The following is a 72,089-nucleotide window of genomic DNA, read 5'->3' as shown; positions in this document are numbered from 1 at the left end:
CCGAGAATATAACCTTGAGACCTACTATCCAACCCTTATATTCTCCTATTTCTTGATCTTAATATATATACTTGTTATTTAATCGTATTCTAGACCTTCGATTCCGAGGCCAACACCAAGAAAACCCGAATCTCGATTAATCCCTTAACAAGAACCTCAGGTGAGTCTCACAGCCCCTATTTTCACTGTTTTCACTGTTTTTTTTTAAATTGCTTTCGGGGCGAGGGACACGTACTTAAATAATGTTTTATCATGGTATACTTACAAGCTATGCAAGCGATTGTGTTTTAAGTTATGTTTCATGATGAGCAATGCAAACGGTTATCTAAGGTTTTCAATGTATGTGCGCTAGAACTCGAGTAAGTGATCACTTTACCATTGGAACTCTAAGGGTAGGGACTGCTGGTTTGATCCGCCCACTCGTAGGGGTCGCACCTCTTTGCATGGACGAGTGCCTGGCATGGGGCAGTACTATGGGGTTGAGCCCGCTCGTAGGGGTCGCGCCTCTTTGCATGGACGAGCGCCTTGTTTTCCGGCACAACGTCTGCGCGTAACCCGCGGGACGGTATCCTTAGCTCGTAGGGGCAATGCCTCTTTGCATGGACGAGCACAGTTTCTCAGAATTGTTCGCGCGTAACCCGCGGGACAGTATCCTTAGCTCGTAGGGGCAATGCCTCTTTGCATAGACGAGCATAGTTTTCCAGAAACGTCTGCGCGTAACTCGCGGGACGGTTTTACGTTATTTTAGCTCGTAGTGGCTGCGCCTCTTACATAGACGAGCACCGTATCCAGAATTTGTTCACGCGTAACCCGCGGAACGATTTTTATCAGAATATTGTCAGAATTATGTGTTAATACGATTTTACCAAGCAGATGTTAATGATGTTGCCAGAAATGTTTCAGAATGATTTTATCAAGTTACTAAAACTTGTGAACTCACTCAGTTTATACTGATTCAAATATTTTTTACGTGTCTTTCAGGAGATAACTAGGTAGCGCATGGAGTCACACTTAGAGCACCACACGCTGAACATCTAAAACAAGCTTTTTGGAAGATTTTGGTTTTATCCCCTCGATGCGCACGGTTACCCGCCGCGCAAGGGGATATGGCGAGGAAATCTTCAGTTTTATACTTGGATGTTTCTTTTTGTAATCTTTGAACAATGTAATGTGTTTGTAATAAACTTCTCATGCGCAATAAAAATCTTTGAATGTTTTGCAATGGCCCGTGCTTAATTATCAATCCCCACTCGTGCGCGCCCGGCTGTTTCCGCCGCTCAGGGCCGGGTGTGACAGATTGGTATCAGAGCACTGGTTATAGCGAACTAGGAAAAGAAGTTTTTAACCTAGACTATAACCTTTGGGGAATCGCATGAAATATTTTTCAAAGAATATTTTCAAAAGAAAAATCACACACGCACTTAGGAACACGGGTCACAGTGTCTAGAGATAAGAACATTATGTGCTCTGAGTACATGCGCTAAGTTTGTTATATTTTCTTTTTTATGAAAAGAATGCCTCCAACCAGAGCCAAGGGAATTACCATGACACCCGAGGAGCTCGCAGAAATAATCGCGCAGGCGATTGCAACGCATGAGGCCAGCAAGGCCGAATCTAGTCAGGGTCGCCAAGAGAACGAGACCCCAGAACCCGAATCAGGAGCCTTGAACAAAGGATGCTCCTATAAAACATTCATGGCCTGTAGGCCTTGGCCGTTCAAAGGCACCGAAGGAGCCATTGGGCTCTACAATTGGATTGACAAGATGGAGACCGTTCTCTCCATCAGCGGATGTAGTGAAAACCAGAAGGTCCTTTACGCGACCTGCATGTTCCAAGAAGCAGCTTCGTCTTGGTGGAAGCTCCAAGTAAAGACTTTGGGGCGAGAAGTTGCTCTTCACAAGACCTGGGAAGAATTGAAAGAAATGATGATGAGAAAGTTCTGCTCTCGCGCAGAAATTCAGAGCTTGCAACAAGAATTCTGGAACCACACCATGGTAGGAACGGATATCGATGCCTACACCAATCGTTTCAACGAGCTTTGCCAGCTGGTGCCAGACATGGCAAACACAGAAGAAAAGAAAATCGAAAGGTACATCTTTGGGTTACCTCCTGTCGTTAGAGTCCCGCTCAACGCCGCCGCACCTCCGACCTTTGACGAGGCGGTTGCGCGAGCCATCACCCTTACAAGGGATACGGTTCGTGCGGGTATGTTGACCACCCGCTTGAACGAGCAGCGAACCTCTGACTCCAAGAGGAAATGGAACTCCCACCGAGGGTCAGACTTCAAGCAGCCACCGCCCAAGAAGCAGGAAAGCACAAGGGTTTACGCGATTCAAGCCGCGGAACCATCAAGGAAAGGATACAGCGGGCCTCGCCCATGGTGCAGCAAATGCAAGTATCACCACGAGGGTGAATGCGCAAAAATCGAATGCGCCAAATGTGGCAGACCAGGACACAAGGCGATGAATTGTCGCATCAGAGAAGCTGGATCGAGCGACAGCTGCTACGCATGCGGGAAGCCTGGACACTTCAGTCGGGATTGCCCACAGAAAGGAAACCAAGCTCGCGGGAGAGCTTTTGTGATCGGCGCGGGTGAAGCAAAGGAAGAGCCGAATGTGGTAACCGGTACGTTTTTGCTTAACGGTCATTATGCATCTGTCTTATTTGATACTGGCGCTGACCTAAGTTTTATATCCCATGAGTTTAAAAACTCCCTGGGCTTAGCGACCAGTAGGCTAGACAAACCTTATACTATAGAACTAGCCAATGGTAGGCAGTTATGCGCGAATGAAAGGACTGAGCAATGTGTATTAGTCATGGGAGATCATGAGTTCAATATAAACTTGTTGCCAATAGATTTGGGAAGTTTCGATATTGTGGTAGGTATGGATTGGTTGGTCGAGAATCTCGCGGAGATTGTTTGTCATGAGAAGCAGGTTCGGATTCCACTGTTGAACGGAGAAACTTTGATGATTCAAGGGGAAAGAAAGGGAGTTGCGACGAAACTGATTTCGTGCCTAAAAGCGCGCAAGTGCCTAAGGAAAGGGTACTACGCCTTCCTGGCGCATGTAATAGAGAAGGGAGATGAGCGAAGAATTGAAGACTTACCTGTAGTGCGCGAATTTCCAGAAGTTTTTCCTAAAGATCTGCCCGGATTGCCGCCACCGCGACAAATCGAGTTTCGAATTGATTTGGTCCCAGGAGCTGCGCCAGTAGCCCGAGCGCCTTATCGATTAGCTCCATCTGAGATGCAAGAGCTATCCAATCAGTTACAGGAACTTTTGGATAAGGGTTTCATACGCCCAAGCTTTTCACCTTGGGGAGCTCCAGTACTGTTTGTTAAGAAGAAGGATGGTTCATTCCGGATGTGTATTGACTACAGGGAGCTGAATAAGCTGACAGTCAAAAATCGGTACCCCTTACCGAGGATTGACGACTTATTTGACCAGTTGCAGGGATCCAGTTATTATTCGAAGATAGATCTACGGTCAGGATACCACCAACTTAGGGTCCATGAGGAAGACACGCCAAAGACAGCCTTCCGAACCAGATATGGCCATTATGAGTTCTTAGTGATGCCTTTCGGGCTAACTAATGCGCCGGCTATATTCATGGATCTGATGAACCGTGTGTGCAAACCATACTTGGACAAGTTTGTGATTGTGTTTATAGATGATATTCTAATTTACTCTCGAACCAAGGCCGAGCATGAGCAACACTTGAGGTTGATTTTGGAATTGTTAAGGAAAGAAAGGTTGTATGCAAAGTTTTCTAAATGTGAGTTTTGGCTTAGAGAGGTTCACTTTCTCGGTCACGTTGTAAACGAGAAAGGAATACACGTCGATCCTTCTAAGGTTAAAGCCATCGAAAACTGGGAAGCGCCAAAAACCCCAACTGAGGTGAGGCAATTCCTTGGACTAGCTGGCTACTATCGACGCTTCATTGAGAACTTCTCCAAGATAGCTCTACCTCTGACCGCGCTAACTCAGAAAGACAAGGTGTTTATTTGGGGCGAGAATCAGGAAGCGGCATTTCAAATGTTGAAACAGAAGTTATGTAGTGCGCCAATTTTATCTTTACCAGAGGGGACGGATGACATCGTCGTTTACTGCGACGCTTCACACCAGGGACTCGGATGTGTCCTTATGCAGCGAGACAAAGTTATAGCGTATGCCTCGCGCCAACTCAAGACCAATGAAAAGAACTACACAACGCATGATTTAGAACTTGGAGCGGTTGTCTTCGCGCTAAAGATTTGGCGCCATTACCTCTACGGTACGAAATGTGTAATCTTTACGGATCATAAGAGCCTCCAACATATATTCAATCAGAAGGATTTAAACATGAGGCAACGAAGATGGGTTGAATTGTTGAATGATTATGATTGCGAGATCAAGTATCATCCGGGGAAAGCGAATGTGGTAGCAGACGCGCTAAGCAGAAAGGAGCGAATAAAAACACTACGGGTCAAGGCCCTAAAGCTAACAATTCACGCAGAGCTCTCTACGCGCATCCGAGACGCTCAGCAAGAAGCCTTGAAACCAGAGTTTGTTAAAACTGAATCCCTTGGGGGTATGATTAAGAATTTGGAACTTAAAGGGAACACTCGATATTTTGCCAACCGCATATGGGTCCCTCTCAAGGGAGGACTGCGCGAGCAGGTATTAAACGAAGCTCACAAGACGCGGTATTCCGTACATCCTGGCGCAGACAAGATGTACCAAGATGTTAAAATGTTGTATTGGTGGCCCAATCTTAAAGGCGCCATCGCGACACATGTCAGTAAGTGCCTGACGTGTTCAAAGGTAAAGGCTGAATACCAGAAGCCGTCGGGGTTACTTCAACAGCCAGAAATTCCCATGTGGAAGTGGGAACAAATCTCCATGGATTTCATCACCAAACTACCAAGGACACCTGGGGGTTACGACACGATATGGGTTATTGTAGATCGGCTAACTAAGTCAGCGCACTTCCTGCCGATTAAAGAAACTGATAAAATGGAAAAGTTAGCCCGACTATATATTCGAGAAGTAGTTTCAAAACATGGAGTCCCAGTGTCCATCATTTCTGATAGAGATAGTCGGTTCACCTCAAGGTTTTGGAGATCATTACAAGAGGGGTTAGGTACTCGACTGGACATGAGTACGGCTTATCACCCCCAAACGGATGGACAAAGCGAACGAACGATCCAGACATTGGAAGATATGCTGCGCGCGTGCGCGATCGATTTTGGAGGTAGTTGGGATACCCACCTTCCGTTGGTTGAATTTTCTTACAATAACAGTTATCACACAAGCCTCAAGGCAGCGCCGTTTGAAGCGTTATATGGGCGCAAGTGTAGATCCCCACTGTGTTGGGCTGAAGTGGGCGACAAGCAAATGACTGGTCCAGAAGTGATCCAAGAAACAACAGACAAGATTTTTCAGATAAGGGATCGCCTTAAGGCAGCACGCGACAGACAGAAAAGTTATGCTGATATGAGAAGGAAACCGTTGGAGTTTCAAGTAGGGGATAAAGTACTTTTGAAAGTCTCTCCATGGAAGGGAGTCCCACGTTTCGGTAAGCGAGGAAAGCTAAATCCGCGCTACATTGGACCATTTGAGATCCTGGAGAGGATCGGTCCAGTTGCTTATAGACTCCGTCTACCCGCCGAACTCAGTGGAGTTCATGATACGTTTCACGTATCCAACCTCAAGAAGTGTTTATCTGACGAAACGTTGATTTTACCGTTGGAAGAAATTCATATTGACAAACAGCTGCACTTCGTAGAAGAACCCATAGCAGTAACCGATTGGAAAGAACAAAAGTTACGCAGAAGCAAAATCAAGTTAGTAAAGGTTCAGTGGAACTCGAGGCGTGGGCCTGAATTCACTTGGGAAAGAGAAGACCAGATGCGCACAAAATACCCACACCTCTTTCAGAACATGGCTTCTGCCAGCAACGTCTCCTAAATTTCGGGACGAAATTCGTTTAACGAGGGGAGAATGTGACAACCGGTAATTTCCCAAACCCATAAGCTAAGTAATCAACCTAATAATTAGGTGATTGTAAATGATAAGCGCGTGCATTTGTTATGTGCGCCCTGCGCGAGCGCGCCATGTTAGTCAGCGCGTGCAGTTGTTATGTGCAACCTGCGCGAGCGCACCATGTTAAGAACCAGCGTGAGCATATGTTATATGCGCCATACGTGAATGATTTGGCTTTATGTTTTCATGTAACTTAAACATTATGTTGTCTATGGGTTGACCATCCCGCATGATGCTAAGGCGGGTGCATCCTACATCGTTTATGCGCGTGCGGAAGGGAACTAACCTACCCGCATGGCGGGAACGATGAGAGCTAGTTTGAAGCTCCAAGATGGAATTGACTTCAACATGACTGATCACTATGTTGAAATACCAAGACCACCTGGAGAATCTACAAATGAAACTCAAATGTCCCTAACTGCGAGAAGGTTACGCACCTACCCGCAGCAAAGACATGTCCTATACGCAGAAAGCTATGCGCACCAAGTTATACGCGCAGAACACTTGGTCTATTCTCCAGTTAAGGAGATTACTCCCGCCCGAAAGGAAACAGTAGCGTGTTTCAGAGATTTTCCACTTTTTACTGTACACTGACAAAAGTACCTGAAAAAGCACACTGTAACATGAAAAGTCAACTGTCAGCCACCCTATTTTCACCAACCCCAGATCTGCATGTTCCGTCCAAATCAAATCAAAATCTTTTATCCACCACTCCACTCTTAAGTAAATAATAATAACTTCTATACTTTATCATCATTACATTTAAATATGAAAAGATTTTAATCCCCTAAAGCAAGGGATTGTGTTCCCTTGAGTTTGCCTATAAATTTGTAGCCTAAATTATCACCCAAAACACACTTCAAAGAACTACAAACTTGCACTAATCCTTTCCCAAGCATCCGTTGTTTCCAGCTCCGATCCTGTTACTAGGTAAGCCGAGAATATAACCTTGAGACCTACTATCCAACCCTTATATTCTCCTATTTCTTGATCTTAATATATATACTTGTTATTTAATCGTATTCTAGACCTTCGATTCCGAGGCCAACACCAAGAAAACCCGAATCTCGATTAATCCCTTAACAAGAACCTCAGGTGAGTCTCACAGCCCCTATTTTCACTGTTTTCACTGTTTTTTTTTAAATTGCTTTCGGGGCGAGGGACACGTACTTAAATAATGTTTTATCATGGTATACTTACAAGCTATGCAAGCGATTGTGTTTTAAGTTATGTTTCATGATGAGCAATGCAAACGGTTATCTAAGGTTTTCAATGTATGTGCGCTAGAACTCGAGTAAGTGATCACTTTACCATTGGAACTCTAAGGGTAGGGACTGCTGGTTTGATCCGCCCACTCGTAGGGGTCGCACCTCTTTGCATGGACGAGTGCCTGGCATGGGGCAGTACTATGGGGTTGAGCCCGCTCGTAGGGGTCGCGCCTCTTTGCATGGACGAGCGCCTTGTTTTCCGGCACAACGTCTGCGCGTAACCCGCGGGACGGTATCCTTAGCTCGTAGGGGCAATGCCTCTTTGCATGGACGAGCACAGTTTCTCAGAATTGTTCGCGCGTAACCCGCGGGACAGTATCCTTAGCTCGTAGGGGCAATGCCTCTTTGCATAGACGAGCATAGTTTTCCAGAAACGTCTGCGCGTAACTCGCGGGACGGTTTTACGTTATTTTAGCTCGTAGTGGCTGCGCCTCTTACATAGACGAGCACCGTATCCAGAATTTGTTCACGCGTAACCCGCGGAACGATTTTTATCAGAATATTGTCAGAATTATGTGTTAATACGATTTTACCAAGCAGATGTTAATGATGTTGCCAGAAATGTTTCAGAATGATTTTATCAAGTTACTAAAACTTGTGAACTCACTCAGTTTATACTGATTCAAATATTTTTTACGTGTCTTTCAGGAGATAACTAGGTAGCGCATGGAGTCACACTTAGAGCACCACACGCTGAACATCTAAAACAAGCTTTTTGGAAGATTTTGGTTTTATCCCCTCGATGCGCACGGTTACCCGCCGCGCAAGGGGATATGGCGAGGAAATCTTCAGTTTTATACTTGGATGTTTCTTTTTGTAATCTTTGAACAATGTAATGTGTTTGTAATAAACTTCTCATGCGCAATAAAAATCTTTGAATGTTTTGCAATGGCCCGTGCTTAATTATCAATCCCCACTCGTGCGCGCCCGGCTGTTTCCGCCGCTCAGGGCCGGGTGTGACATCCTTGAAGTCAATACACATCCTCCATGACCCGTTGCTTTTCTTTACCATCACTGGGTTGGCTACCCACGTCTGGTATCGGATCGGGCGGATGATGTTTGCGCGCAACAGGTCCTCAACTTGCTCATTCATGGCCCTCGCCTTTTCATCCCCCATGATTCTCTTTTTCTGAGCAATTGGCTCCACCGACTTGAACGTGTTAAGAGAATGTTGCGCCAAGTCTCGCGGGACCCCAGTCATATCGGAGTGTTGCCACGCGAAGACCGACGTGTATTTTGTGAGCAACCTTTTCATTCTCAATCTTGTTTCGTCTGAAATGGTAGCGCCAATTGTGACCATTTGCTCTGGGAATTTTGGGTTTAAAATCCACTTCTCTGGCGCATTGTCCGCCATTGGAAGTTTCATTCTCCCTTCCCGCGGCGTACTTGTCACTGCGCACAAATGATCGCGGTAAACAAATGTTACGCCTGTTGGTGTAGGGAACCCCAATGCGCCGTGCGCTGGCGACGGTATAGCATTAAATTGGGCAATCGTTCCCCTACCCAGGATCATATTGTGGCATGACGTGGTGGGCAAGACCAAGAAGTTGACAACTTCGGCTCGCTTGTGCTCATCATCCCCCATAGTTAGTTCAAACTGAATTTGACCTAGGGGATGGATGATTTCATTTGAAACACCACTGATTGGTGCGTTCACCATCTCGAGCCGCGCTTGGTCTGCCGGGTCTAACTTTCTGAAACATTGCTCATACATAATGTCAGATTCGCTTCCAGTGTCCACCAGGACCTTTGACACTTCGTAATGAGCAATGTGTGTGGTGATGACGAGAGGGCTGCTGATTGAAGGGCCTCCCCTGATTCTTGGGAAGATAACTTGCTGCTCGCGCCAATCTCCGTGGATTTGCGCGCTTCTCTTTTTTGACGTCTGCCCTTGTCGTCCCCCCTCAGCCACACAGATTCTTTTGTATTTCTTGCTGGCAGAGGCTCCTTCCGGTTGCTCATCTTCTATTATTGGGTTTTTCACCAAGTGAGCCAGCCTGCCTGATTTTACATCCTTCTCGATCGCATCCTTTAAATGATGGCATGCGTCGGTGTTGTGGCCTGGTGACCTGTGAAATTCACAATATTTGCCACTGTTTTGCGGTCCCTTGTAGTGTAGTTGCTTGGGGGGCTTGAATTGGACATTCTCAGTACTTAACACCTGTGAAGGTGTTTTAGTGAGGGGAGTCCATATTCTTGGCAGAGGTCTGCTAGGATCTCTACCGCCTTCCCTCTTGTCACCCTCCCCGCGATTACGAACATCTTTTTGGGGCTGGGGTGAGCTTGGTTGCGTTTGCTTTTCTGCGGAAGAAAAACTTGTTGGTTGCAACCTGGACCATACAGAGTTCTGTTTGGCCCTCTTCTCTTTGCTGCGCGGTGATTCAGCCTGATGCGCTCTTTCTCTTGCCCTATCTTGGGCAATCTGTTTTTCATTTCTCGCGAAGACTCGCGATGCTTCCATTAGTTTTGCCCAAGTGGTGGGCATACCATCTCTGCTTACGAGAGCTCGGCGGAGTTGATCACTGCGCCCGCCTTGTATAAAAGCCACGCGCAGGAGTTGCTCAGTTATACCCCCGATTGCCAGAGACTCCTGATTGAAACGAGTGATGTAATCCTCAATCGTTTCATCATTCCTGCGCACGCAGTGCATGATGTCATCAGGATCGCGCGTGTGTCTGCGCTGCTGTACGAAGTGGGCTTGGAACTTTTCCAATAGTTTCTCGAACCCATCAATTTGCCCAGTCGGCAAGCTCTCGAACCAGACCCGCGCCGCGCCCGTAAGGCAGCGGGCAAACATGTGACACCATGTTGGCATCGTCCAGCTCTCTAGGTTTCCCGTGTTATAGAAACCTTGCAAAAAGTCATCTGGATCTGTTGTACCATCATATTTGCCCAGACCACTTGGCATCTTGGTCTTGTGCTGGATGGGGGCCTTAGCGATGCGCTCAGTAAATTTTGAGTGCTTCACTAAGATGGCCGGCCTGTACGGCGTGGTTACGTCCACTTGCCCCCTCACTGGCGGGCTGTACGGCATGTGCAGATCCAGATCTGCTCTGGCTCCAGGCGCCATGTTCACAGGCGCGCGGATTTGTGAGCCTCCTGCATGAGTATCTCGCGTCTTCCTCATGCTATGCACTTCTTCATCACTGAACTCAGTGTGTGCAGTGTGAACAGAATGTCCTTCTTCCGGCGCGCGCGGCCTTTTTGTAGTCTGCTTATCAAACGCTTGCCTTTGTGTTTGGTCGGCTAGCTTTTTCTGTTTGACCATTTCATTGGACTTTTCCATTAAACGCCGCTGCTCGTTTATGAGCCATTCATTCGGATCATTTGTTTCTTCTTCTGGACCCATTGGTCCTTTCAGTTTCGCGCCGGCAAGATTTTGTAACGTGAGATCGTCTGGAGGAGTTTCAGTCTGGCCGTGAGGGGTTGTGATGAAGGGACGGTTACTGGTGGTGCGCGTAGAATCACGCGGCACCCTCAGAAACTGTTGTCCCTCATTGACACCCTCACGTTCAATATCCTCCAGAGCTTGATCAGCGTTACGAATGCCAGAAACCATGGTGATTGATTTTTTTTTATGTAGATCTGATGAGATCTGATTGCCGTTTGTAACAGTGGATAGCGCCAATGAAGAAAAGTGGATCTACTCGCTGGTAGCAGATCTACTTTCCTCGGGTTTTGATTGTACTATTTCACCGATGGTTCTTCTGGATCTGTGTTCTTCCACCTACAAAATGAACAACGCCGTTAACTTACCCCTCAGAAAGGGACAGAGGGGTCCTCTTTGGGGTAACCCTCCGGCGTGAGAATAAGTATCTGGTGGAGAAGATAATAATGTGAGAGTAAGGGAATCTCAAGAGTATTGCTTAATAGCTGAATACTGTATGATTGTGTGACTGTGTGTTTGTATGTAACTGACTGTGAGTGAATGTAATTCAATATGATTGAATGTGATATCACTGCCTGTAACTGTCAATGATTGAGTATGAATGTGTCCATCAAAGTGGAGTTGATGCTGTATTTATAGTGCTAGGGTTTCCACTGATTGGGCTCAACCTCGTTGGCCTCCTCCAATCGCACTGCGCCACGTGTCCTCTGGGACACCTGGCGCTTTCTCGTTGGTTGTGATCACGTGGTAGCACATGTGTCATGCTGAGTTGTCGACCTTTCATTTGGCAGCTGTCAACATCAGCATATTCTTACTCCTTAAAAAGATGCCTTCTGGAAGGTTATCTGACGTGCACAATCAAGGTTGCCCTAATCCTGATTTGGATAAGGACGAGGTCGATTATGTGCATGTGTGATATGCGCCAATCCTGAGGATGCACGAGGTCTTCTCTTTATTCTCACGCGCAGATATTTCATGCGCAGATGTGATATGCACTAGCATGTGATATGCGCCGCGCGCTGATGCGCCGCGCGCATATGTGATGCGCGAGCATATGTGTGCCTGGGCAGATGTGATATGCACGAGCATGTGATATGCGCCGCGCGCTGATGCGCCGCGCGCATATGTGATGCGCGAGCATATGTGTGCCTGGGCATATGATGCCTGAGCATGTTTTGTATGCGCCATGCGCATAGGTTTTGGCTTTGTGCCTTCATAATGTCTTTATCTTGTGGGTTGACCCGCCTTGCTCGGTGTTGAGGCGGGTACATACCTCTTCAACACACACATACATACATACATACATACACAACACATACATATATAGACATATACATACACAACACACACATACATAGACATAGTCATTGACACACATACATACACACACACATACATACATAGACATATACATACACAACACACACATACATAGACATAGTCATTTACACACATACATACATACATAGACATATACATACACAACACACACATACATAGACATAGTCATTTACACACATACACACATACACAACACATACATACATACATAGACATATGCATACACAACACACACATACATAGACATAGTCATTTACACACATACATACACAATACATGCATAGACATATACACACAACACACACATACGCATATACACAACACATACATACATAAACATAGACATAGACATAGACATATACATACATACGTATATACATACACCACACATACACATACATAGACATATACACACAACACTTACATACATACACAAATACATAGTTACACAACACATACATACATAAACATATACATATATACACAACTCAGACATAAACACACACATACATTCATAGACATAAACGTATACATATTTACAAATATAAACGGTTATACACAATTCATATGCATACATAGATGACCCATAACACGGAAAAACAAACTTTTATTTGTTTATCCATCTTTAAATACGTATGTCGTCGTTTGAATAATGCAAAAAGAAAAAATAAAACATCACAGGTATGTGTGTGTGTGTGTGTGTGTGTGTATATAAACATGATTAAATGCATTTTATTCTTAACATGGAATAGTAAGAACCAAATTGCTGTTATCATTAGGTTTATTTTTGTAGGTGTTGTTATTTTTTGTTCGTATTCGCTAATTTTCGATTATGGGACATTATAAGTATTTACTGATTTATATTTTTTTGTCAATATTAGATTTTTTCTTTTGCTATTATAATTATTTGTTGGTATTTGCTGTTATTATCTTGTTCTTGATTTTGATTTTTTTGTTGTAATTTTTAGATTTTTTTCTTTGTTACAATAAATCATTGTCTATGTAGAATGGTATTGTAGTTGGTATGTTTCTTACGTTCTCAGTTTTTTATAAATTAGTATTATTTCCCACGTTCTTATGTTAAGATTAAAATGTACACAAAACATAAATACATAGACAAGAACATATAAATTAGTATTATTTTCTACGTTCTTAGTTTTTATAAATTAGTATTATATATATAATACTCTGTGTAGAGCATGGTCTTTTCGTTTAATTGCTAGAAGTAAATTAAAACATATAAAAGGAATTTGTCCCAACAACATGTCAACCGGGCGCGGGGGGGGGGGGGGGGGGGGGGTTCTAAAACGTTGTCATTTAATTTAATTTATATAAACGAAACCAAAATTAAAATAAAAACCTTTCCTTGTGACATGTCATCGGAATAGAAGTTATCAAATGACCTCGTTTCTTGCTTTCAATGGTTCTACTTTCCATTATAACCAAAATTAAAATAAAATAACCTATTCCGACCACATGTGGTCGGGAAAAGGTTTGACGATAGCGCCAAAAATTAAAATCAAAATTAAATAAAAAAATCTATCCCGACCACATGTGGTCGGGAAAAAGGTTTCCTTGATGGCGCCAACAAATATAGTGTTCCCGCTAACTTAAATTAAAAATAATAGAAATTAAGCCAACCTATACCGACCACATGTGGCCGGTACTTTGTTTCGTAGCTAATAAAATTAAAGAAAGAAAAATTATCAACCCTATCCCGACCACATGTGGTCAGTATAGTATAGGTGTCGTGATAATATTTTAACCCGGCTAAAGATTAAAAAAAATAAAAATACAAGAGATTTACTTTTTCACGACCACTTGTGGTCGGGATAAATTTTCACGAGGCGCCAAAATTCCCGCTAAATCTATGCCGACCACATGTGGTCGGTAAAAGGTTGGTCAGAAATGAAATCTGGTCAAACCTTATCCTGACCACATGTGGTCGCTACAGGTGTTCTATAGCGACCACAATTGTGGTCGGTATAGGTGTGGTCGTGTCAGAACAGTTTTCTTGTAGTGAAAGAGTTTGTATTGTTTTTAATGATCATTTAAAGAGACAAATTGAGCAAGCTAACCAACCTTCAACCATCATTAGTGAAAGCTTCATCGGTTCATTGACTCATTTCAGGGTGAACCACACAACAAAAGTATACCGAAGCCTAGAAAATACTAATAACCAAATCTCTTGTTCTGATGTATATAAGTATGTTTAGTATACTACAAGAAAAGGGAAAGTTACAAGCTTCATTGAACAACCTGTAGTAGTGATGAGAGCAAATAAATCTTTTTAGATTAAAACAAAGTTGCAACTGTCATAGAATAAAATTTTCAAGACACTCAGACCATAATAACACTACAATATTAACATCATAGAGAGAGCCAACCAGTTTTGGTTACATACGTCATCACCCTACCTAAAAATATTAAAAACTAAAACATAAAAACACCACTACTACAAACTACTAACAACATGATTAGAAAAATAACAAACTTTTGATGTCCCATCATGTAAAATCTTGAATCTAAGTCTAACAAACTCAAAAACCGACTCTTACTAATCCGAGTCAAGTATCGAATTCTATTTAATGGTTTCAGGTAAACCCGAAAAACACATATAATTGGTGTAAAATATTGGCTAAATAATTAATGCCTCAAGACCACAAACATTTCTCCAACACATATACAAACGGTTATGTTTTATTTCTCGGTCCAGCTTTTCAAATAAGCCGATTTCCAAGAGGTTAAAGGTAAATGTTAGAAAACAAAATTGCTTCACTTAGTATATAAATATTTGTGTGTGTTTATTGTCGGCGTAACAAGGTTTAAAGGCATAAAATCAATAAGAAAACCATGTTAAATGCATCATTTTTTCAAACTTATCATAAAGTAGATTAGGCCTATATGACCATATAGCGTACTTCCAAAATAGTTGGTTGCTAGTATGTTTAGGATTGCAAACCATTTATATATTTTTAGATGTTAACTATCATTTAAGTCCTTCCAAGATCAAGCAAGTTGCGGTATAATTCTAGTCAAAATAAAAATAGTTAAGTGAAAAAAAAAACATCAGAATATTTGCAAATATTATAATAATGAAGATTAAAATAAAAAGACAACCTAAACAAGAAAGGTTAGTAAATTAGGTTTTGTGCTAACAATATTTATTAAGCAAACTGAAAAAAATGGTATCTGATGTTGTTGGTACACAAGAACTTCAATCTTCAATTCCCTAATTGGCTTCGTCGGTGTTAATTAATTACAACTACAATCAAACAGTAGGTAAATCATCCCAAGATAAAAAGGGACAATGTATTAATCAATCAAAATTGCAAACTAATGTTAAAATAAACCTGAAATGGGGATGCAAGGATGAAAGAAACAAAATTACCTGCTTTCTAATTCTAACTCACGCAGCACCAGGCAAATAGAGTGAAATGATGAATTTTGTTTACATATATAGCAATGATGGGAGGTTCAACTGACCATACCTTTGGTGTGCTTTTACAGTTATAGATTGAAATCGGTCCTCTACTTTTCAATCGTCAATTGGTTCAGTACCACCATTCAATTGATTTCATAACCTTTCAATTCATTGCTCAACGTCTTTAACCGTTGGCAGTCTGGCATGATGGCATACTAAAGGCCTCTCCTATAAACCATCTGCTATTATAATAAAACAAGGTTTTTCTTTACAGGTGTCATTCACAAAGTAGCCAACCTCTATACTTTTCACTTTATGTTATTGTGACACGTGTGTTCGCCAGAAATCAGAACGTAGGTTTAGGGGAAGTTGCAAGCAGTTGTAGAGGTTTAGTTTTCTAACCGTCGAATTCAAATAACTCCACCACCATACATACATGTCGTCCTCTCCTCTCCTGCTTCATCATCAATTTTCAATAGATTAATATCAGTGATTGCATAGGTTCATAAACCCTATTCTTCACACCGCCAGTTAATCGAAAACCAGCGTTATTATTGTGTGGTTGGGTATTCATTCATCTACCAAGGTATTAGTTGAAAGTTTAAAACCCTAATTTATTTGATTTTCTCATCTTTCATAGTAACAATGCATTTTGATTTTTGACATAGGGTTTCATGCTTATCACTCGCTTCTTGCTAATGCGTTAATGTTTACAGAGACGATTATCAATCATGATCTTCAGGTTTGTACTCATCTCAGCTTTGTTTTCACCGTTTTTATTTTTAATATGGGGATGTATGGAGAAACTTTATATTTGTGAGAGTAAATTACAATTTTATTCCGTGTGATTTGTCCTCTTTTAACCATTTCAATCTAAAAAACAATCTTTTAACAAAATTAGGATATGTGTTTTATGTCAGTTACATTTTCCAGTTAAATAACATCACTTGCCCCTCACATGACTGACGACTCCTTTTCCACATCAATTTTTAGAAACCCGTGGATTAAACCGTATCAGCGATAATCCATCAATTGCAGAATTTAGTGCATATTTTATGTTACTGCAATATGTTACTGTAGCTTTTTTGTTACCGCAGTTTATCTTTTGGTTATCCCCGCCTTAAGTATGAATTATCGTTAAGAAGTTCCTGTTATGTTCGGCTAAAAAATGGTTCAGATTGAAATAGGAACTAACCTCAGTTTGGAGGAAAGATCACGTGAAGCTGAACACAACCCGAGTATTCATGGGTCATGGGTTGACCCGTAGAGATTTTTTTTCTATGTATTAATTTCTGTTTCATATTTCAACAGATAACGGAATTTGAGTGGTTTGGATAATGAAAAATGTGCGTACTTCCAGTTTCCACATAATATAGAAGTTGAGGTAACTTTTTTTGGTGTTGACTCGAAACAGTTATTTTCATTATGGCTTTTGTCAATTCAACCTGAACACAAGGGACTTGAAACGTCGAAATTTAACTTGAATACAAGCTCATCCATAATCCAAATCTAAATTCAAACTTGACATTGCAGCCCTACAAGTTTTAAACTTCCCTTCTAAAATTGTGAAGCTTGAAATATGGTACCACTTTGACTTTTGATTTTGTCAATTATTACTTGCAGATGGCTAATTGATGTATTAATCTTCAGGTTGATTTTATAAAATTCAACATCTTATTTTCTAATGGCACCGTCAACTGAATCATCAATTTAGCCAAGTTGAGTTCGGGACCTGATGTTATTGAATTTTGAATGCCAAATTATATGCTACACACTACTACTGTGTCCATGAATTCATGTCTATGGGAGTTTAAGTGCACACACACAACTGTGTTTGTCTTTGTAAGTTTGCTACACACCACTGTGTAGGCCTAAATTCACATATATTGAAGTTAAATACTAAGTTAGACATTGCAGATTGCGTACAATATCACATAAGTATACTAACGTCTCTATGTACAGATATTCCGTCACTGGAAATATAGCTCGCGATTAAGTACAACTACAAACTATTGCTACTGTCTTTAATGACACAATGACTTTGTTCTTAGGGCAAACATATGACAACGTGATAAAAAAATGTGATATACACCGACCCAATAATAATAATTGTTTTAATATATTATTATTATTTATTTTCAATGTTTTTTTGGTAAAATGCAGGAATTTATAGCAAGAGTTTCATATTAGCAAGAAAGTGGCCTTCGGAATATGTAGTAGCTACAGCTAAATGGCAATGGTATTTCCTTTTTAGGTCCGGTGACTACTTTTCAACTTCATATTCTACACCTGCCTCAATTTCCATTATGGTTTTATAACAAATAATGGTGTTTATTTATACTTTTCACTTTAAGCTTGACTTGGTTGCATGTGATTTACATTTTACATGAAGATTCCTACCCACACGGTTGAAGCAAGGTTAGATATTTGGTTTCTACTGTTGGCCATCTTCGGGAACCCTAGGTGCAAACTAACAAGGTATACATATATAGAAGTAATTCAACAAATGTTGGTTCATGTCGTGAATATACGAACTTAGATAAATTACTTGTAGAGCTGTAGGTGTGGCAAAATAGCCGGGTCGGGGCCGTTAGGTTATTTGTGCTCTTTTGTACATTGTAAATGCAAAATTAATGTTGTATATAAAGAATTTTATAGAGATCAGTAATTTGTACTTGTAGTTATATTATTGTAAATTGTAAATCTAATATTAATACGTAAATTGTAATTGTAAAATATTCACATAAAATACATATTGATTTATTATTATTTTTTCTTAATTTATGCAGTTTCTGGTATCCAACCTCGTGTAGTACACGGGTTATAACCTAGTAATAAATATATGTTATTAATATTGGATTGGTGGACCATAAAAGCCTCACGTAAACCATAATAAATATATGTTATTGATTATTAATTGAATGAATTGGTAGAACATATAATAAGGATAATGTGGTATAAAGGATAGAAGAGTAATTACATAAAACATGACGCTTCATAAGCTTGTACGTTACGCTTGAAATACGAAATGATGTAATTGAAAATTACTTTTTCTGCTCAATTATGAAATGTCAGTTTTGTCCTTCGCATCAATTATGAAAAGACGTTTGCGCCCATCACTCCTTCTTTATATATAATATAGATTAGTGAATTTTATCTTTAATTCTTTTTGTGTCATTCTGTTTGTTATTGTGTTTTTTTGTCATTGTGTCTTTCAACTAATCATTGTGATTTTTTAAATACTAATAACACCGTTGTGTAATAATATGTAAATATAACGAAAAATACCAACAAATTATCTAATACATAAAACACAATGATGAATACATATTCTACAATAACCTGAAACGTAAAACACAATAATTAATACATATAACAACACAATGGTCTGAAATGTAAGACACAATGGTAAATACATACAACACAATGACCTGAAACGTAAAACACAATGAAATCTACATATTATATAATGACTTGAACGTGATACACAATAAACATAATACTATTTTTCTCAAAATTAAGTGATATTGAGCACAATGACTAAAACACAAAGATAAGTATAAAGACAAATTTTGAGCACAAAGACATAATGACGAACAAAAGACACAATGACATAATTTTTGTTTTAATTTTTATATTTAATATGTGTATCAATTCAAAAACACAATGACCAAAATCTATAACATAATGCATAGAAAAACTCAATTAAAAATCACAATAGACAACCAAATAACACAATATAGAAAAACCCACCAACTTTTTTTTATTTTTATATAACAATATGATATTCATATTAAAAATAAAAAACGCTTGTTATTATGGTTTTTTTTTAAAAAAATGTTGTATGAAAAAGTTATAGACATTTTAAAATGATAGAGGAATTGACATGTGCATTACATGTGGGGAGAGAAAGTCATCATAAGTGAGTTATTACCTTCATGCCTTTTTCATCCGTTTTTATTTTTTAAATTAATCTCCGCCTTCCAAATCTAAGATCAATGGATTAGATTTCTTCTCACCCTTCTCATTTTAGTTGTACTTTGTATTTTAACTTTACCTTAGATCTTATGCATTATTTTATTTAGTATGTTCACTAGTATAGTATTATTTGGTTTAACCAAATTTTGTTTTAACTTGTCTTTTCCGGTTAAGGGTGGGCGATACACCCGGTTTGCGGGAAAAGATGCCAGCATGGCATTTGCTACGAAATCTATGATGAAAATGGTCTTGATGAATTTGAGCGGTCAAGCCTCGTCATCGAAAGTCTTGATACAATAACTAAAAGATTTGAATGGATCTTCTTCGATAATTATCAAGAATCTGAATTCTTGATCAACAAGTTATTTTATTTTAAATTATGAATTTGTTACATAAATATTTTTTTATCTTTAAATACAGTTACTTTTTTATTAATAATCAGTGAATTTTATTTGGTCTCTCTTCTTCTATTTTGTGTTCTTGGAGATTTAACGATTGTTGTATTCGTATCAACTGGTGCTTTCATCCACTTGATCATGCCGCCTCGCTGTGAAAACCCCTCCCTCGAAGAATTGATTGCTAACTTAGTCGAAACATTTACCACCACTTTCTCCCGCCTATGGAAAGATACCCAACAAGAGTTAGCCATCCATAAACCTAATACCATTCCATTAGCTATGGGACATGCAAAAATGGTTGAAGACAAACTTAATGACTTGCATTTCCACTCACGTCCGGCCAACACCACCCTTCCGTACCACCCTTGCTTGAAATTAATCTCCTACAAACCCTCAAGTCTCGTCGATATCAAACACAAACTAAACAAATAACTCTCGTTTATATTAACCAGAAAAGATAACTCAAAAAACTGATTACAATATCTCAAACCCTAGCTCGGATGCATCTCATGTACTTTGATAAACCCTAAGGGCGCGTTCGTTTCACATAATTCGTGGGAAATCAAAGGAATTGAAATTAAAAGCCTATTGAAATTAAAATACCATGACATGGCTTATTCGTTTCGTTAGTATTGGAATCTTAATTACAGTTTGTTGTGTTTTCAGTTGTCAAAGAATTGAAATTGGAATTCAATTCCTTCAAATTCCTTTAACATAAAGAAATTCCAAATCCTTCCAAAATGTGAAAGAATTCAAAGTAAATTTATTGAAATATTTTCTCGAGATTGTTTTTTTAACAAAGACAACGAATAAAACATTTTAGCTTTTTACTTTTTTTGTTTTTGATTTAAATCTTGAGTTATGATTTTTTTATTATTATTTTTGAATACTTTTTAGGGGTATTTGATCTTAATAGAAAACCCCTAAAAATTAATAAAACAGTCATAACGCAAAATATAAATAACAAAAAAAATCTAGAAAAACTAAAATGTTTTCGCCGTTATCCTCGTTAAAAAACGATTTTAATTCATTTGTGGTGATAGATTACAATTTATTTGTCAAACGAACAAATGAATAATGGAAATGGATTTTAATTCCTTCCAATTCTTATTGGAATGTTCAGATTCCAAATCCAATTCTTTCCAATTCCAAATCCTATGCAAATTCCAAATTCAATTCCATTCAAATATGTGAAACGATCGCGCCCTAAGTCCTAACTCGGATGTGTTATTGTTTAGCTTCTTCTCCATCATGGCTGCCATAAGTGAATTCTCTGTTGAAAATAAGCTTGGACAAGGTGGTTTTGGACCTGTTATAAGGTGTTGTTACTTTTTCCAGCAACCCAGTTTCATGGAATTGTTTTTATTAAGTCCTAAAATCCAACTGAAAAAAATGAAAATACAATAACAAGGAAAACTAAGCGATTGGCAAGAAATTGCAATAAAAAGGCTTTCAAAAACCTCAAGGCAAGGGCTTGTGGAGTTCAAGAATGAGCTAATCTGATAGCCAAGCTCCACCACACAAATCTTGTCATGGTTATTGGTTATTGTATTCACATAGAAGAAAATATGTTAATCTACGAATACATGCCCGATAAAAGCTTAAGTTACTTCCTCTTTGGTATATTTGTTTGTAACATATGCACGCAAGACTGTTTTATTTGTTGATTTTTGTTATAACAGTATCTAATTCATATTCTAGATGAAAGCAGAAAGGCATAGCTGGATTGGCTTAGACGGTTTAACATCATTGAAGGAATTGGCCAGGGATTGCTATACTTGCATAAGTACTCAAGAATGCGAGTTATTCACATGGACCTAAAGGCTAATACATTCTGTTAGATGAGAATATGAACCCAAAGATTTCAGATTTTGGATTAGCAAGAATATCCAAGGAAAATGAGACTGAGGCAATGACTAACAAGGTTGTAGGAACATATAAGTTAGCTCTTTCCCTTTAACACCATAGTAGATTAGGACATAAATGGGAGCTTCAAAATATATGTTCAATACCTTTTAGATGACTTTATATTTGTCAGAATTCATTTTATTTATTTTTTGAAACATAATTATATCGATTTGTTATGCGTAGTGGTTATATGTCTCCTAAGTATGCAACGGAAGAGACATTCTCTATAAAGTCTGATAGATGTAGCTTTGGAGTCCTAATTTTGGAAATAATCGGTGGAAGAAGAAATAGAAGTTTCGTTTATCTTGATCGCACATGCAATCTTATCGGCTATGTTAGTGTTACTAAACTCACTTTTTGACACCTTTCGCATACGCTAGCATCTTATAAATGAACTCTTGTGATTTAGGCTTGGGAGCTATGGCAACAAGGGAATGCATCACAATTGGAGGATCCAACACTTGAAAAATAATTGGTTACAGCAAGGGGCACAGAGTTTGCATGGCCTCTTGTAGTGCTCACACCCGTGTAGCATTTTCCCAACATTGTAATATAGAGCTAGCTATATTTATATATTGAGTGTGAATAATAAGTCATTAATTATAATGTATATTTAAATTGCACGTCCTGCTTGTGGTGCGCGCATATAATGTATATATGTTTGAACCCTCGGGTAGGCAAAAGTGAAATTGCACTAATTTTGACGTTATTTTACTAATCTCTTGAAAATAACGTTAAAAGTGGTGGAATGTTAATCAGGCATCATGTGGTGGCGTTGATAGCCGAAAGACAAGGGTACATGCACCGATCAGCCGATGTCCCGATGATTGAGTGTTATGTGCCTTATGTCCAAGTCTTGATGCAAAACTACTATCGAGTCGGGCGTCTCACCGGAAGCAGCCTCTCTATCCCTATGGGGTAGATGTAAGGCTGTCTACATCTTACCCTCTTCAGACCCTACCATAGCTTTGTTATTAGAGGGATATACTGAGTACGATGATGATGATGATGATGATGATGTATATTTAAATTGCTATAACTTATAAGCAAATTAATGTCAGAACACGGGAATGAACATAAAAGGAATGAGAAACCATACTTGGATAGCTAGTGCGGTTTCAAGTTCTGTCACGATGTGAGTCATTGTTGGTCGTTCTTCACGATCTCTTTTTAAACATCTATATGCTATTGATGTAAACACTTTCTATGAATATGGATTTATTTGTTGCTTTATCTGATCAAGAATTATTTTGTTGAGTTTGTTTTGTTCAAAGCTTTGTTGCGCTAGTCCTACAAGGGGCTGATAGTCATCTTTGTAGTTACTAATGCACAACCTCCCACATAAGACTTCAAATAACACAACACCGAAAGAGTAAACATCCGATTCTTTTGTTAAAAACCCATCTTTGCGTATAGGGGATCACAGTTCCCACTTCCCACCACGTGTGACACAAGAAACATGTGTTGTTGGTTTGCGGGGCCAAGTTTAGAAAGACCAAAATCTGATATCTTAGATTTCCAGTTTTCATCCAACAAGATATTAGAGCTCTTAATATCACAATGTAAGATTCTATGATGTGTTTCCTTAGGATTATGAAGATATTCTAATCCACAAGCAGCCCCAATACATATCTTGAGGCGTTGAATCCATATGAGATCAGTGCTACTTAGGTACAAGTCCAAACTTCTATTGGAAGCATACTCGTACACAATTATTTTCTCACCACTCTCATCGCAAAAACCTAAGAGAGCGATTATATTTTCCTGTTTGTAAAGGGAAAGCATCATGATCTCCTTCCAAAACTCAAGGTCTCCTTGACCATAAACACAATCTAAGCGTTTTTCAGCAAATGTGGTTTGCCCCTCACAATGCACAAGTTCTCCTTTCTACACTCTCCCAAATCCGCCTTTCCCAATGTAGTTTCTATCATCAAAGTTGTTGGTGACCGATTTTATAGCTCCAAGTCCAATCCTAAGTTGTTTGAATTCTTTTATGACGGACATTATGATATAACAGAAACGGAAAAGAAACTGTAATTATCGAGATGTAAAGGAGCTCGTGATATGTACTTAATTAACGGATGATATATAACTCTACAATTTGATTTCAAGTTACTGTCACCCGGGAATGACTCAACTTACAGAAACTTGTATAATAAAATCTAAGAAAGATGAATACAAAGTGCAGTTTATTGACAAGAATATATAATCATCTAATGATCTCAGTTGTGAACAAATTTGTTATTGACTTGTCCATTCATTAAAATCCAAGAACCTAAACTCACAAGACCAGATTGTTGACAGAGGCCCAATAAAAAAAGTGTGATCGCCTAAAAACAGTCTGTTGGGCCCACCAAGTATGAAATCAGGTCTATGAACAGTTTTATATCGACTGTTGGGATTATGAGAAAAGTTACTGGGCCAGAAAAAAAAAACAAAAAGAAACACCATTCACACGGGTCATGGAGCTTTTGGACCGACTCAACAGGTTTCCAGTAAATAAGTTAAGCATCGATTCCAACGAACTGCTGCCGATATTACCAAAGGAGGTGTCATCGCGTATGTGACAGCAGTTTGTTCGATGTGGTGTTAGTTAAAAACTTTTTTCTCGGTTCTTTCTCAACATTACTTAGAGGTATAATAACATATATGTTCTCCACTCGAGTACTGCATCTGCAATTGCTTTGAATATTTGATTCAATTTTTCTTATTATATGTTATTACTTAAAGCCGAGGTATAATAACATTGTTATATGTGTTATCTCAGCAACAGTAATTGATACTTTCTACGAGGAGTTTCAACATCTTAGAATCCAACTTGAAGAGATCAAATCAGCAATGAACAACTTTGATGACAAAAATATTATCGGAACCGGTGGTTTTGGGAAGGTGTACGAGGGAGAACTTTCACACTTTAAGGGCCGAAGCATGGTTGCTTTTAAGCGTCTAGATCATAGATTTGGGCAAGGGAACTCGGAGTTCTGGAAGGAGATCATGATGCTTTCTCGTTACACACATGAAAATTTAATCAAACTACTGGGATTTTGTGACCATGATGGCGAGAAGATCCTTATTTATGAGCATGCGTCTAATGGAAGCCTTGATCGTCATTTACGTTCCACTACCTTAACGTGGATTCAACGTCTCAAGATATGTCTTGATGTTGGAAGAGGACTAAGCTACCTACATGATGATAAGGGAACTCAACAAAGAATTCTCCACCGTGATATAAAGAGTTCCAACATTCTTCTCGATGATAACTGGAACGCTAAAATTTCTGACATGGGACTATCAAAAATAGGACCAGCTAATCAGCAATACACGGCACTTATCACCAACGTTGTAGGCACCTTTGGGTGCCTAGATCCAATGTATATGGAGTTGGGAATATTAACAAAAGAATCGGATGTATACTCTTTTGGTGTTGTCTTATTTGAAGTTTTATGTGGAAGGCTATGCTTTGAGAATAGCAATGGTAAGTTTCCAAGTCTAGTACGTATGTGGAAACAAAAGTACAAACAGAAAAAGTTGGATGAGATTATCTTTCAAGATCTGAACCAAGACATGAATCCGCGGTCTTTGGAAACGTTTTCAGACATTGCATTTCAGTGACTGCAGAAATATCGTGAAAACCGACCAACAATGTCTCTTGTCGTGGAAAAGCTTGAGACTGCGCTTGAACTTCAACAGGATGAACCTGACAAGTTTTCTGTGGAGAAGCTGAAAGCATACGGCGGCAGCGATCCTCAAAAGCCTCTTCTAATGGCCATCAAAGGCCAGATTTACGATGTCAGTCAAAGCAGGTATATCATTATTAATTAGTATTACTTTTGTGCCTTTATGTTAAAAAAACAGTATTCATGCTTCATCTATTGGTAAGTTTAAAATTAGAGTTTTAAACTTGAAACTTGGTAAGTTTTGGTGTCTTTTAATCTTCTGAAATAGCTCTCATGTTCTTACCATTATATACATTAACTTGGTAAAATCAAAAGTTGATAAAATTACAGTTTTCAGTTGATCCTTGTTTTATTCTCTGTGAAATTCTCATGATTTACCGAGCTTATAAACCTTATGCATTATTTAATATGTTCACTATTTATTTGCAAATGTTTCCTCATATGGTTACTATATTTGTTATCACATCAAAATCACTACCTAATTGTTTTAACTTGTCTTTTTCAGGATGTTTTACGGGCCAGGCGGGCCATATTCAGTGTTTGCGGGAAAAGATGCCAGCAGGGCACTTGCTAAAATGTCATTTGAGGAAAATGATATGAATGATGATCTAACATGTCTTAATGAATTTGAGCTTGATGCATTACAAGATTGGGAAGACAAGTTCCAGAGCAGGTATGTCAAGGTTGGAACCATTAAGAAGCTTAAAGGTACACCCGAAGCATCAACTGCAAACCAAACCCACTAAATCAACTGCCTAAATATTTTGTGTAATCTAGTAGTTACTAAAAAGATCACTTGTATAAAAGTTTGTGTAGTGGGAGATGTTGGAATTAAGAAGCCTTAAAATCAGGTTCGATTAAGAATGTGAATGAGATAGATTTTGAGATTGTATAAACAGTGAGTAAATTGAATCATTGAATGATTTCTGTATACCAATACAAGGATTGTACACGAACGAAGTAATTTCATTCATACTTGTTTGACACATATATACATAAATTATTTATATTATATAGTGTGTATTTATATAATAATTAGGGGAGAGTTAACGTGTTGTGATAATCAAATAGAGTAACTACTTGTATATATAATTACTCTATTTGATTCTCACAATTAGCACACTAATTTCATTTGTATTTAATCTAAACTCTATATAATTATATTTGGAAATATGTAAAGTTATATTTTAACTTTTATTAGGATCGGTCTCAAAATTTGATGAGGGTTGTTCTCGATATTCTAGAGGGTTCGGTGTCAAAATTTTATAGGATTTGGTTGGGAGTTTAACGCATATACAACACTATGTTTTTCACAGGCCAGCCTCCATACACCATAATGGGTCCGCCATTGGTACCCATGATGGATAATATATTTATTAAATGATTGGCGTTGTCGATCTTGTGTGCCAACCTTCATCACTTCTCGTATTAGTGCGTCATTTTCATCTCTTTCCTTTATCTTTCAATTATGTATTAAATTCCCTTGAAAACAGTAGTAGTAACGGTTTCGTGTTTTAGTACGTCTTCCTGTATTTCACAATTGTTTTCAAATCATATTCGTATATATGACACTATAAGAAATCTTCTCTGACCCAATGGGGCCTATAGTGACGACATTTTCCGTCGGGAAAAATTGCCTATTACGACAAAAAGTCACGGCATAGGCAAGGCACGAATATAAATTTTAGGACAACCTATACCGACGACATGTTGTCGGGACAGTGTTAGTGGGATCACCAAAGTTTTGGGCACCAACTAAAAACCTGTCCCTCACAACGGGATAGGTTGGATTTATTTTTATTTGATTAAAGTGTCATTTCGTTCTTGTGGTTTGGCAAATAATGCGAATATAGTCAACAAAATTATTTTGTTCATATGGACCATCCACGTTTCCTGGTTCTTGCCAATAACATCAAAATCACTAACCCCGTTAAATTTAATCGTTAAGTTAGGGGTAGAGATGTTTTTTTCACACTTTCTTTATTATAATACTTTATAATACTTATTTCAGTGAACTACGGTTTTCGTTCTTGTGGTTTGTCCAAATCTGCAGTTTTAGTCTAATAGTTTCATGTTTGCAATTTTAGTCTTTGTAGTTTCATTTCATTTGCAATTAAACCCGAATTTATTAACCTTGTTAAGTCTGGTCATTAACCCATCTGCGTGCGATCACGTGGCGACTAGTTTTGTCGTTTTTCTCCCCAAATAAACTTCAGTCCTAATTCACAAGCCCCCTCATGTGAGAAGGTGGGTGTATTTGGGGAAAAAAGAAAAAAAAAGAATGAACAAAACTACCCCTCATGTGAAGGGCACACTGATGGGTTAACGACCATAAATAACGAGGTTAATGAATTCGGGTTTAATTGCAAGTGAAATGAAACTACAATGACGGAAATTGCAAACTTGAAACTATTGACTAAAACCGCTTATTTGGACAAACCATAAGGACGAAAACCGCAGTTCACTAAAATAAGTATTATAATAATAAGAAATAATGAAAATAAGACATGTCTACCTGTGACTTAATGATTAAATTTAACGGGGTTATAACTGGCAAGAACTGGGAAACGTGGATGGTCCACATGAACAAAATAATTTTGTTAACTAAATTCGTATTATTTGCCAAACCATAAGGACGAAAATAGCACTTTGCTCTTTTTATTTGATTTTATTTTAAGTTAGCGAGATCATCAAATTTTTTGGTGCCAACTTGAAAACCTTTCCCGGTGACATGCTGTTGGGATAGGCCGTTGGGTCAAATAAAAAAATGTTGTATTGAGTTTTGAAACGACAATTCTTCGAAATACGAAAAAAAAACTTTTAATTAAGGAATCGCGTGATCTTCTAAGCGTTTAATGTCTATTGTCAACTACAAAGACTGATATAACCATCCACGATATTGTTTAAACTGTAGCAGTTGGAATTAAGCATTTTTTTATATGCAATCATGTAAGCACGTCATCTAGGCTTACACACTAAAATAGTTAAATTTTGCCATCACATCCCAACTTTATTTATTTATTTGATTATTTTTGGAACATATTAATTTCAACTTCTAGGTAGATAATTACCATCTCCTTACAAGTTCTACACATAAGATTTTTTGGAATACCAGTTAAATTGCTTGAGTTCAATGTTCTAGGTCAACTAAAGAGACTTGTTAACAACTCCCATTTTTTAAGCTATAATAATATAATATAGTAGCTGTAGTCAAACATTATTTACGACATTTTACGAAATCATGTGATATGCATCTCAGCTAACACACGGATAGACAACCATACCTTTTGGTTAGTACAAGAAGTTAATTAGTTATAGCAAGTTTAGCAATCGGTATACTTAATGTTGTCATTTACAATCAAGCGTCTTATTGTTTAGCTTTATCGGCTCCATCATGGCCGCCACAGCTGATTTTTCCATTTGACCGAATCGAAGGCCAAGTTGAGCTAAATTGATATGTGTACTTCCCCATGCAAATCAAGAGCACGTAGGATTCATCAATTTCCTTTCGGTTGTTATTTCCATTTGTTTATCGTTGTTTTTCAGAAGCTAGCAATTGATGTAACCAATGTTGTAAAAGTAGGTTTAAAATGCCGAGTACACCCTGAGTCTTTGCTACAAGGTATATCGCCGATGCGAGTTTATTTAACTCCGCCTAGTCACTAAAAATCGATCAAATGTAGTCAACCTCAGCCAGAATCGCATTTAGTCGGTAAACTTCGGCCGATTTGACTTAAAGAAAATAAAACATAATTCGTATTTTATAATATTAAATAACAAATGTTATTTCTTCAATTAATAGTTAACTATATCTAAAATAATTTATTATTTAAAAATGCATTCTCGTATTTATATTGATATTCTTATTATAAATATTAGTAAACTTATGATAATTTGACATATATGTAGGGGAAGGTTAACGTACAAATGAAATTAACGTGCTAAACGTGAGAATCAAGTAGAGGAATTTAAGTATACAAGTAGAGTAATTATAATTATGTAATTACTCTATGATAATTACTCTACTTGATTCTCATGATTAGCACATTAATTTGATTTGTATTTGATCCAAACCCCATATATGTAATATCACAATTTCTTTTTTCTTTATATTTACCATGCTAGAGTATTCTCTGGATACTCCCTCCCTGGGAAAACACAAGATTCGTTAGTGGTCGATGGAAGAAAAGTCACCACTGGGAAAAGAGAATCAAAAGTTTCTATTATCTGGTTATGGTTTACTCAATATTGCACAAGGTCTGGTGGTCAACATCTTACAGCCCATGAGCCCAACAAAAGGCTCCCAAGACAATGGTTTTGAATCTGGTTTAGTTTAATGGTTAATTAGTCTTTTTGCAACTACAAACTCAATTTCTCTCCGAGCTTTGTTTGCGGGTGTGTTCGTCAAGCCACACCCTCACAACGGTTTCTCACTTTACCGTCCAAGCCTCAGGTTGCTCCCGTCCTTAGCTTGAGGGGGATTATTAGACAATTAATACTAAGTCATATGAAAGGTTTCTGTAATGTCATATGAATGGTCCATGTTTATGCTAGGTAATATGAATGGTTATGCGTCCTCTATATAAAAGACCCTCATATGTATCTACAAGATACAGAAATCAATTATAAATTTATAATACAAAACCTTTACAATAGCCAAGTTTAACTTTGAGCAATCACCACATTGATCCCAGTTATAGATAAGAAGTGACATGATATTACCTATCAGTGTTTAATGTTCTGAAAAGCACACTCCTTACTCCCTTGGGAATGTTCAACGACTTCATAACTTTAGCTGAAATTATTTAACAAGTAATTAACATAACCTGATGGAAATTGAATACACTAGTTGTATGAACATTACACACACATGCAAGCAGCCAATGGCCAGCTTAAACAATATACTAATATCAAGTAATATTAATTTTCTAGTTACCGCATTCAACAAGTCAAAGTAGTAACTAGACTTACAGAATGCTCTGTTGACCATAATTTGTTGAGTGCATATGTGTCACCGATCGATCAACGTAAACAAATAAAGGTTAAAGGTAAAGAACCATATATAATTGAATAAACAAATACCTGTTATGTTGGTATCCCTTGGAACATCAACTAATAAAGCTGGACCTGTAAATAAAACAATATAATGTGTTAATAACCTACCCCTATATAAGATTATGTCCTATATATACATATATATCGAATCATGTAATTGATTTCAAGAGTGTACTATCAAGTTTTTTTATCAATAAAGGAATCGCGGCCGGGTTGGTAACAAATTTCCGTATGTTCTTCAAATCCGATAGAGAAGCCTCTGCCAACAAAGATGAAGCTGAGGTTAGAAGCTTCTTTTTTATTTTTTATTATGTCCAAGAAAGGAATTGCGTGGTTTGAAGCATTTAATGCCAGTAAAGTCAAATAAAGAGACTGGATAACAATATACAAATTATGTTATAACAGTTGGAATTCTTTAGTTTTTATGCGCAAATTATGTGATCACAGCATCTAGACTCTAAAGGGGTTGACTTAATCATGCATATGATCACATGCAATCATAGAACTCAACTATACTTTTCAAATTATGCACACTTGATTGCTAGGAATCCTGTTAAAAATTGCCAGCATTCAATGGTTTAGTCAACTAAGAGACGTGATAACCACTCGCATATTTTGTTTAGAGGCTATAATAGCTGGAATTTAACATTATTAATTAAAGCTGGTGATCCGGGCATATACTCAGTTAACACACGCATACACATACATTTGGGTTAGTATTAGTTACTTTTAAGTTTATATATAATAAATAATAAATAAAATGTAGTTAGCATATTTAATAGTGCAAATTACAAATAAATACTCTTCTTTGTATGCTTATTATATAATCAAACATATCTTTCATCAGAAATAATACAAACACCTCTTTGTTGGTTTGAGGCATATATATTAGCATCTCCTGCAAGACTGCAATTGCTTTGAATATTTGATTCAAAATATTCTCTTAGTGTATATTATCCAAGCAACAATATGGATACTTTCTTGGAGGAGTTTCAACATCTTAAACTCCAACTGGAAGAGATCAAAAATCCACCAACGGCTTTGATGAGAAAAAAGTTATCGGAGCCGGTGGTTTTGGGAAAGTATATGAAGGAGAATTGTCTCACTTTAAGGGGAGAAGCATGGTTGCTTTTAAGTGTCTAGACCGTAGATTTGGGCAAGGAGAACCCGAGTTCTGGAAGGAGATAATGATGCTTTCTCGTTACACACATGAAAACTTAATCTCTTTATTGGGATTTTGTGATGACAGTGGTGAAAAGATCCTTGTTTATGAGCTTGTTTATGAGCTTGCATATATGGAGAAGCATGGTTGCTTTTAAGTGTCTAGACCGTAGATTTGGGCAAGGAGAACCCGAGTTCTGGAAGGAGATAATGATGCTTTCTCGTTACACACATGAAAACTTAATCTCTTTATTGGGATTTTGTGATGACAGTGGTGAAAAGATCCTTGTTTATGAGCTTGCATATAATGGAAGCCTCGATCGCCATTTAAGTTCCACAACTTTCACGTGGACTCAGCGTCTCCATATATGCCTTGGTGCTGCAAGAGGACTATGCTACCTACATGATGACAAGGGAACTCAACAAAGAATTCTCCACCGTGATATAAAGAGTTCCAACATCCTTCTCGATGATAATTGGAACGCTAAAGTTTCTGACATGGGACTGTCAAAACTAGGGCCAGCTAATCAACAGCGCACAGCTCTTGTCACCCATGTTGTAGGTACCCTTGGGTACCTAGATCCAATGTATATGGAGAGGGGCATCCTAACGAAAGAGTCGGATGTATATTCTTTCGGTGTTGTCTTATTTGAGGTATTGTGTGGAAGAAAGTAGTAATGGTACGTTTTCGATCCTAGTGCGTATGTGGAAGCAAAAGTACAAACATAAGAAGTTGGATGAGATTATCTTTCAAGATCTTATCCAAGAATTGGATCCGAGGTCTTTGGAAATATATTCAAACATTGCATTTCAATGCTTGCAAAAATATCGTGAAGAACGACCATCAATGTCTCTTGTTGTGGAGAAGCTTGAGGCGGCACCTGAATGTCAGAAGATTTATGAATGGATGAAACGTCCACTGGATTATAAAGATATACTTAAAACTGCATTACATCCTGTTATGTACAAATCAGAGGAGGAACTGAAGTTGTCTCTCTCTAAAGGGATACTTCTTAACGGGGGCAAAACGGTAATTAGCTATCTCTCTAAGTGCCTACTTGAAATACAAATCATTTTTGGAGATAAAATGTACGTGGTCGATCATTTTACACACTTCATATCTCTACTGATATATTTATTGTTAATATATAATTAAATAAGAAAGGAGAACATTGCGAAATGATATCTGCCATAGACTGTCTCGTTCGTACTTCAGGGTCATCTTCCAGTAATCAATTTGTGTTTGATCGGTGTTCAAGGTACTTGTACGTCTTCCTCTTTTCATTCTATGTTTTTATACTACTTCCTAAAATGTACCAATATTCTTCCTGTAATATCCTCTTGCAGGTTCCCCCCTGGGAGCTGCTATAGCTCAGATAGCGGGAGATTTGAAGCGCATGTGAGAACTCAATTTTTGTCACTGCAAATCACATACACAGTAAACCTTTTGTACAAATTAGCCGATGAAGTGTTAGATCGTTACTTAGGCATCGTATACAGATTTAAAGGGGAGGAAAAATCTTCGGTCTCATGCCTCAAAGATGTACGAGAAGATGGATGGTTGATGGCTGAATTGTATCAGTTTACTAGTAACAAGAGAAATGTTGATCTTGAAATTTCTTTCGAGGGAATTTTGGGCGTTGGTTCTTTTGAATTTATATTAGAAGGCATCGAGTTCCGGCCCATTGAGAAAATAAGCTTACAGGTATGAGTTTAGTCATGCATATGTCTTCTTTGTTTTTGATGTATATGATTTGAGTACAATAGAAAAGGGTAGTTAATTCTTTGTTAATCCGAATCAAGGTTGTTTGACTTATTTATCAATAATAGGTAAACTTTTTATTAATATGATTTTTTCTGCAGTATCGTTTAAAAAGTTAAATCCCAAATATTGTGGCCAGAAACAACATATTTTGCTTGACTTGTTAAAAAGTTAATTCTGAAATTTCTATACATGGTCGGTTCGTTCCCTCGGGTCTCTTGTGGTTAGGATGTGAGTCGACATTGATTTCTTGTGAAACTATTAGAACTTTTATTTTGCTTGTCACAACTGTTATGAAGTGGTGTCAGTGTCAGTTATAAACTAAAAATGAAATAATACAGAGTAAAATATAAGGTGATGTATACAACAATTCTAAAAAAGCGATAATTACAACAAAGTTTATTTATTACTCATCTTTTAGGCATACCAATGCGATTACTAATATCACTTGATGAGAACACATCTTATAGGAGATCCTTCTGCTCCAAATAATCTTAACGGTAAGCAATGGACATCATATATTCCCGCTTCAAGGTCAACAAGTTTCAAACCTTCAACAAGAATGATTTCCTAAAAAGCACACAACAGGCAGCCTTGATAATTTAATGAGACATACTAGGAAATTCACACAACATTAGATCCTAGGGTCAGGCTAAACGTACCCCCCTCCATTGCTATCCATACATCCCCCTTGAACTTTCATTTCCCTTTGATATTTGTAATTGGCATGTTAGTCCCTATTATTTTATTTTATAATTCTCTCAAATTATCAAATAAAAAACTATTAAATTTATTTTTGTTTTACAGTTTTTTGTATATTTTTGTTATTGATTTTGTTATTTTACTTCTTTAAGATCTTATTAAAAGTTTGTTTTTATTTTTTTACATGTTTTAAAAAGTTTTGTATGTTTTATCTAGCTATTTTTTTATTTATTTTTTATCCTTTTTTTTATAAAATGTATTCAAAACAATTTGTAAACTATCTCTTAATTTAAAAAAAAAACACTCTACAAAAAGATTAAAATAAGTATAGAAAAAAATACATTTTTTTAAAAACAAGAAAAACATCGTTTTTTAGATAAGAAAAAAAAACATTTTTCTAAGTAAGAAAAATATGTTTTTATTAAACGCTTTTAAATTTACATAAAAAGATAAATAGAAAAATAATTATTAAATAAAAATAGAAAAAAATTTCTTTTATAAAAATAATAACGATAATAAAAGATAACAAAATAACAAAAGAAGCAACAAAAATGTCTAAATTGTATTAATGTAAAACTTGAGGGAGGGGGTATGTTTAGTAAAAATGGATGAAAGGGGGGTACGTTTAGCAACACCCTATGTGTCTGTGTAGAAACATATCTCGGTTGGGAAATATGCATCACATCCCATCAAGTTGCAAGATAATTCGCTATATATGTATGCTTAGGAGCATTAAAGTATTTCCATGTTTAAGAAGTTTTGGAATTACAAATGCAAACATTAGTCATCACAAAAAATACATATTGACAAGGCGCAACATGGATATCTTGTTGGGCAAAATATATAACCACTGACAACTTTACCTTAAAACGTTTAGCAGTTTCTTTAAACGTGTTAGTTACTACAAATCATATCTTCTTATGAATGGAAATAAAAAGAGTGTTGAGCTTGGCCGTGTTATAGGTTGCTGACTTAAGTTGACTCATTCTTAATTATTGAAGGGTATTTTAGATATACAATAAATAACGTTCGTACGTATGTTCTGTGTCAATGTTACATAAGCGAGTAGCAGATGACTTACCCTGTTCTTTAAAAAGACACGATGAGCAGAAACCAGATAATCATATGCCGCAACTGACAAGTAATCAGTGCCTACAAAATTATAACAGATGACTGATTATGTTATGCACACAACCAAGATAGGGTTAAGGTAGGTAGTTCCTAAAACAAATATTTTCTGGTAGAATCTTTAATTCGAGATATTAGCGAAGTGAATCCACATAGGTTCCATTCAGGCAGTTCTAAAATGAAATGAGCATGTTTAATTACCAACAAGTTTGATGTCGGTGTTGTCCTTCAGCCACTGGGCTCCATCCTTTGTAAATCCCACATAGCTTGTGTCAAATCGCTTTTCCCACATTAGCCGCCTGACAAACGTTATGATTCAAATATTGATGAAAATGAGGTTGAACAAGCACCATATGATTATTGATCCTAGTTACGGATAAGAAGTAGCATAATATTACCTATCAGTGTTTAATGTTCTGAAAAGAACACGCCTTACTCCTTTGGGAATGTTCAACGACTTCATAACATCAGCTGAAATTATTTAACGAGAAATTAAAACTAACCTGATGAGAAACTGAAAACACTAGTTGTATGAACATTACACACAAATACAAGCAGCCGAGAGTCATTTGATTAAAACACCCATGGCTAGCTTAAACATTATGCTAATATCAAGTAATATTAATGTCTAGTTACCACATTCAACAAGTCAAAGTGGTAACTAGACTTACAGAGTGCTCTGTTGAACATAATTTATAGAGTGCATATGTGTCACCTATCGATCGACACGTAAACAAATAAAGGTTAAAGGTAAAGAATATATAATTGAATAAACAAATACCTGTTATGTTAGTATCCCTTGGAACATCAACTAATAAAGCTGGACCTGTAAATAAAATAATATTATGTGTCAAGACTCTTGATGATTAATAAGACAACTGTTTCAACTATATAACGGGGTGCAAACGAGCCGAGCAGATCAAGCTCGGATCGATAAAAAGCTCGAAACGAGCCGAGCATTTTCGAGCCCGAGCCTCAGATAAAGCTGGTTCAGCTATCGAGCCCGAGCTCGAGCCTTAAATTCAGGTGAAGCTCGTTTTCGTTGAGCCTTAACTAGCCTCGTGTATTTTTAAGTTTTACCACTTTTGAACTTCTATATACTAATTTCACACTGCACAACTAAGCTAGAGCCGAGCTTTGGCTCGTTTAAGATACTACACGAGCTCGAGCCAAGCTTAGCCTCATTTAAAGTTTTTCCAAAATATATAAAAATAATTAAAAATTATTTAACAAATAATAAACGAGCCGAGCTCGAGCAGTAGTAACTCAATACGAGCCGAGCTCAGGCTCAGCTCGTTTACACCTGATATAACTTTCATAAACAGATACTAACAAGTTAATAACAAATCATACCATTAAGTACTCGTAAATCAAGACTATCGACATCGAATCCGGCTTCATAATAATTTTCATAAAAATGTCCAGGAGCATCAACATGAGTACCGGAATGAGCAGGCAACTTAATAATCGAGAAGTTATAATCGGAGCCGTTCCTCATGCTGTCATGGAGTCTAAGGTAATCACTCCCAATCCCAGTTTGAGAGATCCCAGTGGGTGTTTCTGCAGTGATTCTGTGTGTGATATCATAAATTTTACCATTGTCATAAACATCCCATCTTGGTGGAATCAACTGATCACTATCTTGTGATGATAAAACAAGATAAGGTAATAATAATATGATGATGAATATGAACTGAGGCTCCATGTTTCCAGGTTCCTAGGATCTTCAAAGAATGGGTTAAAATAACATAAGATTGGTCGAACTAGATAAAAGTGTATAGGCGGCTGTGATTGTGTCATCTGTGACATCATTATATTTGTCATTTTTCTTCTCTTTAAGGTCACAAAAGTCAAATAGTGACTAAGATGGATAATGAACAAAAATGTTCATTTTAACGATCAAACTCGATAAAATGTCCATTTTATCAACCACTTTTTAAAATGTTCAAAATGCAATTTGTGGACTCACTTACTTTTTAATTATTAATTGACAAGATTTTTAACCAATCAGTTTCTGTCATTAGTAAAAAAATCTTGTTGGAAGCCTAAAAATCCCTTTGGCTCCCATGATATTGTTTAAACTAGCAGCCCGACGGTTTTTGTGTGGTAGAATCCGATTGTATGATTAAAATGTGATAAGATCGACGAGTTTTAAGTGGACATTTTAAAAATTGGTTGGTCAAACAGACATTGTGTTAAAATTGACTGGTCAAATAATTTTACTTTTTTTAATTTCCTCATGATCATTTTCCTCATCATAATCGTATATGTGGTCAAACTTATCTCAAATTTGAGAAATTTATGAGTGATTAGGTAAACTTTAATTGAGGGTCGTTTTCTTGATATTTGACATCTTGACCAAATCAATTGTTTTATACAGTAGGTCCTAAATTGCATTTGACCATGATGCAACATTGAAACAGATTTTGTTTTGATACTTATCTTGAAAAGTTTTCTTTGAATTTATAAAAAGATAGTCGGCACTTCATAGTTAAATGCTAATGTTATTTATAAGTTGAAAAGCAACTAAATAAAGATCAAAGTTTCATTGAGGCATTTAATCAAGCAGGAACAATTTTCGACCACATGCACTCACTGTCAAGAACATCAAAACCTGCATCAAAATAGTGATCATACACGCGTCCTGGAGCATCCATGTGGGCCATGATGAGAGAAATGAAGAACAAAATGGACAAACATTAAGGAATTGTCATGTTAAAAAGTAAGGGATTTATGAAGATTAACAGAGTAAATAATTATAAATAGATAGAAGAATAAAAAAAATTCAAAGTTATTCAAACTCATTTAAGCGGAGTTTTTCACAATTTGCTAACTTTTATGTATGTTTCAAATCCGCGGCCACGCACAGAGTAAAAAATCTTAGTTTTAAGGGTGTGACGTCGGTGAAAATGATATGATAAATTTCAGAGTAAGTTACTATTCAAACTCATTAAGTAGTCAAATTGTTTTACACACTAAAAGCAAATTACAAGACTACATCTTAATGCCTTTTGTTAATATAAGCAGTATTAAGGAGCAATCCCAAACCACCCATAAAAAACAAGAAAACATTGGTGACAAACTGTTGATAACTTTCCCACTTGAAGCACAAACCAAGTTTTACAAACCTAAGAGTGTGCAGTTGAAGTTGAAGTTAGAATACAAGTGCAACAATAATCTGGTATGATATACAGAACAAGACTGTCACCAATCAATGAGCCAATTTCTTAAGGTGATTAAACATCCTTTGTCTGATCCATTGCCGATCATTTGGCAGGTATGCCTGGATTGAGTGATCATAACTGCAAGCCAAAATTATATCTATTTAGCAACAAAAACGATGTTTCATGTAAAAGAAAAAAAAAGAAAGGAAAGCTTTGATATTCATGTAGCCTGCACATAGCAAATATACACCAAACGTGTGCAATTTTGACCCACTTACTTATGAAAGAGTCAATCTGGGTTTATTTTTAATCTAAAATGGGTTAAACAAAATGGTATAGAGATATAAACTGTTAATGGGCCCCCAAAGTATAATTCTAGTGCATAATAAGATCTAGTCTTGGTTTTGTAATCCTATTTTTGCATTAAAAAAATAGACCTAGGGGATGAGTCACTTTATTCAAAGATGTAGACTATTATACTAATAGACTAACTTATAGTCTTGTTTTCTAATCAAGATCAATGCAATAGATTATATAAAAACAAAAGATGTTTTCATGTGATCCTGCCACCTCTAGCATAAAGTGTGAAAATTGGGAATTTTGAAATTAATTTATGCATTCAAAAAACAAATTTATGCGTTCAAAAAACAATGTGGACTAAAAGACAAAGTAATTCTAAAATTCAAAGATCACCAAAAAAATAAAATTTGCATAATATTCTTAATAGCAACCGACTAATACTTTCATATATACTCACATGCCTTGCACATTCTCACTCATCTTTCTAGGGCTTTTAATAATAATAACCAGCCATTGTTTCATCAATTTAAGTATGCAGGACAAAAAATTCACGAATTTAACTAAGATAAAAAGGGGTTTTAAAGTATTAAGTTTTCATTGTTTTAGCAGTTAGTATTTAGTAATGAATAATAATTATTAAGAATAAGAACACATACACTAAAGCACTCAAGTCAGTAAGGCCATCAATGAAATTATAGAGATCTTCAATGTCATAAGAGATATTTCTCATTGCTGGATTCAATTCCTTGAGTTTCCTTTCATATAGTGCACATATACCTACACATGGCACATGAAAAATTTAGACAGTATTGCACACAGTAATAGATCAAACATATAATGAATGAAACTTGTACATACACAGTTTTTAGCACACAGTAGTAAGTTAAACATATAAGAATGAAACTTGTATGTATACACACTTTTTAGCACACACTAGTAAATTATCATTCTTGCCATCCATGATATGTACAAAATAAAAATAATCTCTTAGTAAACTTAAATTTTTGTCACCAGTATCATTGAGCATCTACCTGGTAAAACAGCTAATCGCCACGCAAGCTGTTTGTGCAGTTTATGAATATATGAGTAAATACTCCAAAACAATAAACTACAACTATTACAGTGCTAAAGATTTCAAAGTAATTTAAACCTGCTGCGTGTATAGAAATTTATAAAACTATATGCAATTAAGTATGGGTTTAGACTATGCAGCATTCAAATGGCATTGGTTTGGATGATTGGATCTAAATAAGTTTGAATGATTAGCGATAGTCCTCTCCTTCGGAAAAAAAAAGAACTTTACAGCATTTAGAAATTCCACAAACACAAAGTTTAACAGATAAGGCCTTCGAGAGTGTCATGTATTATTGTGCAGCAAATCAAAAGCAACCAACAATCTACAAGTCATATTACCAAAGACATATAAACCTAGTAGGCTAGTACTACCAAAAGTATTAAGCATTGACTGGAAACATATTTTAATCTTCAGTTCTTTAAACTATACAAGAAAATGAAAGAGGATGACTAATCAATAGAATCAAACACAATTCAACATCAAAACCACTTCAATCTTAACTCCTGATCGCTAAACGGATTATATTTCAGACAATAAGTTTTACAGAAAACACATAAAAGCAAATTATCAACCCTTTTGCCACAAAAACCTAGTGCAAAAACAATACATACCATCCATTGCTTGACTTATTGACTCGTAATCCATAAACGTCCTAGTCGCCCGGTTATGAGAGGTCTGCATGAGTATAATTGTGTGCTTGTTGCTAGCCTGCACTCCAACAAAGAACAAAAAATAATCAGCACGAGCAACAAAATGCCAGAAACGTAAAATCACATATCAGCTCGCTAGCATTTCATATCATTCAACATAACTTCCCACACCAAAATCCTACAAATTAAATCAGCATCAAAACTGTTCACAACTATTTATAACAAATCATTCAGATCATCTTACAAATAATAATTACTCAACCATCCAATCACAGCTGAAACTTTTAGCATCTACAGTCAACCACTCGAGCTGCAGAACACTAAGCAGTTATTGCAGAGAAATATCAGATACCGGTCCGGAACCGATATTTGACGGTATACTCTCGTGCCATTAACAAATTAACATTGTGCAACTTACAAAACACTAACAATTGTAGCAAGTAGGAACTGATTTAAACACTAAAAGCTAACAATTAAAACTTAAAAAACTGACATCTGGAAATTCAGTGATATATCGGTCCAACATCGGTCAAATAAGAAATTTCATATAATATTTATACATCAACAGAAACATCTCAAGCATTAGATAATGAAAGTAACAAAAACGCGATAGCTAGGGTTTACATGACACGAATAAATTGCATATACAAATATCACGAGAACGCTTCGTAAATCAATTCATATAATATTATCAAATTATATAATGATTGTGAGAGCTCACCATTAGAGATTCGCCGTGGGTTGACCGTTGACCGGAGCTATGAGCAGTGCGTCTTCTTCTTCGAGTCTTTTGAATCAATGAATCAAAAAGAAAAAGAAGAATTGCTTCCGGTGTGGGTTCTTTTTAGCTTTTGGAAAATACAGTAGTAACCCCATGGTTTCAATAAAACTTTAAATTGGTCCTCTTATGCTTTGATAATGCAATGTTAGATCCGAACATAAGAAATAAAGACGCCGCTAACGAGAAAATTCGGGTATTGAGTTAGGGGCTGTTTGGTTCATTCAGATCTGAATGAACCTCTGTCCCATTCAGCAACAACAACAAGTCTGAATGATTCAGACCTAATTTTAACCATTCAGATGTTTTTCTGTTTGGAACCAAACAGTCTGAAGTCTGAATGAATCATATGTTTACATCTGAATGGTTCCATTCAGATGTAAACAAACAGCCCCTTAGTTACAGAAAGAAAAAGTTAGTGGATTGTGACGGTTATAATATTAGGAGACGGTTATAATATTAGGAGGATTTGTGTGATACATGTCTGATTATCTAAAATCGATATCATATGTGTTGCGTGCATTGAAACACAACATATAAACATATTATACAGTCTTAAACAAATATACAATAATTGGTATTGTGAAATTGTTATAACAAAGAACTTGAAACAAATGGAGTATTTAATATTTTACTTTTTAAGTTGATTTTTAGGGTTAGCTTAGGATCCGATTTTAGGTAGTGACAATCTCTAACTATTATATAAATTATGTACATGTACATTCAATGCCATGAGAAACAGGTTGAATCGACACCGATCAAACAACATAAGTATCAGTATTGGTGTGGGTATTATCGGGACCGGTAATTGTATAGTTTTTATCGTTCACTTGTCGATCTCTTTTAAAATATCAGTACCGGTGTCGGTATTATCAGACCGATATCAGTATTTATTTTTTATGATTTTCGATCAATGTAAGACCCTGCCATAACGCATGAGTGTGTTTGTTAGTTTATACATATAAAGTATACAAATAGAACTTACTATTGACTATCGAACGGTGTTTTACCATTGAGATTTAATAAATAAATATATTTATTTCTTACCTATTTAATCTTATAATAATCGGAGATGTAGTTGAAGCTCAAATTACCTATCGGTGATTGGACCATGTGACAATATGAGTGCTGACTAATTTATTATCTGGTTTGGTGTCAATGTTATAACCCGATATTGATAGAGTTCACGTTGACTCGCAATTGAAATTCACAAGTATCACCAACCGTCTACGCATCGTTTTAAATATGTTTTTATATCATAAAATAGCATTGGCTACACGATTGTGTTGTTACTATTACAAACCTAATCGATATCAACCGAATTTCGCTTAAGCCCACGCACATAACCGGTTGTTTCTTATTATTCACGGAACCAGGTATCACGCACAAAGACCCAATTATAAAAACTGTCACCTCCACCTCCGGCGACCGGATTATTGCTTCCTGAATCAGTTTTCGCCACCGATCGAACATCACGGTAACTTTTAATTCTATTTCTAATAACTATATCTTAACTCGTTTATTGAATCCGGATATTTAGGTTAAAATTGCGTTAATTGAAACATGAATCATCACCTGTTAAAATTTAGGGTTTTTTCTAATTGTGCGTGCTGCTGTTTATTTTGCGGTTAATCGGTTTAGATTGAAACTGTTAGGTAGTAGTATTCGAGAATGTAGAAGCTTTGGTTTTAAATAATTGCTTCATGTGCTAGGGTTTGCTTCTGTTTATATAAAACTTAGGTTACAGATGCAATATGTTGGTTTGGTTTTATTACAGATGGAGCTCATTTTGTGACGTTAGAGCGCGTTTAGGTCTAATTTGTTTGTTATGTGAAATGTTTGGTTGTATTAGGACATAATGAAACTCGTGCCATAAAACTCTATGAGTTTTGTGTAACTGTTTCTTTCTGCATTTATGGAGAATGTAATTGTCATTGTAAAAGTGTTTTAAGTGGTTGAAGTTAATGAAGCTCGTGTCGTATGAATGGAGGCAATGAATCTGTGTACAACTTATTTGCTTGTTACAGGCTAACGGCTTATCGCGTTTTCTCGTACTTGAGTTTTTGGGAAACGCATGAAAGCTATTTGACGGAAAGATGAGTTCTTTTTCAATTACACGGAAGAAGACGCCTTTTCAAAAGCACCGTGAAGAAGAAGAGGCGAAGAAAAAGGTAAGATTCTTGTGAGAATCTGTTAATGTGTTTATGTTTGCTTTGTTAGTAAGAATTTTAACAGATTTGTTAAATGGTTATCTGTGTAGAGGGCTGAGGATGAAACAGCTCGTCTATATGCTGAATTTTTGGAGTCCTTTCAAGGAGATAGTGCGTCCGGGTTAAAATCGTTTGTTCGAGGTGGAACGGTTAACCCGGATGACAAAGTGAAGTCTGATACAGGTCAGTTTCTGTTAACAGATCCTTGCATGCATTTTCTAGTTTGGTTATTTAATATTAAGTTTTTGAGTGTGATATTGTTTTGCGCATATATATGGATAAATGAATGATTTATTTTTTATGGACACATTAATAAGCAAATGGGCCTTTTATTCATGCACAAATCGCAGGTGGAAATTCCAAAGATGTATCTGGTTCAAAGAAGGGGAGTAGGTAACAAATGCTTTTGATTAACTATATGCTACAATGCTCTCTTATTATAAGGTTTTCTGAATGTAGAACCTATAAGGTGATGGTGTCATCAGACTTTTGCTTATTTGTTTAGGATGATAGTTTTAAGAAGCTAGGAGACTTGTTATATGTAGCTCATAAATTGATTCTATTTAAGGCCCGTTATGTAATAATATCTTGAATGTGAAACAACTATCAAGTTCTCATTTTTATATTCATATAAGATCTTCATGGCCTGAAGTGTTTGTACACATTCTTGTGTCCTGACCGAAGAATTAACTTTTTGTATAATATATTAATATGTAAAGTTTGGATTCTGGCTTTTAACTATCTGTATGGAACTATGGGTATATTTCATAACTGGGATTGAGCTTGGTAGGGTTTAGGTTTTGCTCATGAAATTTTTTGGTTGGCCCTGGAAGGCTGGGGTTTGCCTTGCTACTCCCCAAGTTTGAAAACTTTGAAAAAAAGCTGTGTTCTCAAAGACCTTGGATTTGGGCTTGTATAAACATGACTCTTACCTCTGCTTTTCTAGGGTTTGCTCGTTTGTGCTCCTATCAGTTTATATAATAATAATAATGATAATAATGATGATAATAATAATAATAATAATGACATAAGGTCGATCTTTCAAATGACTTTGCAGTTAAATTTTTCTATAGGATTGATAGACAAGGCTCATTTATGCTTACTGATTTACTAACACCTAACCACTCTAGGGTTGTACTAGACTTTACTATGTAGTCTTTTTTTCTTCACCACATTCTTTTAACAATCTTAAATCAAGATTTTAGTAACCGTTACAAGAATGTGAAGGCTGCATGCTTTTATAGTTAAGAGAAGTAACTAAGTCGAGCTTCTTGGTTGGCCAGAGCCAGACTAGCCTAAAGTATCATTTTTCTTGTGAATGTGTTTGGGTTGACGTGTCTTAATTCTGGTCTTCATATAAAGCATTCTGAAGTTCAGTTGGTCGCTCTTTTAACAGTTTTCTTTGTTTGTTTTATTCAATCAAGCAATATAATTTACACAAATGTGATGTGGATCTGAGGAAGATCGTATCAAGTATGGACGTGGTAACAGCACGTAAAGTGCACTGATATTGTAATAACCATCGTATGTGATGTGGATCATTATCACGATGGATTCAATTTTTTTTTTGTAACCACCATTCTAGAATCTAGAATCTAGGTAGGGTATCATTGTGTGCATGTTTGAAGCATGCAGGCATGTACATGTGGTCTAGACCGTGCCTTATGTAGTGAACATTACACATCGTTATATTTCCTCTGCAGATATGTTCCTTCTTTCATACCTCCTTCTATGGCAACCAAGGGTAAAGAAGAGAAAAAGGTTAGTGAACAGATGAAACCTTGTCGACTCTTGTTTTTGTGATTTTGACTTTTTATAGTCGTTTCTAACGATCTTCTACTACTAACAGAAAGAAGAAGAGAGGCCAAAAGACAAAGGAAAAGGGAAGGCTAGGAATATAGATTTTTTTATGGAGGAACTAAAACGTGAACAAGAAATGAGAGAAAGGCGAAACCAAGAGCGAGAACAATGGTCAGATGGGCGTCACACTGCTACTTCAAATGTACGATATATTACTTGATAAGTCTTTTTCTCATATTCAATTTATAATTGCTGTTACACTTATTATATTTGTGTTTAAACTTTGTTTCAGTTATCTAGTCGGTTTGACGAGTTGCCTGATGAGTTTGATCCAAGTGGGAAGCTTGGGTCCTTAGATGATGGAGATCCTCAGACCACCAACCTTTATGTTGGAAATCTTGCACCTCAGGTCAGATTGTGAATTGTGATGCTAACACGGCGCTTAATTTGGTTAAGTAATGCAAGTTGACCTTTTTGTTTCTTTTGCCAACTTGTTCTAGGTAGATGAGAACTTTCTTTTGCGAACATTTGGAAGATTTGGACCCATTGCTAGTGTGAAGATAATGTGGCCAAGAACAGAAGAGGAGCGCAAGCGCCAAAAAAACTGTGGTTTTGTGGCTTTTATGAACCGTGTAGATGGACAAGCTGCAAAAGATGAAATGCAAGGTTAGGGTCTTTTAAAAATTATTAGCATTTCAACTTCCACATAAGATAAAACTGAAAACGCTTGTTGAAGGAAGAACAACTGACATGATTTGTAGGATTTGAAGACTGAAAATTTAATAGATTTTGAAGCGTAGTTGAATCATTTATGCAGCATTTAAATCACAAACTTTTGTTAGCTTCAGTGGTATTCAAAAGTTATTTAATGTTGCAGGGGTGATTGTTTATGATCATGAATTGAATATTGGGTGGGGTAAATCTGTTTCTCTTCCTTCTCAATCACTCCCTGCTCCTCCTCCAGGACAAATGGCCATCAGGAGTAAAGAGGTGGGCTACATTTTATATTTCTGAAACTGTTTTGTTAGCACAAGTATGCAATATGAAGATTATTGTAGATAACTATTTATAATGGTAATAGTAATGACTTTGCATGGGTCTTATGAGATTATGGTTGGAATGCAGGGTGCCACTGTGATCTTGTCAGGTCCATCTGGACCTCCAGTAACTTCTATCCCAACTCAGAACTCTGAGCTGGTAGGTTAATCTTGTATGCTACTATATCTTTGCAGAAAATAAAATTATTGCAAATGTAATAATATATAAACCTTGATGGCCAGGTTCTAACTCCCAATGTGCCTGATATAAACGTTGTTCTACTTGATGATGTTCGTCTTCGTAAAGTAATTGATACAATGGCTCTTTATGTTCTTGATGGAGGTTGTACTTTTGAGCAAGTTATAATGGAAAGGGTTCGTGGAAACCCTCTTTTCAGTTTCTTGTTTGAACTTGGTTCTAAGGAACACACTTACTATGTTTGGAGGCTGTATTCCTTTGCTCAGGTACACACTTAAGTCGATGCATCCTTGCACGTGATTGAAATACTCTGTACTTTTAATGACTAAACAGTAGCACATCAAACTTACTTTCTATACCAAAAAACATGTATTATTTGATTTAGAATTCACCTTGATTTAGAACTCAGTTTCTTGATTTAGAACTCACCTTGCAATCTTGTAATTTTTTACCCTTGATGAAGAATATGTTAAAAATGCTTAATGCATGTAATTATGTATATAACAACAAACACAACATATACTAGGGAAGCATAGAAATGTGTAATGACACTTGCCGAACGTGATATTATTCATGTCTATTAGTTTCTGGAATTTGAGATATTATGTTGAATAAAAGAATAATCTTTGGTCTCTCAAATGCAGGGTGATACTTTGCATAGGTGGCGAACTGAACCTTTCATCATGATAACTGGTAGTGGGAGGTAATAATTGTGCAGAACTATCTTGATGCTTCTAATCATTCATATGTTGTATCTACATGTTTCATGACTTCATCTTTATTTCTTTATTTGATTTTCGCTTAAAAATCATAATTTATGATATACCATTTGGTTGTGCAGATGGGTCCCACCTGCTTTGCCAGCAGGCAAAAGCCCAGAAAATGAGGAGACTGGAGCGACATTTGCTGGTGGAAGAAGCAGGGTACTATTTTGTTAACAATAACATATTCCTTTCAGTTAAACTTAATTCGGCTATATGCCCTGGAATTATATATAACATTTTTTAATTGATTTTTATATTGGGCAGCGTGTGGAGGCTGAACGTACACTAACTGATGCACAAAGAGACGAATTTGAAGACATGCTTCGTGCATTGACTTTAGAAAGAAATCAAATAAAGGAAGCAATGGGTTTTGCATTAGATAATGCTGATGCTGCTGGTGAGGTATGATGACATTAGAACTTACAAACTTGTGATATATTGTAGTGTCCATCTGTTGCTGAAGCAACTCAATTTGTTGCAGATAGTTGAAGTGTTAACCGAGTCTTTGACTCTTAAGGAAACACCAATACCCACCAAGGTTGCAAGACTCATGCTTGTTTCAGACATTCTTCACAATAGTAGTGCTCCTGTAAAGAACGCATCTGCTTACCGTACCAAGTTTGAAGCCAATCTTCCTGATATACTTGAAAGCTTTAATGATCTGTATAGGTCCGTCACAGGAAGAATCACTGCAGAGGCCCTAAAGGTAAATTTCAACCTGTTTTCAGCCGAACCGGTTTTAACCTGTTTTCAAGTCTAACTATCCTTTATCTACCAGGAACGAGTGCTAAAAGTTCTTCAAGTATGGGCTGATTGGTTTCTGTTTTCGGATGCATATGTAAATGGGTTACGATCAACGTTTCTTAGATCCAGCAACGCTGGTGTTGTCACGTTTCATTCCATTTCATCAGAAACTGAGGACAGGACTCATTATGATGACACTAGAGATGACGGAAAGATCAATCCAGATGCAGCATTGGCTATAGGAAAAAGTGCAGCCATGAAAGAACTGATGAGTCTTCCTCTTGATGAGCTGGAAAGGCGGTGCCGCCATAACGGGCTATCTTTAGTTGGTGGCAGAGAAATGATGGTTGCTCGGTTGCTTTATCTAGAAGAATCAGAAAAGCAAAGGGGTTATGAAGTCGCTGACAATTTAAAATATTCACAGAATTATCCGAGAGAAAGTAGTGTTGATACCGAGCCTGTGGGATTTTCAGGAAGGAATCAACCAGTGGAAGATGACATAAAGATTCCATCCTTAGCCTCAAAGATTCCAATCCCACAACCTGAGTTAAAACCTTTTCCTAGTAAAACGAAACCCGATTCTGTACTGCCTGCCTCTAAGTGGGCCAGAGAAGACGATGAAAGTGATGATGAACAAAAAAGCAGTAAAAATCTTGCATTGGGTTATTCTTCTTCTGGAAGTGAGAATGCCGATGGTGGTTTTAGTAACACGGAGGCAGTGGAGCCCACACGTGTTCTCACGAGTTCTGATAGTGGACTAAGTGAAGAAAAGAGGTATGCTTATACTTCATTTTAGTTGAAAGTGTTAGTTATTTTAGTTACTACTATGATCATGTTTGTTTGACTAACTGACTGTTCCACATGTGCAGACAAAAGTTGAGGCAGATTGAGGCGGCTTTGATAGAGTATCGTGAATCCCTGGAAGAGCGGGGGTTAAAGAAAGAAGAAATTGAAAAGAAAGTGGTCGTGCATCAGAAACATTTGCAGTATAAATATGGCTTAACGGATGCCAGTGAAGATGCATCAAACAAGAGTGCGTTTTTAACATGGCTTGGATGTGTTTTTTCGTGACTTGTTGAATATATTGATAATAATATATTTATATATAATGACACAGGAGGGGCATCATCGGCAGATAGAAGGGAGAAAAGAGAGGATTCACGTGAATCTTCTAGAAAGCGTCACAGAAGTCGTCATGACAGTGAAAGCCCACCGAGGAAATCAAGTAGAGACCGGGAGAAGGGTAGAAATTATGATCCACAAATTGAAAGAGACCATGATAGAGATAGATGTAGAGACAGAGAGAGGGACACCAGGAGAAGATGAACTCAGCTTGAACTCTTATGTGTGATGAATCAAGTAAGCTAATATCTTTGCCCGTTTTGACTTGTTAGAGATTAAACGCAACCCAAATTAACTTATTCTAGTTGGCATCATAATTTTCTCTTTGATCTCGTGTTTAATGTTTGATAAAATTGCAGGTTTTTCATGGTTTAGCTCTGCAAACAGCAGCCTGATGTGGAGGATGATAAAAACCTGAACCGCAGTTTCCGGATGGTGGACATTCTGGCATTTTATGTGGGTGATAGTAACAGTGTATGGGATTTTGGTATGATTAATAGATCATATATGCTGTAAAAGACACGGTAACCTTCTCTTTTTTGCTTCTTGTAACGAATCTGAATGTTTTGTTCTGCGTACAAGAAATATTTTATGTCACATCTATGTTTCTGTTAGTTTATGCTAATTAGTTTATGCATTCATATAAATGTACTTCCATCCAACCATCTCTCCTCTGTTTTGGAAGGCCTTTTATCACGGGTTGTAGGTTCTTTTGATATTCAAATTCTCTCTGATAACCGGGGTTTGAGAAGTGCGTAAAAAGATGTTATACGCTTCAGAATCAGAATTTTTATCAACCACTTGCAAAGGAGGGTTAATAGCATGGTAGTTCTCTGGTAATTCGTACACAAGGAAAGCTGCATATGGTGTTTCATGTGAAATTTGCAGAAAATACCAAATGTTCTAGAGATACAATCAGCCACTTGTCCAAATCTGTGAAACCACATATATATTGCATTTAATAAAATGTTAGAATTTGACAGGTAGCATATATACCCAAGACTTTTAAATGCAAGTGTTCCATGTGTTAGAATCCATCTCATATATGCGATCAGTTAATATGAGGACATGCTCACTAAAAAAAGGTTCCGTTGGACCTTTTAGGGTAGCTATCATGGGAAAACTTAAAATATACGAGAAAACAACTTTTAAACAAGAATTTTTTTAATTCTTTTTATATCTTATTAGTATTTGCCAAAAACAAAAACAACAAAACTATATGTAGTTAGCGAATTACATATATGTAACTCATAAGCTACATATTATTATGTACCTCCTATGTGATGCATATATGTAACTTCTTGAGATACAATTTTTTTTATTTACAATACTAGCCTTATAATTCAAAGAAATGATATATACACACACAAACACATGAATTAGGCTAGGAAATAACAAAAGAACCTTGTTTCGGGGTTGGAGTCCCAATACCATTCGTTTTCTTTCAAAACCGCTTTTGCAGGCAGCATTAGACATCTCTTCCCATCTTTGGCCAGAGAAAACCACTGAAAATTTACAAAATATACAAGTACTTGTGACCGAAAATGTATCTTTTACAACGCTTCACGTAAATATGATAGAATGGATCATTATGATAAAATATACCTCTTCACCAGAATTGATTAAAAGCCCCTCAGAAAGAATGTGATACAGTTCCTTCTTGGTTTTCCATTGCACATCATCTTTTGACAACTTAATTATTTCTTCATAAATGGGCAACTTTTGTTCCCAATATGTCTCTGTCTGGTATAGGTTGCATGTCAACCTCATGATCATCAGTTAGCACTTCATGTTCAACCTATAAAACACAATGTAAACAGTACATAAATCATAGAGAAAATAATGTAAGTAAATAAATTGTTGTTTGTGAGCTTACTTTCTCCAGGGGGCGAAACTCGATGCTTTCTACTAGTATATTTGAACACCACTGAGTGTAAAACATAATTTCAAGATCAACGCCTTTTTGGTGACTAGTAAACTGATACAATTCAACCGTCAACCATCCATCTTCTCTCTTGTCTGATACGAACAAATAAGACTTATCTTCCTCCCCTTCCAACTTGTATGAGAGACCTATATATTGTTCATTACTATTCTTCCTTTTGAACACAAGGTTTACAGTGTACGTGATTTGTGGTGACAAGAATTGCGTTCTGACATGTATTTTGAAATTTTCTTTAGATGGTTCATAGCAGCCCACTGCAAATCTGCATAACATATGTATAAGTTATATACTTGCATACAACTAGAGAAAAAAAGTGAGTAGGAGGAGAAATGTCACCTTGTAGTGTATCTAGGCGTGCATATATAACGAGGAGATTTACTTGCAGTTGAAGTTAAACATGCTTCTATAGATATCATTTCACAATGATCTCCATTCGTATTGCATGAAAACCACTGTCCATCAAACAAGTTCACAATGATATCATTTTACTATTTTGGGAATATGAATAAATGTGAGAGTGTGTCCTTTACCGTTTTGCCCCCGTTAACGAGGATCCCTTGAAGGAGTTTGCTTTCTGATCTATACTTCAAATTTGTCAATTTTACTCCTTCATAAAGCTCCTGATTTTCAAGTGCAGCCTCAAGTTCTTCCACAACACGTGACATCATTGGCCGTTCTTTACGAGATTTATTCAGACATTTAAATGCAATGTCCGAATATATATTCAAAGACATCTGATCTATCTGTTGTTTCAGATCATCAAGGATAATCTCTTGTAATTTATTCTGCTCGTATATTTTTTCCCACACAGGCACCAGAATTTGACTCTTGCTATTTCCAAAGCATAATCTGCCGAATAACACTTCTAATAATAACACGCCAAAAGAGTACACATCAAACTCTTTCGTTAGGTAAGAAGTCTCCATATACGAAGGATCACAATACCCATATGTGCCAGCAACTTGAGTGATCATACCCGTGTAATTCTGATTAGCAGGCGCTATCTTTGATAATCCCATGTCAGAAACTCTTGCGTTCCAGTTTTCGTCGAGTAGGATGTTGGCACTCTTTATATCGCAGTGGATAATTCTTTCTGTAGTGCCCTTCTCATCATGTAGGAAACTTAGTCCTCTTGCAGCACCAAGGCACGTCTTGAGACGTTGTGTCCATGTGAAATCAGTGGAGTTTAAATGACCATCGAGGCTTCCCTTAGATGCAAGCTCATACACAAGGATCATGTCACCACACTCTATGCAAAATCCAAGGAGAGTGATGAGATTTTCATGCGTGTGACGATTAAGTATCGTGATCTCCTTCCAGAACTCAACGTCTCCTTGACCATATATACGATCCAAGCACTTAATAGCTTAAAGTGAGACAGCTCACCTTTATACACCTTACCAAAACCACCACGTCCGATGACTTTGGTTTCATCAAAGTTGTTGGTGGCTGATTTTATATCTTTAAGTTGGATTTTAAGATGTTCAAACTCCTTCATGAAGGACTCCATTATTTGTTGATCAAAGGCAGAAGTTAAAAAGTGATGTTAATGTACCTAATCAAGCATAATAAAACACATGATGATCAAAGATCGAAAAAGTCTTTAACCAGTCATAAATCGCAATCTTGATCAGGTGAGGGCTAAACACAGTTACACGTTAGCAAATCAAAAATTCAAAAAGAAATAGTGAACAGAGAAATGGGTTGAATAAGTTTAGATCAGTAGCATAAAGTGTATTTAAAATGCATAAAACCTCTTAAAATCACATTACTAAACACGATTAGCCGATTAGAAATATGGTATGTAGTTTTTTCATCAATTCGTAATTAAGTTGTGTGTTTGTAATGCATAAAAATACCCTCCAGCAACACTTTAGAATCTGTGGAATAAAGATTAGTATTCTGCAGTTTTCTCCCAACATTCTGACCAGACCCCTTGTGTCAAAATTTTATATAGTTCTGTGCAGGTGTCATTCATCTAATCCCGCAAATAGTATTAGTGTGTGAAGTGCTGCAAAAATCCCGACCAGGCGTCGATTAATCCCTGATTAATCGCTAATCCCCACCCCAGTGATTCATTTTGGGCTAGTTGGCCAATTAATCGGCCAATGGTCAAATCCGGCCAAAATTGCAATTAATCAGACTTAGTCGCGCTTTTCTGGTGAGGTTCCGGCCAAAATCGACAGTTTCCGATGAGACTCCGGCCAAATTTAGCAGTTCCCAATGAGATTCCGATCAATTTCAGGCCAAAATGTATATGTGTATATTAAAACTGAAAATTATACATTAAAGGCGGATCCGATTAATCGTGATTGATCCCGATTAGTCGCTAGTCCCCACCTCACCGCCCAACTAGCGACTAGTGATTTTTACAAACCACTGAGTGTGTGCATATTGGGAGGGCTCACGAGAAAACCACAACGTTACTAAAAAACCGAGAAAACTACTACTAGCAAATCATTAATGTTTACATTTCTTTTAACTGTATTAGAAATGTAATATATATATATATATATATATATAAAGGTTCAAATAAGAATAAAGAGTTTCCTAAGAATGGTAAAAACCAACAAATTTTTGACATTTGGCATTACAAATTATGGTGAAAGAACAATTCTAGGAAACTATGTCGGTTATAATGATGAAAGAGTCATTTTAGGAAACTATGTCGGTTATTGGTAATTTTAAATCTCAACCATTGATTAACATGATCCAATGACTATGATTTATTACTAGTCTTCCTAGAAAACTACTTATTTTTAGGATAACTCTCCCCTATATATATAAGAGTTTCCTAGGAATGATATATATATATATATAAATCACGAAGTTACATATATGTAATTTCATGTCTCTTTAGGTGTTGGTAATTCCGAACCATGTTTACAAGTTGGTGAATATGGGAGGACCTAAGCTGACATGTTGGTCAAGTTGGTTTAGTTTCCTAATTGTAATATGATTATTATGGTAATGTCTTGGTCACCAAGTTAGGGTTAGAATATAAATATAGGGCTTGGTTAGAGGTTTAGATATGTGATCAATAGAGAATTATTGTAACGAATTTTTGAATCAGTTTTCTCTTGCAATAATAAAGTGTTTGATCGATCATGTGCCTTGATTGGGGACAACCGATAAAATTGGAACAATACAGAGAAGAATAGCATGACCCCTGCACAAGAATGACACATAATATATATATATATATATATGTGTGTGTGTGTGTGTGTGTGTGTGTGTGTGATTTTGTGAGCTACATATTTATAATATATATAAACGAAACTTTTAAAAGCTCTACGGTTGCTCCCTAAATTTTCTCAAGTCACCAGATTGCTTTATATGTAAATGGAAGATTCCTGTGCATTTGACCCGAACTCATGAAAATGGGTCTCACCAAACCCAGATAACTCTTAAACGGGTTATAACATCTAATTAAATTAAAAATTAATCTTACAAAATATTTGATTTGAAAATCCTATAAAATAAGCAAATACTAAAAATTAATATCCGATTTTTTTAAATAGACTATATATTATTTATAATTAAGAAACTATTTAATAGTAAAAAAATAAGCGGGTCATGGGTCACCGAACTCAATAGCTTCAAAACGGGTTTAACATATCTTTATTTGTGAAACCCTTTCAGCGTGAAATCTTAAGTATATTATTAACTTTCTTACAATAAATAAAATTAAAATCCAAAAATTATATAAATATTAAAAACGAAAAATGTAAAACAATCCCTCTAATACAAGGATAAAATCTAGTATACATATATACTTATCTACCTCTACATATTCTCATAAAGTAAAATAATTATGGACACTTGTTAGCTTTTGGTTAATTCTCACAATTTTTTCCTCTCTAAAACTAAGATCTTAATTGACCCTAATATATGCAATAAATCAATAATTATTCATTTTCCTTTTACAATTTATTTATATTATATCTATATATTTATAAATATAAATATTAACATATTATTTTACTATATATTCCGAAATACTTGGTGAAATCCAAAAATCAACAACAAACTATGTTTTTCAAATATCGAAAATAATATAACTTCAAATATTAGTATTAACAAATTTACTATGTATATTGTAGAAGATTGTAAAGAAAAACAAAACTAGAATATGTTTTCATTTTACAAAGTAATTTTTTTAATTATTAAATTATAGATATATACATAAAAGTCGATCTGTATTTTTAAAATCAATCCATTTGCATATTATTATTATTATTATTATTATTTTAAATTATCATATAAATTTATAAATTATAAATATATGCTTTAAATCTATCAATTTATTTTTCGGTTAATTTAGTAAAATGTACATATGTTAAAATGTAAGGACAGTATATACGGATCACTTTAAGACATAACAAAGTTTATCATATTTAATTTCTTAGTTTTTTCTATCAAATTGTTTCGGGTTTTTGTGTAACTTAAATTTGATTGTTATGGGTCAAAAGCTTGTAAATTGATTGTTTGGTACAAGTTAACTACATTTAGGTCAAAATATGTTACGGGTCAAAAATGGAAAATTTGAGTATTTTTAAAAGTTTGAGAATGCAAATAGATTTATCGTCAAATTTGTTATGGGTTTAAAGTGTTGACTTGTAAATGTCAATGAATGACAGTTAGAATTTTAAACATGATTCGGGTTTCAAATTTATTTTAAATGACATGTTTTGAAATAATCAAAAGGTTCGGGATTTGACAAATTGACTATTTCTTCCCTCGACTGTTAAAATATAAGAAAATATTGCGAACACTTTCGATATGCCACCCCCATGCCTATCAATGCTTCTTACGTTTATCAAATTTGAAATATTTATGTTAGCATTAACTTTTCCTTCAATTGTTATCAAAACGTTGTATAGGAAGCATGCCATGCAAAACTATACTCAAATGAAACAAAATATTTACAAAATTGAATGGGTTAATATGTTATTCTTTATGTTGTCATCATGACAAAGTCGAGAAGCACCTTGAAACTTATCAAAATCTTTTTCATGGTGTAGCTCAGAAAAACATAATTCTTGAATAACATCAATCGTTACAATTTAATGTTCTCATTTTCTTTAATGGGTGGTAAACTGATAAATATATCAATAAATATAACGCTCATTTTGTGTTTAGGCTGAGTGGTTATAACTACTATCGTATGAAAAGTCATATTTCCAAAATTGGTTCATAACCAAAATTCTTTCAATTATACATATATGACACTGAGAATGAAATTTTCAATAGAAAGAAGTATTTTCGGGTATGTTTTTGCACGTGCATTTCTATTAAGTTCATTTAAAAAAATCATTTTGTAATATAAATAAAATCAATTTATGAGCACATAGTATAGACATAAGCATATATGTAATACATTTTTTTTCATGGACGCTTTGTAATTATTTGTTTTACTTGTTATTTTATAATTTTAATCATCATTTGTGTGACACGAACTTTAAAACTAGTTAACCTTATAAAAAAAAGATGTAAAAACAGTTTAAAAAAATTACCTTATAAAAAAAAGATGTAAAAACAGTTTAAAAAAAGTATTGATTGGTGAGCATAGTTTTTTTGGTTTTTTTTGTATCTTTATATTTTCTTATTCTCTATATGTAAGTCAAATATCCATGTATATGAGACCTCTCTCTCTCTCTCTCTCTCTCTCTCTCTATATATATATATATATATATATATATACACACACACACACAAACATATATACATATACTAGTTTTAGTGGTGTATACTGTGCGCACATGTAATTCATGAAAATCTAATATTTATAAATAATCGATATACAATAAACATATCAAAGGCCATTAATATACAGTCGTCGTACAATAATCTTTAAAACAATTTTAAAATAAACAATACACTTTTATTTTCTAAAGGGTTTTCAATTTTAACAGAAATTAAGTAAACCGAAAAAAAAGAAAAAGAAAATACCCATAAACTTTTTATCAATACACTTAGAAAAGTTATTTAACGAATATTTTTGTTCGTACGTAGGAGTATACTTTATTGTTTTAATCTATCCTAAGATAACTCAAATCGTAAATCATACATGTCTGTCACTGATTAATTAGACCTTAAAAAGTTTGATTGTGTAAAATTTTATATGACACAATTTATAGACTATTTTTATGGGTACTAATTGATATGAGAGATACGAAACAATATTATCATATTACGTTTATTTTTATATATAACAAAATGTAATGAACAATTGAACATACAAACATAATAAAGTTAAAAAATTCCAGTAAATGCATATGTCTTGAATAAAGTTTTTTATAAAATAAGAGAGAATAGCTAGAAGTAGAGAACTCACTTGATGTGTTCGTTAACAGAAGATTAAGAGCGGGCGCTGAGGTTACGAAAGAGACGGAAATATGAACTGACTGACTGTCTATCACCTTGGTTCAGAGACATATATATACTGAAATCTGATAGTGGGATATATTAATGTTGTAACTTTAAGCCGAATAAGTCTCGGGAACTAGAACACACATGCAAGTTGTTTGAAGCAAAGGTTGACCGTTGTTCATAGGTGAACACTTAACACCAACTCACGAAGGTGTCTGTGAATTAGCAATTGAAAAAACAATATGGTTGCATGGTCTCCAATGATCAAGGGGGACTTTATATAAGTTTAAGCCAAATAAACAAGTGTATACTATGATAAATTGAACCTGCTAGTTGCTTGTGTCAGAGGCGATCAAGCAACTAAACAATGGTTTTGAGTCAAGTTGTCGGTTGCCACACCTATTTAATTATTTGTTTATTAGTAAATGAATTCAACGCAAAACAGTGTTTTGATTGTGGAAATAAAGAGGAAGCTGTGCATGATTTTTTTTTTTAAATATAAATCTTTTTTCATTATATAGAAACATAGATATTACATCAACATAGCAGGTAGGCGGGCAACAAGCTGCGCCGCCACCACTTTCTGAATTGCAAACCCTAACCTGCTAAAGACATACCCCTGCCCCTTTGGAGTCGACACATTGCTATGCATAACCCGTTGGACCCTGGTTAGGAAACGGATAGCTTCCGGTGCCAAGGAGCCAAAGGTATCAAGAGCCAAAGGGACAAAAACATGTTGGTTCTCTTCGCAGACTTTACCATGTTTCTCCACCTTCTTCGTTTCAGCCATTTTCATTGTTTGCCCTGCTACAAACTCATTATCCCTCAAACCAACTAAGGGAGATACCCCTGTGAGGTCAACACAAGCGTGTTTTCCCCCGGCCCAACCAAAGACGAGCAAATCTGCCGGTCGTAGAGTGGATCTCCCTTCCGTGGAGTCTGTAAGGAAGTTTACGGGGGCTTCCTTTTTAGCTGATATCCCAGCTCGCCTTAAGATGTCCCAAAGAACGTCCCGCACCCAATCATATCGGTATTTGAACCCAGGCATCTCCTTGCAATGAACCGCATGCTCTCCGAATTTATCCAGGCAAGCCTTACGGCAGATCGGACATGTTTCGTCTTCTGGGTACATTGGGACCATCAAACGGTACTTAAGAATGGCCCTATACTCGACCACAGACATGCTTTGGCCCAAGCCATCAATTGGGATAACGGTCAGAAAATCTTGGGCATGAGGACCTTGTAAGCATTCAATAACCGCCTTATGTCGGGGGGACAATCCAAAAACTTCTCCCAGGCTCTGAGCGATTTTTCCAAAAAGGGCATTCGCCAAAGTTTTTTGAGGCTTTGGTGGGGTGGTGTCCATATTAGAGAAACTGCCAATGTCAAAGTCTGGGAGAGTGCCATTTATGCGTTCCAGGGCCTGCACGTAGTCTAAGTCCAGGTCGACAACTCCGCTATTCCTTAAGATGTGATTCTGTAGCTTCCAAGACTGAGCCCTCGACGCTACAAAAGCGTAAACCCCAACATCATGAGCCGAAAGAAGGCCTAAACCCCCTAAGCGCATCGGTAAAGATGCAAGTCACCACTGAAGATCACCAAAGAACGAGCCTCCACATACAACTATGTCTTCGATGGCTTCACGAAGCCCCTTATCAAAACAGGATACCGCATCATCCATCATATGGGGGTGACATGTTCGTAACCCAAAAAGCAACTTAGCAACCCCCATGCAAGACCTAAGCAGGAGGAGTTCGCTCTGGGGATCCCTAAGGCAAGGTAAGAGTTTCATAAGATCAACCGCACGAGATGCTCTCCGCCTCGCCAACTCCTTAATAAAGTAGGGATCTCGACTAACAGCCCCTCCAAGGAGCTTTACCCCTCTCTCTGGTCTACCAATCCCACTAGGGAAGAGCCCATCTTTGACTTTCACCCCATTACACGCTGGCCAAAAAACCTCGGTTTTCTTAATATTAAGTTGCAGCCCCAATGATGGCCCTTCCGAGCTGATAATGTCTAGAGCTTTAGCGACTTCGTTGGCACCACCAATAATAGTCCCATCATCCAAGTACCAAGCATGAAATGGGAGGTTACAGTCATTTTGCACCCGGAGAACAAGAGGGTGTAATGCTAAGGCAAAAAGGAGGGGCCCAAGGGGGTCTCCCTGCTGAACCCCAGTAGTAGCCCCTATACAGTCATCACCAACGTACAACCTAGCCGGCTGGGCATAAAGGAACTGGACCCATAGATAGATAGACGGGCAATGATGATGAACCTCACGGAGAAGGGCTGTGCGGTCGACCATATTGAAGGCGTTGGAGAAGTCCACGGTAAGCATAGCTAAAGAACCGTCCGCGTGAAAGGAGTTAAGAAACCGGTTCGCGCTGTGAAGCACCGCCTCTGCCCCATTAGGGGTCCCCACCCCAAACTGAAAGTCCCTAAATACTGAGTCATTTCCTTCCCAACCATCTTCATAGCCACTTTAGAAACCAACATACGCCAGATTGCCCCACAGCAATGGGCTGAATTCCATGATTTGACACAAGTAATTATTTTGTATTTTATACTCATTTCATCTCAAAATATGAATTATAATATTTTATTCGGTCCAATGAAACGTCAACTTCAAAAACATATTAATCATATTTCTTATTACATATTTAATCACTTAAGTGTACTAGTAATTTCCTAAAATGGTGTGAACTTTATAACTTATAGGGGGCATTCGATCAGGTATATATCATAAAAGCAATATAAATTTATAAAAGCAATATAACTTATACTTTATATTTAATCACTCAATTTATAATAAAAAAACACACATTTTTATAAATTTCTATTTCATAATTTATAAAAAGTGAGTATAAAGCAAAAATTATGGAAAAATCTTCAAGAAGAAACTTAGCAAAGGGAGCACTTACAACAATAAATAAATAAATAAAATTTTGGTTTTTTCATTGACGGTGGGCTTATATTCTTGGGAACAAATGATGACTTTTAACGTAGTATGAAAAAGTCTTCATTTTAAGATAAGACACGTTAATTTCCTCAATGCTTATTCAAAAACAAAAGTTTTTTTTTAATTGGTGACTCACGTACGTGTAGAAAAAGTCGCTACAAGAAATTGAGGATATGCCTATACATGTATTGGTGACGGGGGCTATAGTGCCATCGTTGATTAACTATACGATAAAACTTAAATTTTCTAGCTAATCACACATCTATTTAAAAAAAGTATTTTTCACACTATTAAGTTCACCTCTTGTGTTCAAAAAACACAAAGACTAAATCATACCTTCTTGAGTAATTAATTATACATAAACAAATTTTAAAAGTTGGTGTCACATACCCACAGCACACAAGTGACCCTTATTGGTAACTTGGTGGCGATTGGTTGCTCAACCTTTTTTTTAAATGTTGCATTGTGACATCCAACTGATGTGCTAGCCATGACCTTGATAAGCTAGGCAACAATTACGTAATTAACTATGGGGGGTTTGATTCGCGAAGCATATAGAAAGATGCAGACGTGATTGATTGAATTATGAACAACTGTAATAGGTATAACCCTATAATGAATAAAGATGGTTTGTATTATGTCAATTCGTATCACATTGATTTCGTTTTCTTAATTAAATGTGTCGGTGTGATCGTTTAGGTAGTATCAGTGTTGCAAAAATCGCTAGTCGGTGGTCGGGCGGTGGCGTGAGGACTAGCGATTAATCGGGATTAATCGGATCGGACTTTAATGTATATTTTTCAGTTTTATACATACACATACACATTTTTATATGTAATTTTCAGTTTTATACATACGCAAACATATTTTAGCCGGAAATTGGCTTGGAATCTCGCTGGAAACCACTAGTTTTTGCTGCAATCTCGCCGAAAAATAGTTGATTTGGGTCGGAATCTCACCGGAAACCACTGATTATAGTCGGAATCTCGCCGAAAATCATCGATTTTGGCCGGATTTGACCGTTAACCGATTAATTGGCCGACTAGCCCAAAACTAATCAGTGAAGTGAGGACTAGCGATTAATCTGGGATTAATCGGTGACTAGTCGGGATTTTTGCAACACTGGGTAGCATGAACGATTTTCATTGATCAATGCCAAGTATAGAACGAAGATTAAAGCTCAAGAAATAATCTGGATCACGGGTTTACGGGTTTGGATATGCGTTTGGGACTCTATAAAGGAATATAATATCATAATTGCACGTTAGTCCTTGTACTATAGGTATAGGTGTGGATACATAATAGGTTAAAACTTAGTTTAGGGTGTATTTTGAATATAATTCAAAGTTATTTTGGTAAATAAATAAATATAATAAACAATAATAATAAAATATTAATAACCCGATAAATGCGATATTTTATTGATAAAATTACCCGAACATAAAAGCTAGTCGGATAATGGCTAAGGAAACAATAACGAAAAATCCGGATTGTTACACTCCCCGTCCACCTAGGTCCGCATCTGTGTATATGAGTATGTGAGAGTCACCCTTAGAGGTTTGAACTAAGAACCACATGTTCATGTTTGATCAGTCAAGTTGTCGGTTGGCACAACTATTTATTAGTAAACGGATTGAATGCAAAAAGTTTTTACCTTTGGAAGTTAGAGCAAGTGGTACATGATTTAACACCAGTATTTTGTATTTACACTCGTTGCATCTCAAAATACATATTTTAGTTTACTTAATTTGTTCCAATAAAACGTCCACTTAATTCTAAAAACTATTTATCATCATTTAATTAAGTGTTCAACTTGTAATTTTCTAAAATGGAACGCACTTTACATAGTAAATTTAGCCATGTTCAGGTTAAAGTGGTTCACTAGAAGTCGATAACGAATGAAGATTTTTGAATAATGAATACGGTTAGCAAATGTTTTGAATACGGTAAATAATTATTGAAGATTAATGGCGGGTATCCTTAATAGTACAAGTAGAATTATTCTAACGAATCATACTCAAAATGTAACATAGTCATACATCATAATTCATTAAGATAAAAAAAATAAAAAATAAAAATAAAAGAGTTTCTGCAATATCTTGACAAAGCAAACAAAATGGTTAGTCTTTCCCACTAGAGAACCTATATGGGTCTGAATTCAAGGCCTTGCACAATAATCCCTTTAAGCGGCATGTCATAACTGGAGAATCGGAGATGTGTGGTAATCATTTTAGTTCTAGTACGTGTTTGAAATTCGGTAACATGTACTTCCATCCAACCATCGTTCCTCTGTTGTGGAAGGCCTTTTATCGCGGGTCTTATTGATGGGTTGTAGCTGGTTCTTTTTATATTACGATTCCCTCTGATAACCGGGGTTTGAGGTGTACATAAAAAGATATTGTATTCTTCTTCAGAACCCGAATTTTCATCAACCACTTGCACAGGAGGGTTGATATCTTTGTAGTCATCCGGTAATTCATACTCGTAGACAAGGAAAGCTGCATATGTTGTTTGAGGTGACAACATTTTGGAGCTAAATTTGCAGAAAACACCAAATGTTTTAGAAATGCAGTCAGCCACTTGTCCAAATCTGTGAAAACACACATCACATGTAATAAAATGTTATAATTGAAAACATACACTTGTATACAAGAAAAGAGGCTGGGAAATAACGAACTTTACGAACCTTGTTTCGGGTTCAGAATTCCATTCCCATTCGCTTTCTTCCAAAAACGCTTTTGCTGACAACATAAGACTTTTCTTCCCATCTTTAGCTAGAGAAAACCACTGTAAATCAATATATATAAGCGTTAAGTGAACACGCGATATGTCTTCAAATATGATAGAATTGGATCATTCTATTCGAATTTACCTCTTTACCGGTGTTGATTAGAAACCCCTTACAAAGATTATAGTACAATTCCTTCTTGTTTCTCCATTGCACACCGTCTTTTGACCACTTGATTATTTCTTCATAATCAGACGGCAATTTTTGTTCCCAGTATGTCTCCGTGTCTGACACGGATTCCGTGTCAGCCTTATCATCCGTTAACACTTCACGTTTTACCTGTAAATGATAACCAACTTAGACTCTAAGCTAAGGAAAATATTGTTATTTTGTAAGAACGTGTGAAAAACTGGTGTTGTTGAGCTTACATTATTCACAGGCTGAAACTCGATGGCTTCTACTAGTAAATTTGGACAGTGCTTGGTGTAAAACCATATTTCAAGATCAACGGTTCTCTGGTCACTAGTAAACTGATACAGTTCAGCCATCAACCATCCATCTTCTCTCTCATCCGATACAAATGAATAAGACTTTCGTTCCTCCCCTTCTAACTTGTACTCGAGCCCTATGTATTGTTCTATGCTCTTCTTCCTTTTGAACACAAGGTTTATAGTGTACACGATTTGTGGCGACAAGAATTGAGTTGTGACATGTGCTTTGAATTTTGCTCCAGATGGTTCATAGCAGCCCACTGCAAATCTGCATAAAAATGACATATTTTACTTTATACTTATCGAACTGTCATATAATTAATAAGAGAAAAAAAGAGAGATTAGGAGGAGGAAATATCACCTTGAAGTATATTTAGGCGCGCGTATATAACAGGGAGATTCATTTGCAGTTGAAGTTAAACATGCCGATATAGATATCATTTCACAATTATCTCCATTCCTCTGACGCGACAACCACTGTCCATTAAACAAGTTCAGCTTAGTTTGCCTGATTTAGGATTGATTAATTAATTAATTAATTAAAGAGAGCAGATTTAAGGATTCATGTTTTTTCCCTTTTCAAATTAAATGAAATTACATTTGTACGTATCCTGGTGTTTTGTTGTAAATGTATAGATATCTTTGATGGATGAATTTTACTATTTTAGTGTTGTTAGTAGTGATGGCGATTGGGAATATGTATAAATATAATAGTGTGTCCGTTTACCGTTTTGCCCCCGTTAACGAGGATCCCTTGAAGGAGTTCGCTTTCTGATCTATTGTTCAGAGGATCCGAAACCGTCAAATTTGTCAGCTTTACTCCTTCATAGAGTTCCTGATTTTCAAGTGCAGCCTCAAGTTCTTCCACAACACGTGGCATCGTTGGTCGTTCTTCACGAGATTTCTTTAGACATTTAAATGCAATGTCTGAATATATTTTCAAAGACATCCGATCTATCTGTTGTTTGAGATCATGAAAGATAATCTCTTGTAACTTATTCTGTTCGTAGCGTTCTTTCCACCTAGGCACGAATACATGAATTCCTCCGTTGCTACATATAGAGCATAATCTTCCACATAACACTTCTAGTAACAACACACCAAAAGAGTAGACGTCCGACTCTTTCGTTAGGTAGTAAGTCTCCATATACAATGGATCACAATACCCACAGGTTCCAACAGGTCCGGTGATAAGACCCGTGTATGGCTGATTAGCCGGTGCTATCCTTGACAGTCCCATGTCAGCAACTTTAGCATTCCAATTTGCATCGAGTAGGATGTTGCCACTTTTTATATCACGATGGATAATTCTTTCTTTTGTGCCCTTTGCATCATGTAGGAAACTTAGGCCCCTTGCTGCACCAAGGCACGTCTTGAGACGTTGTGTCCATGTGAAATTAGTTGTGCTTAAATGATTATCAAGGCTTCCGTTAGATGCATGCTCATAGACAAGGATCATTTGACCACCCTCGACGCAGAATCCCAGGAGAGTGATAAGATTTTCATGTGCGTGACGGCTAAGCATCGTGATCTCCTTCCAGAACTCGGTCTCTCCTTGCCCATGTTTACGATCCAGACATTTGATAGCAACCATGGAACGCTCCTTAAAGTGAGACAGCTCACCTTTATACACCTTACCAAAACCACCACGTCCGATGACTTTGGTTTCATCAAAGTTGTTGGTGGCTGATTTTATATCTTTAAGTTGGATTTTAAGATGTTCAAACTCCTTCATGAAGGACTCCATTATTTGTTGATCAAAGGCAGAAGTTAAAAAGTGATGTTAATGTACCTAATCAAGCATAATAAAACACATGATCAAAGATCGAAAAAGTCTTTAACCAGTCATAAATCACAATCTTGATCAGGTGAAGTCTAAACATAATTACCCGTTAGATAACAAATCAAATTATTTTTAAGATTCAATAAGAAATAGTGAACACAGAAATGGGTTGAATAAGTTTATATCAGTATCGTAAAGTGTATTTAATATGCATAAAACCTCTTAAATCACATTACTAAGCCCGATTAGTTGATTAGTAAATATGGTATGTAGTTTTTTTCATCAATTCGTAATTAAGTTGTGTGTTTTAATGCACAAAAATACCCTCCAACAACACTTTAGAATCTGCAGAATAAAGATCAGTATTCTGCAGTTTACTCCTAACATTTGGACCAGACCCTTGTGACAATCATATTTTGTTCTATGCATGTGTCTATTTTAATATATCATAAGAGAACTTAACCATAATACATGTTAGTCACTGATTTAATTAGACTTCTAAAAACTTGATTGTGTAGAATACTAAAAATAAAAGTTAAAAAATTTGTATATGACACCCGATATGTAAAATGTTTACAGAATAAAGATCTATTCAATTTAAATTATTATAGGTACTAATTGGTAGAATTTTGAGCTTGAAAAGGTAGGCTTGTAAAAAAAATTGTTTTAGGTGGCTGACTATACTTTAAGTAATTTTAAGTAATTTGCTATTAGAGATAGAAGATTAAGATGACACCTCAGCAACCTTTCCAAATGGAGGTCCATATCATCCAAGTGGTCGACCATATCATCCAAGTGGCCGCCCATGTCATCAAAGGTGCGATATGGCAGGACACTTGGAATCCTCTATCTCAGATAGAGGGTATGAATAAAATGCAGAATTTGTAAAATATATATTTTAGTATAAATATCTTACTAAATAATAATAACAATAATAATAATAATAATATGATTAATAATCATAAATTAATTATAATACTTGTAATAATTATAATAACAAAATTAGTAAGTTTGATAATAATAATAATAGTATAACAGTAATAATAATAAATATTATAAATAATAATAATAATAATAATAAACCTTAATAATAATCCCAGTATATGTTAAAATCATTTAATATATTTATGATCACTTTTATAAATTACAGAACAGTAAAACAATAATACAATATAAAATTATACAAAATAATACAATACAACAAAATACAATATTAGCGAGTAGCCAACATGTATTATTTTGAAAATTTTGACTTGGAGGTAAATGTGATACTATAATATATCAAATGTCATAAAAGATCTAAGTAAATATTTCCAAAATAATTCATGTTGTTTTTTGAGGCTACGTACTTGTATCCTGGCCACCTACTAATATTGTATTTTGTTGTCTAGTTTTATTTGTATTACATTTTAATTTTATTGTATTTTATAAAAGTGAATCATATATTATTAATTGATTTTAACATATATAACACATATTTAACTAAATAGACTAGGATTCTTATTAAGGTTTATTGTTATTAACTTACGAGTTTTGCTATTATAATTATTACGAATATTATCATTAATCTATGATTTATTAGTACTATTATTATTATCATTATTATTATTATTTAGTAGGATTTTTATACTAACATATATATTTTACGAATTCTTCATATTATTCATAACCCTCTATTTGAGATATATGATTCCACGTGTCCTACCATCTCACACCTTTGATGACATGGATGGCCACTTGGATGATATGGCCAGACCGTCACTTGAAAATGTTGCTGAGATGTTAACATAATTTTCTATCTCAGATAGCAACTTACCTAGAATCACTTAAAATAAACTCAGCTACCTAAAACCATTCTTTTTTTTCAAAACCACCTATTTCACAAAAAAAAAAAAATCCTAATTGGTATGGGAGATACGAAACAATATTTTGTTTATTTTTTTACATAGCAAAATGTGATAAACATACAAACATAATAAAGTTGAAAAATTCCAATAAATGCATATGTCTTGAATAAAGTTTTTTATAAAATTAGATCAGAGAATAGCTAGAAGTAGAGAACTCACTTGATGTGTTCGTTAACAGAAGATTAAGAGCGGGCGCTGAGGTTATGAAAGAGACGGAAATATGAACTGACTGACTGTCTATCACCTTGGTTCGGAGACATATATATACTGGAATCTGCTAGAGTGCTAGTGGGATATATTAATGTTGATAACTTTAAGCCGAATAAGTCTTGGGAACTAGAACACACAAGTTGTTTGAAGCAAAGGTTGACCGTTCATAGGGGAACAATTAGTTAACACTAAGGTGTTTGTGAATTAGCAATTGAAAAAACAATTGCATGGTCCCCAATGATCAAGGGGGCTTTAAATAATTTAAACCAAATAAAGAAGTGTATACTATGATAAATTTGAGGGAAAATTATCTAAATGGCCCTTTTGATGAGAGAGAAAATGCAATATAGCTCGTGAGATTTTAAATTTCAAAAATAGCCCACTAAATCCAACGCCCTCGTGAGTTTTTGAGATTCCCCGTGAGTTTTCGTAGACCAATCAAAAACTGCCATTTGTCAAGCCTTCTCACCTACCACGCGAGTTTTCATCCCAAATCCGTCTTAAACGTTACTTTTCACATCAAATCTAACATGATAAAAACCAGCTTTAACGTGATGTTTCAACCTGTTTTCGTCTCTAATGTGAGTTTTCAAATTTATTGTTTTTTAATTTTTTTTTGAAATTCATCTCCAAAGATGAATTTCAAATAAATTTCGTCTTTTGAAACATCATCATTTTCTTCTTCATATTCATCTTCATCGCCTTAATCATCTCATCCTTCATAACATCCACCCATACATCCACCACATCATCATACTTCCTCAACACACCTTTTAACTCATCCACCATATATATCACCTTCTCATCCATCGCCGTCGTCGGACCTCTCCAACCACCCCGCATCCCCACCGGCATCGGCAACCACTCATCGGAATTCACATCATAAACAACACCTTCTTTACCACCATTAATTATATAAAGCTTCTCTTTGCATCCCACAACATCAATGGCTTCACGGCTAAGCTTCACATCTATCAAAGAACTCATTTTCTTCCAAACCACATTTGATATTTCACTCTTTTCATCAAAAAGATTCGATTCCCAAAACACCCATTACTCCACGGACCTTGCAATGGTCTGTGCGAAGGGTGAGCCTATCCCACTCGTGACGACCACGGCGGCGCGTGAGACTCCGGCGGCGCACCACCGTCGTGGTTTTTGAAGCAGGGGTCCAGTGGACCACTTGGTAACTAGGTTGAAGATTAATAGGTGTGAAAGAACTAGATTGAAGATTAAAGAGTGTTAAAGACGAAATTCAAATGAAATTCATCTTTGGAGATGAATTTCAAAAAAACACAAAAACCATTTATTTTGAAAACTCACGTTGCCGATAAAAACAGCTTGAAACATCACGTCACAGTTGGTTTTCTTCAGGTTATATTTGATGACAAAAATCACGCTTCAGACAGATTTAGAATGAATAATAACGTGGTAGGTGGAAATGGAAAACACATGACAGCTTTTTATTCGTCCACGAAAACTCACGAGGAATATCAAAACTCACGAAGACGTTGGATTTGGTGGGCTATTTTAAAAAAATAAAATCTCACGGGCTATTTGATCTTTTCTATCTCATCAAAAGGGCTATTTAGGTAATTCTCCCTAAATCTGAACCTGCAAGTTGCTTGTGTTAGAGACGATCGAGCACCTAAACCACATGGTTTGAGTCAAGTTGTCGGTTGCCACGTACACGTACCTACTTAGTTATTTATTACAAGTAAACATATTCAACGCAAAACAGTGTTTTGAAGACTTATGGAAAGAGAGAGGAAGTTGTGCATGATTTGACACAAGTAAATATCTTGTATTTTGTATGTACTCATTACATCTTAAAATATGAAGTTTATTTTACTTGGTCCAATGACACGTCTACTTCTAAAAGATATTTATCATATTTCTTATAATATATTTAATCACTTAATTAAGTATACTAATAATTTGTAAAATGGTGTGAACTTATAATTAAGGCAAAGCTGGCATTCAACTATTTACCATAAAAGCAATATTCAGTATGTGAGAAAAGATTAAATAAAAAGTTTGATTATTCTAAAAAGGCTAGGAAGAAAGGTATTTTTGTCTAATACCTTAATATTGAAAACCCACTTAATTTAATTTCAAAAACTCACTTAATTAAAACCCACTTAAATCTTATCTCCTACAACCACCACCGCCCACCGCCACCCACCGCCACCACCTTGCCCGAATTGTCTTCGGAAATTTCGTCGGAAAATAAAACACAATGAAAAAGACACAATGTGAAAAACACAATGAAATAAACACTATGAAAATAAAAACACAATGACAAAAACACAATGAAAAACACAATTAACTTACACAATGTAAAAAACACAATGCAAAAAACACTATGAAAAAATAAAACACACTTGTATAACACATTTTTGTAAAACACAATTTTGGTAAAACACACTTTGTAAAAAACCCACGAAATGTTTTTTTATTTTTATATAGCAATATGGTACTCATATAAAAGATAAAAAAAACACTCGTTATTATGGTGAAATTGTTTTGAAAAAAAATGTCGTATAAAAAAGTTATGGGCGTTTTAAAATGATGGGGGTATTTGACATGTGACTTGCATGTGGAAAGAGAAAGTTAACAAATGTGTTATCCCTATTAGACCACCCGTAATGGGTGCGTTATGGCTAGCTTTGAGGACGAAAACGCGGGGGGTAACCCCCCCCCCCCCCCCCCCCCGCGTTATGGTGAACTTGAAATGGCAAGCGTTGTATATACAACGCAGAGAATGGCACAAAATCCAAGGTGACCGTTTGAAAAATGACCGTTGGAAAATTTAAAAAAAAAAATTATTTCCTATATATTAAACCATTTCACCCCCAATCAAACCTCATTAAATTTATAAAAATTCTCTTTCAACTCTATAAAAATTCCTTTACACCAAATTCACTATATATGGATCCTCCATCTATATATAAACAGTTTTTCGGGCCCGACCAACAAGCCGAGGACGTCGAGGAGGAACGGGCGGTTACGAGTGCGATTATGCTCGCGACACAGTATATGAGTTCCGTTACGGGTGCGATTAGCTCTCCACCCCCCGTTTCAACAACAACATATATCGAACGAGATCGTGCCGAAGCCAACAACCGGTTGATGGCGGATTACTTCTGCGACACGCCGAGATACAAGAACCCGAAGACCTTTAGGCGTCGTTTTCGGATGTCTAAAAATTTATTTATGCGCATCACCAATGATTTGGAGCGTGAGTTTGATTACTTTAAGCAAAAGCCTGACGCTCGAGGGACGCTAGGATTCACGGCTATTCAGAAGGTTACGTCAGCCGTGCGCGTGCTCGCCTACGGAAACACGACCGACATCAACGACGAGTATTTAAAGATGGCCGAAAAAACAACTCGGGACACCTTGGAGTATTTTTGTTACGGTACGTTTTGTTTTTTTTTTAAATAGTTTATCGCTTGTTTACTGTGATCATTTATTTTATAAAAATTTTGTAAAATATAGGAATATTTAAACTATATGGACCACATTATCTGAGAGAGCCCAATGTTAACGATCTACAACGTCTTTACGAGGCACATACAAGGGTACATGGTTTCCCCGGCATGATAGGAAGTGTAGATTGCATGCATTGGGAATGGGCTAATTGTCCAACTGCATGGCGAGGTCAATTCACACGAGGTGACCAAAAGGGACCAACGGTCAGCCTTCAAGCGATCGCTTCATACGACCTTTGGATTTGGTCGGCATTCTTTGGTGTTCCCGGTTCCAATAATGACATAACCGTCTTAGAGCAGTCTCCTGTGATGGAGAGTTACATATCTGGGACCGTTCCCGTCGCTTCGTTTTGGGCTAACGATAACTTCTACAATCATGGGTACTATCTGGGTGATGGAATATATCCAGAGTTCGCGATAATTGTTAAAACATTCAGAGACCCGATGGATGAAAAAAGACAGTATTTTAAGAAAGTGCAAGAGTCTGCGAGAAAGGATATCGAGAGGTGTTTTGGTGTTCTTCAACAACGATGGCATTATGTTAAAAATCCTTGTCGTCTGTGGTCTTTAGAAAGAATGAGATGTGCTATGTATGCGTGTATCATAATGCATAACATGATCATCGAGGACGAGGGAAGAGCAATATGTCCAACTTTCATACCGGACCCGGATCCACCACGGACTCCGGCAAGTATGGAGCAACGACTCGAAAACTCGGATTCCGTGCGGTCAAGAGAGATACATAACGCACTAAAGGAGGATTTGGTCCAACATCTTTGGATGTATTGGCCTCTGCCTGGTGAAAACGATGAGGAGGACGACGACGATGATGAAGACAACGACGACGATAAAAACGACGATGAGGACGATGAGGAGGACGACGACGACGACGAAGAGGGCGAAGACGACGACGACGACAACGACGAATAGTTTTTTTTTATTTTTTCTTGTAATATTTATTTAATAAAATATTATTGTTATTTGATTATTCTTATTAAAAATTTAAAAAAAAAACAAAAAGTGTAAAAGTGACTGGGCGCCACGTGGCGCAAAACCCCTGGATGTGGAGAGTTATGACTACAGCCTGTTTTTGTACAAAACCATAACTCTGACTGGGCGTCACGTGGCACATAACCCCTGG

General features: G+C 36.3%; 4 protein-coding genes and 1 non-coding gene across 5 annotated transcripts; 3 read left to right on the top strand and 2 right to left on the bottom strand.

The window, feature by feature from the left end:
* Window positions 1–24,578: 24,578 nt before the first annotated feature.
* Window positions 24,579–26,262, top strand: LOC143635202 (membrane steroid-binding protein 1-like). The gene is made up of 2 exons (XM_077103086.1): window positions 24,579–25,534; window positions 25,914–26,262. Exons 1-2 carry the CDS (start codon window positions 25,374–25,376, stop codon window positions 26,152–26,154), a joined length of 402 nt encoding a protein of 133 aa, XP_076959201.1. The 5' UTR covers window positions 24,579–25,373; the 3' UTR covers window positions 26,155–26,262.
* Window positions 26,263–33,825: 7,563 nt separating this feature from the next.
* Window positions 33,826–37,016, bottom strand: LOC143635201 (cyclase-like protein 2). Its single transcript, XM_077103084.1, has 6 exons — window positions 36,570–37,016; window positions 35,998–36,042; window positions 35,615–35,687; window positions 35,418–35,515; window positions 35,170–35,240; window positions 33,826–33,956 (listed from the first exon to the last, which is right to left on the bottom strand). The coding sequence occupies exons 1-6, from the start codon at window positions 36,919–36,921 to the stop codon at window positions 33,831–33,833; spliced, it is 765 nt and encodes a 254-aa protein (XP_076959199.1). The 5' UTR covers window positions 36,922–37,016; the 3' UTR covers window positions 33,826–33,830.
* Window positions 37,017–38,228: 1,212 nt separating this feature from the next.
* On the bottom strand, window positions 38,229–41,254 carry LOC143635200 (enhancer of rudimentary homolog). Its single transcript, XM_077103083.1, has 4 exons — window positions 41,127–41,254; window positions 40,367–40,463; window positions 39,337–39,457; window positions 38,229–38,518 (listed from the first exon to the last, which is right to left on the bottom strand). The coding sequence occupies exons 1-4, from the start codon at window positions 41,127–41,129 to the stop codon at window positions 38,428–38,430; spliced, it is 312 nt and encodes a 103-aa protein (XP_076959198.1). The 5' UTR covers window positions 41,130–41,254; the 3' UTR covers window positions 38,229–38,427.
* A 1,330-nt stretch (window positions 41,255–42,584) lies between these two features.
* Window positions 42,585–49,682, top strand: LOC143635255 (protein RRC1-like). The gene is made up of 19 exons (XM_077103135.1): window positions 42,585–42,660; window positions 43,211–43,354; window positions 43,444–43,576; window positions 43,744–43,786; window positions 45,097–45,154; window positions 45,243–45,395; window positions 45,486–45,602; window positions 45,694–45,859; window positions 46,071–46,183; window positions 46,319–46,390; window positions 46,474–46,695; window positions 47,074–47,132; window positions 47,271–47,352; window positions 47,458–47,595; window positions 47,675–47,899; window positions 47,972–48,711; window positions 48,807–48,970; window positions 49,055–49,296; window positions 49,419–49,682. Exons 2-18 carry the CDS (start codon window positions 43,280–43,282, stop codon window positions 49,261–49,263), a joined length of 2,769 nt encoding a protein of 922 aa, XP_076959250.1. The 5' UTR covers window positions 42,585–42,660; window positions 43,211–43,279; the 3' UTR covers window positions 49,264–49,296; window positions 49,419–49,682.
* Window positions 49,683–54,113: 4,431 nt separating this feature from the next.
* Window positions 54,114–54,217, top strand: LOC143635268 (U6 spliceosomal RNA). The gene has a single exon (XR_013154023.1). It is a non-coding gene; the product is annotated as a U6 spliceosomal RNA (small nuclear RNA).
* Window positions 54,218–72,089: the final 17,872 nt, after the last annotated feature.

This window comes from Bidens hawaiensis, unplaced genomic scaffold (genome assembly GCF_021521415.1).
Source record: "Bidens hawaiensis isolate Kalapana, Puna unplaced genomic scaffold, B.hawaiensis_p1.1 tig00007413_1, whole genome shotgun sequence".
Classification (NCBI taxonomy): Eukaryota; Viridiplantae; Streptophyta; class Magnoliopsida; order Asterales; family Asteraceae; genus Bidens; species Bidens hawaiensis.
The sequence above is the reverse complement of the archived record's forward strand: the minus strand, read 5'-3'. Positions and strand labels throughout refer to the sequence as shown.

What these genes read in the sequence shown, in the direction of transcription:
- LOC143635255 (XM_077103135.1), top strand. Translation starts at nt 43,280, where the DNA reads ATGAGTTCTTTTTCAATTACACGGAAGAAGACGCCTTTTCAAAAGCAC. An exon ending in AGGGTAAAGAAGAGAAAAAG is followed by an intron (nt 45,155 to 45,242) that starts GTTAGTGAACAG and finishes TACTACTAACAG; the next exon opens with AAAGAAGAAGAGAGGCCAAA. An exon ending in GGACTAAGTGAAGAAAAGAG is followed by an intron (nt 48,712 to 48,806) that starts GTATGCTTATAC and finishes CCACATGTGCAG; the next exon opens with ACAAAAGTTGAGGCAGATTG.
- LOC143635201 (XM_077103084.1), bottom strand. Translation starts at nt 36,921, where the DNA reads ATGGAGCCTCAGTTCATATTCATCATCATATTATTATTACCTTATCTT. An exon ending in AGAACATTAAACACTGATAG is followed by an intron (nt 35,516 to 35,614) that starts GTAATATTATGC and finishes AACGTTTGTCAG; the next exon opens with GCGGCTAATGTGGGAAAAGC. An exon ending in GTGTCTTTTTAAAGAACAGG is followed by an intron (nt 33,957 to 35,169) that starts GTAAGTCATCTG and finishes TGTGCTTTTTAG; the next exon opens with GAAATCATTCTTGTTGAAGG.
- LOC143635202 (XM_077103086.1), top strand. Translation starts at nt 25,374, where the DNA reads ATGTCTCTTGTCGTGGAAAAGCTTGAGACTGCGCTTGAACTTCAACAG. An exon ending in TACGATGTCAGTCAAAGCAG is followed by an intron (nt 25,535 to 25,913) that starts GTATATCATTAT and finishes TGTCTTTTTCAG; the next exon opens with GATGTTTTACGGGCCAGGCG.
- LOC143635200 (XM_077103083.1), bottom strand. An exon ending in AATAAGTCAAGCAATGGATG is followed by an intron (nt 39,458 to 40,366) that starts GTATGTATTGTT and finishes TGCCATGTGTAG; the next exon opens with GTATATGTGCACTATATGAA. An exon ending in ACTGACTTGAGTGCTTTAGT is followed by an intron (nt 38,519 to 39,336) that starts GTATGTGTTCTT and finishes TTTGGCTTGCAG; the next exon opens with TTATGATCACTCAATCCAGG.